This window comes from Prionailurus bengalensis, chromosome B2 (genome assembly GCF_016509475.1).
Source record: "Prionailurus bengalensis isolate Pbe53 chromosome B2, Fcat_Pben_1.1_paternal_pri, whole genome shotgun sequence".
Classification (NCBI taxonomy): Eukaryota; Metazoa; Chordata; class Mammalia; order Carnivora; family Felidae; genus Prionailurus; species Prionailurus bengalensis.
Window position 1 is genome coordinate 47,050,275 of NC_057349.1, and position 72,089 is coordinate 47,122,363.

The 72,089-nt window shown below is 35.8% G+C and overlaps 1 protein-coding gene and 1 pseudogene across 1 annotated transcript; one reads left to right on the top strand and one right to left on the bottom strand.

Moving 5' to 3' along the window:
* Positions 1 to 21,964: 21,964 nt before the first annotated feature.
* On the bottom strand, positions 21,965 to 46,344 carry CRISP1 (cysteine rich secretory protein 1). Its single transcript, XM_043593248.1, has 7 exons — positions 46,279 to 46,344; positions 39,622 to 39,750; positions 34,928 to 35,018; positions 33,695 to 33,843; positions 30,410 to 30,507; positions 28,120 to 28,208; positions 21,965 to 22,551 (listed from the first exon to the last, which is right to left on the bottom strand). Exons 1-7 carry the CDS (start codon positions 46,342 to 46,344, stop codon positions 22,424 to 22,426), a joined length of 750 nt encoding a protein of 249 aa, XP_043449183.1. The 3' UTR covers positions 21,965 to 22,423.
* Positions 46,345 to 60,408: 14,064 nt separating this feature from the next.
* On the top strand, positions 60,409 to 61,351 carry LOC122490623 (annotated as a pseudogene).
* The last annotated feature ends 10,738 nt before the right edge of the window (positions 61,352 to 72,089 follow it).

Here is a 72,089-nt window from a genome sequence, read left to right on the forward strand (position 1 = left end):
TTCTGGCCTGCCAAGTTTCAAAAGAGAGATCAGTCACGAGTCTTATAGGTCTCCCTTATATGTGAGGGCACGTTTACCCCTTGCTGCTTTCAGAATTTTCTCTTTATCCTTGTATTTTGCCAGTTTCATTATGATATGTCGTGCAGAAGATCGATTCAAGTTACGTCTGAAGGGAGTTCTCTGTGCCTCTTGGATTTCAATGCCTTTTTCCTTCCCCAGTTCTGGGAAGTTCTCAGCTATTATTTCTTCAAGTACCCCTTCAGCACCTTTCCCTCTCTCTTCCTCCTCTGGGATACCAGTTATGCGTATATTATTTCTTTTTAGTGTATCACTTAGTTCTCTAATTTTCCCCTCATACTCCTGGATTTTTTTATCTCTCTTTTTCTCAGCTTCCTCTTTTTCCATAACTTTATCTTCTAGTTCACCTATTCTCTCCTCTGCCTCTTCAAGCCGAGCTGTGGTGGTTTCCATTTTGTTATGCATTTCGTTTAAAGCGTTTTTCAGCTCCTCGTGACTGTTCCTTAGTCCCTTGATCTCTGTAGCAAGAGATTCTCTGCTGTCCTGTATACTGTTTTCAAGCCCAGCGATTAATTTTATGACTATTATTCTAAATTCACTTTCTGTTATATTATTTAAATCCTTTTTGATCAGCTCATTAGCTGTTGTTATTTCCTGGAGATTCTTCTGAGAAGAATCTGGAATTCTTCCGCTTGGTCATTTTGGATAGTCCCTGGCGTGGTGAGGACCTGCAGGGCACTTCCCCTGTGCTGTGGTGTATAACTGGAGTTGGTGGGCGGGGCCGCAGTCAGACCTGATGTCTGCCCCCAGCCCACCGCTGGGGCCACAGTCAGACTGGTGTATGCCTTCTCTTCCCCTCTCCTAGGGGCGGGATTCACTGTGGGGTGGTGTGGCTCATCTGGGCTACTTGCACCCTGCCAGGCTTGTGATGCTGGGGATCTGGCGTATTAGCTGGGGTGGGTAGGCAAGGTGCACAGGGGCAGGAGGGGCAGGCTTAGATCGCTTCTCCTTAGGTGATCCACTTCAGGAGGGGCCCTGTGGCAGCGGGAGGGAGTCAGATCCGCTGCCGGAGGTTTGGCTCGCAGAAGCGCAGAGTTGGGTGTTTGCGCGGAGCGAGCAAGTTCCCTGGCAGGAACTGGTTCTCTTTGGGATTTTGGCTGGGGGATGGGCGGGGGAGATGGCGCTGGCGAGCGCCTTTGTTCCCCACCAAACTGAGCTCTGTTGTCAGGGGGCTCAGCAGCTCTCCCTCCCTTTGTCCTCCAGCCTTCCCGCTTTCCGAGCAGAGCTGTTAACTTATGACCTCCCAGACGCTAAGTCGCGCTTGTTGTGGGAACACAGTCCGTCAGGCCCCTCCGCTTTTGCAAGCCAGACTCGGCGGGGCTCTGCTTGGCCGGCGAGCCACCCCTCCGCCCCGGCTCCCTCCCGCCAGTCCGTGGAGCGCGCACCGCCTCGCCGCCCTTCCTACCCTCTTCTGTGGGCCTCTCGTCTGCGTTTGGCTCCGGCGACTCGGTTCTGCTAATCCTCTGGCGGTTTTCTGGGTTATTTAGGCAGGTGTAGATGGAATCTAAGTGATCAGCAGGATTTGCGGTGAGCCCAGCGTCCTCCTAGCCGCCATCTTGCCAAATCTCTAGTTAAGAATTTAATGACATCATTTTTTTAAAAAACTTCCTATTTAAAAAATTAAACATGAAAAGTATGGTAGGAATCATAATGGAATCCTGAAGGATAATTCCTACTTAAGTCCATTCAAGGTTCCTGGTCTATAGTTGAAATACTCCTCTATGTAAGTGAAATGAATATTTGATTTCTTCAAGTCCCTTTCACAGTATATGCATTTCTTTATAAATTTTCTTTATAAAGTTGACTCCTTAAATCAGCTTTCCTAGTGTCCAGGATACAGAATATTTATCATATTATCTGAAATGAAGGATAAAATATGATGGTGACCACCTAAGTCCATAGGAAAGAAGGCCAAACATAGACAACTAAAATATATCTTGTAGATCCTATTTATTTTTCTTTGTGAAGTAGAGATAGTCTACAATCTCTAATAAGTACAGTTACACCAGAGAAAATCTGTATCCTTTTTAAATGGACACAGTTGGAATTTCTAACATATTAATGAAAATATGTCATAAAATTGGCTAGCACATCCATTCTACAATATGACAAATTGCTTATTTTCAAAAATAATCCTGAGTGGTGAGCAGAAAAGTCCAATAATTATTTTACAGAAATTATCAGAGGGAAGTTAAAAAATATTATGAGTTAAAAGGGAAAAAAATGAGATATCAAAATTTGTGGATGTCACTAAATAAGTATACAAGTAGATATCGACAGTATCTGATTAACTATTTAGAAAAAAGATCAAATCAAAATGACCTTTACTTTCACTTTAAGAAACAAATAAGCAAACCAATAAACAAAACCTCAAATTAAATTCCAATCATATAGATGGAAAGGAATAATAGAGCAGAATAAATGAAAAAAAAGAAACTTTTAAAAAAACAATAGAAAAAATCAATGACAAAAGCTAGTCCTGGGCAAGAATTTGTCAAATAGATTAAAAAGGGAAACATAACACACTTAATATCAAGACACAGAGAACAATATAAACAAATGTATGCAATAAATTTGATCACTAGATAAGCCAAACACATTTCTTGAAAATACTAAATTTCTAAATTTCATTCAAGAATAAATAATAAAGAGACGTAAACATATTAAAAATACTTTATTTTTACATATTTTTAAATTTTTATTTATGTTTGAGAGAGACAGAGCTAGAGTGGGTGAGGGGCAGAGAGAGAGAGACACACACAGAAGCCAGTTCAAGGCTCCAAGCTGTTAGCACTGAGCCGACACAGGGCTCAAAACCACGAACTGTGAGATCATGACCTGAGCCAAAGTCAGATGCTTAAATCACAGAGCCACCCAGGCACCCCATAAAAACACTTTATTTGAATTTTAAACATTCCAAGTAAGAACTTCTGCTTAGATGACTTTACTAGTTATGCTAAATTTAATCTAGCATTTAATGAAGAAGTGTTATTTATTTATTTATTTATTTATTTATTTATTTATTTATGTTTTTAAAATTTTTATATATTCCAAGAGAGAGAGAGCAGGAGAGAGAGAGAGAGACAGCAAGCAGCGCAAGCAAGGGAGGGGCAGACAGAGAAAGAGAGAGAGAGAGAGAGAGAGAGAGAGAGAGAGAGAGAATCTCAAGCAGATTCTATACCGTCAGTACAGAGCCCAACGCAGGGCTCAAAGCCACCAGCTCAGATCATGACCTGAGCTGAAATCAAGAGTTGGATGCTTAACCATCTGAGCCACCCAGCATCCCCAAGCAGTGATATTAGTTTTATATAAGCTTCCTGATAACTGAAGACAGACTTTGGTACATATTCTAGGAGGTCAAAATTGTTCTGATACAAAACACTCCCAAAGAGTTTTCATTAAAAAAAAAAAATCTGTAGTTCAATACCTCTCAGAATTATAGATTAATATTTTTAACATAATTTAAGCATGCCAAATACCATAATACATAATGGTTAAAATATCATGATATACTGTTGTGCAACCTCAAAATACAATTATTTGTCAATATACAAAAATTAATCAATGAAATTCATCATATGCATTGCTTTCCTAATGCTGCTATAACAATTTATGACAAAATCAGTAGTCTAAAAATTTTTTTTAATGTTTATCAAATTATGGTCTAGAAGTCAGAAGTTCAAAAAGAGATTTAAGGGTCTAAAATAAATGTTTTGGCAGAGCAGAATTCTTTTTGCAGAGTCTAGGAGAGCATCCATTCTTTGTCTTTTTGGTCTACAGGCTGTTTATATTTCTTGGCTCATGGCCCCCTTCTAACAATAGCGGTAACAATAAAACATTACTAAGATAATAAGGAAATCTAAATAAAGGGGAGATATCATGGATGGTAAAAAATTTTTAAGAAGTTATTTATACAAATTGAAATGTATATATAATATATTTTCAATGCAATGCCAATTAAAATCTCAAAATCCAGCAGGTTTTTCCTTTTACAGAATTTGACAATCTGATTCTAAAGTTTATATTAAAATTAAAATCACAGAAATGGACCCACAAAGGTATAGCCAACTAACCTTTGACAAAGCAGGAAAGAATATCCAAAGGAATAAAGACAGTCCCTTCAGCAAATGGTGTTGGGAAAACTGGACAGCAACATGCAGGAAAATGAACCTAGACCACTTCCTTACATCATACATAAAAATAAACTCAAAATGGATGAAAGACCTAAATGTAAGACAGGAAGCCATCATAATCCACGTGGAGAAAACAGGCAAAAACCTCTTTGATCTTGGCTGCAGCAACTTCTTACTCAACACGTCTCAGGAGGCAAGGGAAACAAAAGCAAAAATGAACTATTGGGACCTCATCAAAATAAAAAGTTTCTGGGCAGCGAAGGAAACAATCAGCAAAACCAGAAGGCAACCGACAGAATGGGAGAAGATATTTGCAAACGACATATCAGATAAAGGGTTAGTATCCAAAATCTATAAAAACTTATCAAACTCAACACCCAAAAAACAAATAATCCAGTGAAGAAATGGGCTAAAGACATGAATAGACACTTCTCCAAAGAAGACATCCAGATGGCCAACCGACATATGAAAAAATGCTCAACATCACTCATCATCAGGGAGATACAAATCAAAACCAAACTGAGATACCACCTTACACTGTCAGAATGGCTAACATCAACAACTCAGGCAACAACAGATGTTGGCGAGGATGCGGAGAAAAAGCTTATCTTTTGCGCTGCTGGTGGGAATGCAAGCTGGTGCAGCCACTCTGGAAAACAGTATGGAGTTTCCTCAAAAAATTAAAACTAGAACTACCCTATGACCCAGCAGTTGTACTACTAGGTATTTATCCAAGGGATACAGGTGTGCTGTTTCTAAGGGACATATGCACCCCAATGTTCATAGCAGCACTATGAACAATAGCCAAAGTATGGAAAGAGCCCAAATATCCATCGATGGATGAATGGATAAAGAAGATGTGGTATATATATACAAGGGAGTATTACTCGACAATCAAAAAGAATGAAATCTTGCCATTTGCAACTACATGGATGGAACTGGAGGGTATTATGCTAAGCGAAATTAGTCAGAAAAAGACAAACGTCATATGACTTCACTTATATGAGGACTTTAGGAAACAAAACAGATGAACATAAGGAAAGGGAAACAAAAATAATATAAAAACACGGAGGGGAACAAAACATAAGACACTCTTTTTTTTAATTTTTTTTTTCAACGTTTATTTATTTTTGGGACAGAGAGAGACAGAGCATGAACGGGGGAGGGGCAGAGAGAGAGGGAGACACAGAATCGGAAACAGGCTCCAGGCTCTGAGCCATCAGCCCAGAGCCCGACGCGGGGCTCGAACTCATGAAACCGAGATCGTGACCTGGCTGAAGTCGGACGCTTAACCGACTGCGCCACCCAGGCGCCCCCATAAGACGCTCTTAAATATGGAGAACAAACAGAAGGTTACTGGAGAGGTTGTTGGGAGGGGGATGAGCTAAATGGGTAAGGGGCATTAAGGAATTGACTCCTGAAATCATTGTTGCACTATATGCTAATTTGGATATAAATTAAAACAAATAAAATTAAAAAAAAGAATAGTTTTCTAGACAAATATAAATCACGAAAATTTTTTTAAAAAGGAAAAAAACACACAAATTAAAATTTAAAATTTAAAAACTAATGCTGAAAAAATGTAACATAAAAAACATGTTAGAAATGTTGAACATGGTTAAAGAGTCTGGCATAATCTGGGTTGGAGTCCCACAAAAGAAGCAAAGAGAGAATGGAGCAAAAGCAATGTTCGACAGATATCAACAATTTGTTTTACACTTTCTGTGGTGTCATTAAAATCTTCAAAGAAAGATTATATTTTCAAGAAGTTATATTTTCAAATTAGAGTACCTAAGAGCTAAAGTGATAATTTTTTGTTGGCATGATTCAATTCTTCACATGATATACTGCAAGAAGTATGTTCCTTTGTAAGATATGCTGTAGTATTAACACATCTGGTTCATGAATCTTCCCTTTTGTATGCCCACAGGATTATTTTAGTTCTAAATTCTGAATCAGAAAAATGTAACTTTACTCAATTACACAGACAAATCAAGAGAATGATAACATGGGCTCTAGTACACGAGGCAATTCAGCAGTTCTATTTTTGACTGAGCATTGGTGTTTTTTGGCGAAATGAGTAAACTTTTGATTTTTCAATAAAAAAACAAAAAAATTTAGGATTGTAGGATTATAGAAGAAAAAACTTCAACAATTGCAGTAATTGAGTATTTTTAAAATTAAAGAATTAACCACATGGTATGATTTGATAGAATTAGTGATGGGTGAATGTGTATTTCTGATACATTGTTTATTTTTTTATTTGTTGTCAGTAATTCATAATAAAAAATTAAAAGCAGAAAAAAATAAAATTTATATTAAAATCCCAAGCACTGAATAAGGCCAAGACAATTTTGACATAAAGAACAATGCTGGGGAACTTATACTACCTGATTACAAGACTTACTATAAAGCTGTATAAGCAAGAAATTGTGCTATTGGAATAAAAATAGTCATATAGAACAATGAATCAGAATAAAGAGTACAGTGATAGATGAACACACATTTGGTCAATTGATTTTCAAAACAGGTATTAAAACAATTCAGTGGGGCAAGGATAATATTATCAACAATTGAGGTTGAAACAATTGGATACAGCCATATTTCAAAAAATCATTATCATCCCTTATGTCACAAAACATATGAAAATTAACTTGAAAACCATCATACATCTAAATATAAGATACGAAGAAAACTATGAAATAAAATCTAATATAGTAGACTTAGTGAAAAGTAAAAATGTTTTCTAATATCACTGTTAAAAATGTAAAATTGTTGGAGCACCTGGGTGGCTCAGTTGCTTAAGTGTCCGACTTCAGCTCAGGTCATGATCTCATGGTCAGCGAGTTCAAGCCCCGCTTTGGGCTCTGTGCTGACAGCTCTGAGTCTGGAGCCTGCTTCAGATTCTGTCTCTCTGTCTCTCTGTCTGTCTCTCTCTCTCAAAAATAAATAAATGTTAAAAGAGTGTAAAAATGTAAAAGCTTAAGTCATAGACCAAAAGAAACTATTGCAAACAATATAAAGAGGTTATATTACATAAAACAAATACTAATTTCTAGAATATGCAACAAACTCTTAAAAAGTCAACAGAAAGAAGCTAAGCAAAAACAAACAAAATCAAACAATGTTTGAACCACACATTTCACCAAAGAAGATGTAGAATAGCCAGTAAGCAAATGGAACATGCTTAACATAATTAGACATCATAAACTTGCAAGTTAAAAGCACATGGAGAAACTGCTCCACAAACACTAGAATGGCTATGATTGAAAAGACTGACAATATCACGTGCTGGTGAGGGTAAGGAGCAACTGGAATTCTCATCTATTGTTCATGGGAATCTAAATGGTACAATCTCTTAAATTTGGCAATGTATTACAAGTTAAAATTATTCTTACCATATGTTCCACACGTCCATACTTTGTATTTACACATGAGAAATAAAAGCATGGATCAACCCCAACTCTTGTGCATCAATATTCACAGTAGCGTCACTTTTAATATTCAAAAACTGGCCAGAGATCAAATATCCATAGATATATGAATGAATAAAAAGAAAAACAAATCTATAGTATATCTGTGCATGGAATGCTAGTCAGGAATGATAAAATCAAACTACTGATGTATGCAACAAGAAATAAATTCTGATTTTTTAAGTAAAAAAGTAGGATAAATAAAAGCACATATAATTCCATTTACATAAATCCAGAAAATGTTGATAAATGTACAGTGACAGAAAGCAGATCTGTGATTTTTCAGGCATGGCAGAAGGGGAGAAATTGATTAAACAAAAGACAAAGAAAACATTTAAGGTGATAAGCATGTTGATTATCTTGATGGTTATGATGTTTTTCTGATACACACATATATCAAAACTCTTCAAAAGTTCTTTTTAATTTGTGAAGTTTATTATATGTAAGTACAAACTAAGAAAAAGGTGTTAATAAAAAGTGTAAAATGTCACTAATGACAACCGGTATTTTCAGCATCCAACACAATTGATGTTGACAGTTAATTCATATCCTTCAAGTCTATTTTTGTTATGTATATGCTCAATAGTTTATTTATGCAATGAAAATATAATGTATATAGAATGTTTTATCATGTTTTTTTCAAACGACTGGCATTTCCCTTATTATTCATTTATGATGCAGAAGACAAAGTGAATATATATGATATATATGAGTATGTATTTATATAATATATGATAATTCAATGAAGCTAATAACTCAAATAACCTATTAACTCAATGCAGTGTGATATAATACAAATAATACTTATCCTTAGTGGATTTAAAAACTGCAAGTATGGGATGCCTGGGTGGCTCAGTCAGCTAAGCGCCCAACTTCAGCGCTGGTCTATGATCTCTCGGTTCATGAGTTCAAGCCCCACATTGAGCTCTGAGTTGTCAGCTCAGATTCCACTTCAGATTCTGTGTTTCCCTCTCTCTCTGTCCCTTGCCCACTCACAGTGTCTGTGTGTGTCTGTCTGCCTCAAAAATAAAACATTTTTAGGGGCGCCTGGGTGGCTCAGTTGGTTAAGCGGCCGACTTTGGCTCAGGTCATGATCTCGCGGTCCTTGAGTTCGAGCCCCACGTTGGGCTCTGTGCTGACAGCTCAGAGCCTGGAGCCTGTTTCAGATTCTGTGTCTCCCTCTCTCTGACCCTCCCCCATTCATGCTCTGTCTCTCTCTGTCTCAAAAATAAATAAATGTAATAAAAAAAAATAAAAAAATAAAACATTTTTAAAAATTAAAAAAAATACCAAATATTTAAAAACTGGAGGTCTGAACTTAAGTTCTCTTATTATTTGTTCTCTTATTAAGTTCTCTTATTATTATTATTATTATACTGATAAATAACAAATTTTCTAGAATTCCACTTTCTCATGTTTAGAATAAAGCACAAAATGGCTCAAAATTAATTAATTACATACTTACATGTCTGTTATAGTACTAGAGCACAAAATGAAACTTAATGACTATCATTTACCAAGTAAAAAAATTTTAAAAGCAATTGAAATTATTTCTGCTTGTTTTATTGTTATTAATCGGTACACTCTTTTCTTTCAGAAACTAATGCTCACAAATCAAAAACTAAACAAAACCAAGCACTGAAAGAGGAAGAACAAAGTTCATTTTTAACATAGAAAATATATAAATATGCTTTATATAACCTTTTCTGTTTCCAGGGAACAATGACTCTGAAGCTGAAGACACTTGGTTAAGGTGAAGGAATTGCCAGGGTCAGACAACTCCTAGCCCTTGCAAAGAGCCCCTTATGTGATTGATGTCATCAGAACTCACCCCCGACTCAGAGCATCTTTTGCCTCCCAGATCCTCCCCCCCAAGGTCAGTTAGTTCCTTTTGTTCCATCTCCTAACATTCTCTCAATATAGAAATTTCCAACCAGCAGATAATGATGTGGCCCATATAAGCACTGCCATATGCCATTCTAGGGTCTCTGTGAGATTAAAATCCATGAGTTCTCCTTACCTGCACATGGGTAATTCTTGAGTGAAAAGGCTTTGGCTCTGCCACGGTGAATAGGTGCATATGGGGAAACCACATTTCTGTCAATATGATTACATAAGCTGCTGTTAGATGAGACTGGAGCCAAGCAAAACGAATGGAAGAGAAATTTGGAAAGGAGTTAGGAAATATTTGCTTTCAACCTAATTAGAAAAGACTATTTTGACTTCTTGTGTTCACATAATGTTTCTGTTCATCATTTCCACCGGAGGGCAGGAAAAATTTAAAGGAAAACTACAGATAGTCCCCAATTTACAATGGCTCAGCTTACAAGTTTTTGACTTTAAAATGGCACAAAACTGAAATGCATTCAGTAGAAACTGTACTTTTGTAGTAGGATTCTCTCACAGAGAGTCATGACACCAAGGTTTTTTTTTCCAGGAAGCATCTTTATTCATGCCAGCACAACTCAGTTGGCTTCCTCCCCGAAGAACTGAGCCCCCAATGCCACGTGGTGGTGTGGTTTTTTATACATTTTTTACTTCTTTGTCTCCCATATATGGTAACCCACAAACAGGCAGTCAGATTAAGTGGTCTCTTGATGGATGTTGTCAGGTACTTATGCATAACCAGGTTGCCTTGAAGGTTTTTTTTTTTTTCCTTTCCTTAGGGAGGGGACCCTACCACACTTTCAGTTCTGAATTTTGACCTTTCTGGGGTTCACGATATTGCCTGTGACCCTCTCTCTTGATGCTGGGCAGCCACAGTTCCCAGTCAGCCACAGGATCACAAGGTTTAAACAAATGATACATTTACTACTGTTTTGTACCCAAGCATTCTGTTTTTCACTTTCAGTGCAGTATTCAGTAAGTTACAGGAAACAGTCAACACAGCATTTATTATAAAAACAGGACTTGTGTTAGATGATTTTGCCCAACTGTAGACTAATGTAACTAATGTAGCCTAGGCTGGCTAGACTAAGCTGTGATGTTCGGTAGGTGTATTAAGCGTGTTATCAACTCACATTATTTTCAACTTAACGTAGGATTATCAGAACATAACCTCACAGTACATTGAGAAAGATCTCTATTAAAAATATTTCCCCCCTGAAAACACTGCAAGAGTCAGTCTGAAAAATTGTTCTTCAACTTTTTTTTTCTTCACGAAATGAAAGAATCTGCTTTACCCTTTTGCAGTGGTTTCCTCATTTTCATCCCCAAATTGAAATTTGTGGGTATGTTAATGAGAATTTTTTTTGATGACAGATTCAATGTCAGAAGAGTAGAAGTCACATTTAACTCACTAAAGACAGCTACTGTTATTCTTCCGAATTTGCAATTTCTGTAACAGACTTCAGTATCCACAGGTAACTCAAAGTATACCTTATTTTATAAATGGGTTCTAATTATTTCAGAAAGAATTCCTTGGAGAACATATATTTTCTGTATTTTTGACAAAATGTGGTGATCTGAGAGTTATAAATAAATATATAATTTTTTCTTCTGTCACAAATACATTAGAAAACATTGTTTAAGGATAAGAATATGCATAGAGAATTAGATAACATTACTGAGCATTGTTTACATAGTTCTAGATATCCTGCTCAAGGACTTGAGAGCAGACACTAGAAAATGTATCATGATCTTTTTTCCCTACATCTCCATAAAAATTTCAGTGGAGTAAATTTTTGATCAGAGCAGTATTGTTTTCCTTTGGACCTACTCCTGAGTGATTCAACTGTAGGAAAACATTTATTTATGCATGTATGTATGTATGTATGTTTATTTTTCAACGTTTATTTATTTTTTTGGGACAGAGAGAGACAGAGCATGAACGGGGGAGGGGCAGAGAGAGAGGGAGACACAGAATCGGAAACAGGCTCCAGGCTCTGAGCCATCAGCCCAGAGCCTGATGCGGGGCTCGAACTCACGGACCGCGAGATCATGACCTGGCTGAAGTCGGACGCTTAACCGACTGCGCCACCCAGGCGCCCCTGTATGTTTATTTTTGAGAGAGAGCACAAGCATGGGAGGGGAAGAGAAGAGAGGGAGAGAGAGAATCGTAGGGCCTGATCTCACCAACTGTGAGATCATGACCTAAGCCGAAACCAAGAGTTGGTTGCTTACCTGACTGAGCCACCCAGAAAATCTTTATTTATAATTGATGAGATCTGTATTTAAAAAATAGCAAAATTGAAAGGTAGTAAGAAATATAATAATTATAGATTATATATTCTTTCCATGCATTTCAATTTCATATAGTCACACCTGAAGGGAGAGAATTCTGAGTATTATTTTTTATTGTAAAATGTCTACATACTTACGAAAATTAGTCCTACATGAATTTAATAAAACTGCATTTTGCTTTCAAATCTCTTCATATTCATTTCTTTCTTCTGTCGATATTCTAATAAGAAATTATTTAAGTCACTCTTCTATATTACATCTCATAATTTTACAGTGGTAAATAGGTCAATTTTTATTCTAGTCAGCATTCTGAATATGGATAATATTACTGTGTTACTCACTTTCTATGTTGTAATCTTGGGGAGACACATGGATATCCTGGCCATAGCTACATCTCTATTGTATCTCTAATTTTAATCACAAACAGTAGCTCTATAATGATTTTTCACAGGCTGATGTATTCTCCTTATTTGTGCTTTTAAATGACAGTACTGTGAACCTAGTAATTTCTCAAGTCTTTCTCCAATTGAATGGAAAGAAAGTCACACCTCCAGAACACTTGCTTGCTCCTCTTCACTTCTTGATAGACAGTCGAAGAGTTTCTAGTTTGGGGCTAATAGAAAAAAAATTTGTGGGGCGCCTGGGTGTCTCAGTCGGTTAAAAGTCCAACTTCGGCCCAGGTCATGATCTCACTGCTTGTGGGTTCGAGCCCCGCGTCAGGCTCTGTGCTGACAGCTCAGAGCCTGGAGCCTGCTTCGGATTCTGTGACTGCCCCTCCCCTGCTCATGCTCTGTCTCTCTGTCTCTCAAAAATCAAATAAACGTCAAAAAAATCTTTAAAAAAAAGAAAAAAGAAAAAAAATTGTTATGGACATTGGTGTGCATCTTTGCATGGGCTGTGATTTCATTTCTCTTGGTTAAATACATAACAGTGGAATGGTCAGCTGCCAAACTGTTTTTGATAGTAGTTGTGCCATTAAACATTCACATAGTAAAACATGAATTGAGTTGGTCCACATTTTCACTGACACTTGCTCTTGTTCATTTTTGTCATCCTAATGGATGTGTAGTTGTATCTCATTGTGATAATAATTTGGATTTCCCTACTGGTGAATGATGTAGAACATCTTTTCCTGTTTGTTTTTTTTTTTGTTTGTTTGTTTTGTTTTTTTGTTTTTTTGTTTTTTTACCAATTATATATCCTCTTCTGTGAATTGTCTGTTCAAAACTTTGAAGATCATAATTGCTTTTGTCTTCAGATTGTTATCAGACTTTTTATATAAAATGGATACAATTCCAGTTTCACATATGTAATTTTGAACCAAATTTCTACTCATCTTTTAATGGTGCTTTGTGGCTTAACTGTGCCTTTCCAAAATCAAGAATTCTAGTTTTGAAAGAGGTCAAATTATCAACTTTTTCATTTATGAATCATATGTTTGGCATCGATTCTAAGAAATTTACCTTATTATTGTCACATATTTTGCTTGTTTTTTTTTCTATACACTTTACAGTTTTACACATTACACTTTGGTCAAGAATCCATGTTGAATTAATTGTATAATTTTAAATATATGGAGCAAAATTCAAAATTTATGCCTATTAATACCCAGTGTTCCTTTCTCCACTGAATATTCAGCTTTTAAAATAAATTGGTAATTTATGCCTGCATCTGTTTTGGGATTCTATTCTCTTCCACTGAGTATCTTAGTCCAACTGCTATACTGTCTTGATTACCCAGAATTATAATAAGAACTTACTTCTCTAACATAGTGATTTAGCAATTTAAATTTTCTCTCAACACTCCTTTAAATTCCTCTCACACAATTTTGAATTTTATGTTTTTTTTAAAAATTGTATTAAAAATGCTTCCTAATTTTCTATTAGATTTATTCTCAGCTCGTGATCTATTTAAATGTGTATTACTTAGTATTCAAAATTTTGAGCATATTCCAGATATATCTGTAACTGATTTATAATACTTTTCTATTATAGACAGAGATCAATGCACTTTGTATGCTTTGAAGTACTTTTAAAATATTGACCTCTCTTACAGGACCAGAATATCTTCTATCTTGATAAATACCTGTGTGTACTAAAAAAGTGTATTGTGCCTGAGAGAGTTTATTCAAAGAACACCACATGGATTTGTTATAGAAATTTGATCTTACACAAATGTGTGAGCTGACTAAGTAGTATGTAAGGTTTATTCTTCACATCTCCTGCTGGAGATTAAGGCCACTGGAAAGGCAGTTGGGAAGGACAGATGTGAGAGAGAGAGAGACAGAGAGAGAGAGAGAGATCAGACTGGAGTCAACTTCATGATCTGAAAACCCACCAGGATGGAGGGTGGGTGACAGAAACCTGGCAGAAGTGAGGCCCTTCATCTTGGAGTTAATTATGCCTACCCGCCCCAGATACCGTAGAAGTTGAAAGAAGATCCAACAGAAGATGGAGCGGTTGCTATTGACCTGTTCTAACAAATTGATTCAGCAGATTATCAACAACATCCAAGAGCTACAAAATGGTTTCTGCTTCATTTCCACCTAGAAATCTGCCACAAGAATCTCCTTGGTGACCCCAAATGACCAGAAATTCATAGGAATGATCATCATGGGAAATGTAGTTCAGTCTTCTTAAGTTCATGCATATCAAAGTGGCTTCATGTTTTCTGCTGATTTGGTTAGATGTTCAATAAATGCCAAGTGAGTTTAGTAGTTGATCATATTAAGTCCTGCATATCAATTCTGATTATTTGTCTTTATGTTGTATCAATTTTTGAGAGAGAGGTGATGAATTTTCTAACTATATTTGTGGGGTCCTTTTGTTTCCCCTTGCTTTATTTTATTTTAAAGTTTATTTATTTTGAGAGAGAGAGAGAGAGAGAGAGAGAGAGAGCGAGCAGGGGAGGGACAAAGAGAGGGAGAGAGAGAATCTCAAGCAGGCTCTAGGCCCTGGTGCGGAGCCAGACCTCCTGACTGTGAGATCGTGACTTAGCTGACATCAAGAGTTGGTCACTTAACTGACTGAGCCACCCACATGCCCCTCCCCTTGCTTTATAAAACAAAAATTTTCCAATAAAAATGTAAAATAGCCACTTAATCAATGTTTGTTATTTGAGTAATAAGGTTTTGTGTGGGTTTTTTGCTAAATGTATTAAATATTTAAATGGTGAAGAATGGAACTATAAGAAATAATGTGAAAAAAAACACTGCATATCAAGGCATTAGTTAAGATTGCTTTTAAAAATTTAAAAATAGTAGTGTTTGCACATACAAGTACATAATAGTCTGTAGGTATACCTGATCCCAGTTTAAAAATATGTATACGTGATTTAAAGAGAATTTGATGAGAGGTATATAATTGGTGCCCATTACTGTTAACCTCAGAAACAGGAAGTGGTTTATATATGTTTACTAAGGTTCATTCTATTTTCATCCACACTGAATGGATATTTTTTCCTTTTGGAAAGATTTCAAGCATCAGCTGAATTTCTACAATAATCAAAAGAAAGGGAGGTAATGGAAGACAAGGATTCAGCCACTCAGCTGGTATTTTCTTTGGCTTATTTATTTACAATGAAGATCTACCTTCATAGTATTTTGTTTGTGCAGTAGTCTAAGTCTATTTTCCTGTAGTGGTGATTGAACACAAAGGGAGAGATATCAATACAGATTATTAATACAGAAAGTGATGTTTGAAAAATCAACTTTTATATATGACACAAGAAATTAAAATAATCTATTATTTGTTCTATTAATAACTGATTGAAAATTCATGGCATTATTGTATCAATTACATTTCTGTTGACAATTAATATGAAATATATGTTTCACTATGCTATGAAGAGATTCTGGGTACTGAGATGACCATTAACCCATATGCCTATAATTGCCAAAATGCCCAATTTAGTCACCTGAATTATGAAAAGTAGACCAAGCTCTCATTAAATATTAATATTTAATGATACAGTAAACTCTGTTTTGACACTAGACACAGCTACAATGTTTGCATTGCAAAAAAATTTCATGAGTTCTTCTTATTAAAAGGAGGGGCACCGGGGTCGCTCAGTCGGTTAAGCATCTGCCTTTGGCTCAGGTCATGATCTCGCAGTTTGTGGGTTCGAGCCCTGCATCGGGCTCTGTACTGACAGCTCAAAGCCTGGAGCCTGCTTTGGATTCTGTGTCTCCCTCTCTCTCTCTGCCGCTCCCCAGCTCATGCTCTGTCTCTTTCTTTCTCTCTCAAAAATAAATAAACACTATAAAAAAATTTAAAGGAAAAATCAGTTGTGTAATTTTTAAAAACTTATTTAAAGCAGAACTAGATTTATAAAGCTACATATCAGATATAACAGTTGTGGCTGGATGTTTAATTCACACTTTTTAAAGTATATGCTGTACCTTCCTAGCATTTTGTTGATTCCCTCACCTATTTACCTTTTTCTCTAACATAGTACTCTTACATAAAGAGTAAGATATCTTATTTTTTTACATTTTTATGTTTCACATATTGTTGTTGTTTTGTTAGTGACTACAAAGGATATCAGATAGAGAGACAAAATAAAATGACTAAACCATCTGAACCACAAATATTTATTCTTTTAAGGTCTTTAATACTGATTTCCTACTAAACTCTATAATGAGTTATTCACTCACGTAGGCATGGAATAAGACAAATCCATGATGTGAGGACTTGGATGGGAATTTTAATTTTATTAAATTGAGGCAAATAATAATCATTTAAAAATAAACAAGACAAATCATCTCCAGCTCAACCTAACCCTATGAGAGAAATGGTGTGCTGCTGAGATTACATTTGCATTTCATAGTCGCCTAAAGATCCAGAGTGAAGCTGCAAAAAAACATGAACAGCCAGAAAAATATGGTCTAAAATTTTTTGTTGCAATGAAATATTTCAAAAGTGATTCCTTCCTTAAAATGTTAACAAAATAGTGATTAGAATCTATAGAGTTCAAATAAACAGTAACAGGGGCACCTGGGTGGCTCAGTTGGTTAAACGTCTGACTTCAGCTAAGGTCATGATCTTGTCTGTGAGTTCGAGCCCTGAGTCTGGTTTTGGGCTGACGACTCAGAGCCTGGAGCCTGCTTCAGATTCTGTATCTTCCTCTTCTCTTTCTCTCTCTATCTCTCAAAAATAAATAAACATTTTTAAAAATTAAAAAAAACCACAAACAGTAACAGTTATTTATCATTTTTAAGTTTATTTACTTATTTTTGTTAGAGAGAGAGAGAGAGAGAGAGAGAGAGAGAGAGAGAGAGGGCATACTTAAGTGGGGAAGGGGCAGAAAGAGAGGAAGAGGGAGGATCCCAAGCAGGTTCCATCCACACTATCAGTGCAAGAGCCTGACTCAGGGTTTAAACCTACGCACCAGGAGATCATGGTCTGAGCCGAAATCAAGAGTTGGATGCTTAACCAACAGAGCCACCCAGGCTCCCCAAGAGTTACTTTTCTGATACTTCGAACACTAAGTTTTTTCAAAATGTAGCTTTAATTTGGTTTTATTATTATAAGATAAGGTAACAAATTGTTTAACCAAAACTTGAAATCGGGGCACCTGGCTGGCTTAGTATGTAGAGTCTGAAACTCTTGATCTTGGGGTGAGGAGTTTGAGCCCCGCGTTGGGGGTAGAGATTACTTTAAAAAATAAATAAACTTAAAAAGAAACAACTTGAAATCAAATTAAGCATGCCTGTGTAAATGCCTTCTAATATACACACCCAGGAATCTTCTCTTCTTACATAAATTTTTATTACTGAAAAGTTTACAACTTCTAATAGGAAACGGGAAAATGTCACTAAGGCAATCTGTCACTGAGTTTTCATAAAACACCTTTCCATCACTATCATAGATATATCCTTTACCTTCTGAAGGCCTGCATAGTGTAGAGCATGCTTTCTAATTAAATGACTATTTGTTTATCTTTTATTATAAGAAAATTTAAAATTTATTATAAGAAATGTATTAATCTATTATAAAGATTATAAGAAATATATATTTGGTCTTCAGCCCTGTTTCTGGTGCACAGTTCCCAAAAACCTTGGAATATTAAAAGTGTTGAGGGTGATAAGGGTGTCTTTTGTCATGTTGACCTTTGGAAAGCAGCCCGCCCCACCCCTCCCACCCTCCCCCCAGCCCTGACCTCCAGAGAAGGGACCAGGACTGAAGGTTGAATAAGCCAATGGCCACAATCATGACATTGTAATGAAGCCTCCATAAAAACTCAAAAGGGAAAGCTTTTTAATCTTTCTCTTTTGGAGTACTTCCAGGCTTAGGAAACCAGGACATTTTTGAGTGTCATTGAGCCCAGGCTGCAAACTCCATAACAGGAACTTCTTTGTCAGGCACCTTGCCTTATGTATGTCTTCATCTGCCTGTTGAAACATTGTTTCCCTGAGTTCTATGAGCTGCTCTAGCAAATTAATCAAAGATAAGGAGAAGGTCACTGGAATCTCCAATCTGTAGTTTGTAAATCAGAAACGTGCGTAAGAGGGGCACCTGAGTGGCTAGGTTGGCTAAGTGTCTGACTCTTGATTTTGGCTCAGCTCTTGATCTGGTGGGTTGTGGGTTTGAGCCCCATGTCAGGCTTTGTGCTGACAGCACAGAGGCTGCTTGGGATTTTCTGCCACTCCCCTGGTCACATTCTCCTTCTCTCTTTCTCACTCTCTCTCTCAAAACAAACAAACAAACAAACTTAAAGAAAAAAGAAACAGACAAGGGCTTGCCTCTGACATCTGATGTTGGAGGTAAAGAGACAGTCTTGCAGAACTGAACCCTTAACATAGGGAATCTGATGCTAACTTCAAGTAGATAGTATCAGAATTGAGTTGAATTGTCAAACACCATGGAGTCTGAGAATTGCTTGGTGTTGTATGTGAGGGACCCACCCCTCCCACCCCACATCAGCATTGAGTCCAGGATCCCTAAAAATAATTACATCCAATTGAATAATTTTTGCACTGTGATAAAAAATGTGGATTCACCCATTATAATATGTTGAGTATAACATTGCCACAAGGGAGAAATACAAATGAGAAAGTTGTAGTCTAGATAAGGTCTAGCTAAAGGAAAGACAAAGAATGAGAATATGTTTCTTTATGTATACAGCATTATGTAGGACCAAGGAGAATTTTTAGACAGATTATGAAGGGGACAAGGAGAACTCATTCTAACAGCCTTATCAGAAACATCTCTGAAGAATATATATACTACAAAAAATGGCTGGGTGACACCAAGTTTCTTACAAATTAGAGACCTAAACAGTACATGCTTATTCTCTGTCCCTCATCTAGCCATGGAGATGACAGAAAAGACACAGGAATTTTGAGAGTCCTTTTTTTTTTCAGTTTTAAAATGGATGCAATGTTTATGGACCATAGGATGTTTGCATCCTTTTGTTTTCTGAGGGGGCACGAAGACATGGCCTCAGTTCTAGAAGTTGAAAGACCAAGAAGAGGAGATGGGCTGCTGTATAGGATAGTCACATTGTTTCTCTCTCCCTCATGCCCTGATAAGGTCAAGCCAGTGACTGAGAAAGGAAGGGCTTAATTGGGGTAGCAGTTGGAAGGGGTGTGAAATTTGATGAAATAAGTACTAAGTATGCCTGGAATTTAGATTAGAATAGTCAGCAAGGTGCCAAATGAAAGGAAATTGCAAAATTTAAGTTGGAAGAAGAAACTTGTTCCCTAATGATGAGTGTCCTAGAGATAGATTCTAAATATGTGTTATTCACCCTTTGCCAATTACAGAGTAATGTTCAGTGTTAAGACACTGCTGGGGGCAGGTAGAGTGGAGAGCCAAGAACCTAGAACCACAAATATACTTAGTTCTGGCAGCCTCTAGTCCTTTTTAATTAAAAGGGTTGCAGCCAGGAACAGAAGTTGCAAAATACAGCTGCAGTGATGTTATCTTGAGGATGGGAAGTGTGCATTTGGGGGGATAAAGGGTAAGGAGCAGATGACCATTGACAGTAAAATAAAGCCTCTCAGAACTAATGTCTTTTTCCAACTCTGCCAAACACACCATGAAAAAATGGAAGACAAAGCCCTATCTGATCTTTGCAGACTTAACTACCCAAACTAACAAATATGGGGAAATTTTCAGTATATCAAAGTTATCTTCTGATGTTGTGAGAGAAAGATAACAACAGAGCATTTGCCAAAGGAAGCTGAATTATTAAAAAGTCAATACACATTTGAAATAAACACAAATGTCATTATAGAAAAATACACAATGAAAATGTAAATGATCAAATGTTTATGAATCATAACCATTTGGAAATATTGGAAATTAAAAAAAATAGTTGAGATGAAAAACTCAAAAGGAAAGATTGCAAAGTCAATGAGATACAAATGTAGGTAAAGTATAAATTAGTAAGAAAAAACATAGGTGGAGAAATTGCTTATGTATTGGAACATCTTTTTTGATTGCTGACTTTTTATCTAGCTTCTGTGCTGAACTATCTAATATAGTTAACTATAAATTTTAATAGAAAATAAAAGTAACTTAAGTGATATTTTTTTGAAAATTTAGAAAAATCATTGTCACAGTCTTTTTTTTAAAGTTTGTCTATTTATTTTTGAGAGAGAGAGAGAGAGAGAGGCAGGGAGGGGCAGAGAGAGGGAGAGACAGAATCCAAGCAGGCTCCGTGCTGTCAGCACAGAGCCCCATGCGGAGCTCCAACTCATGAACCATGAGATCATAACCTGAGCCAAAATCAAGAGTCAGCACTTAACCGACTGAGCCACCCAGGTGCCCCCATTGTCATAGTCTTTATCATCTTTGTTAATTCTTTGTTAAGTACTCCCAGCATATTATAAATATTCCTTAATATACTGGGAAATTGGAGAGAGTTACAGGCTGATCTAAGAATATGAGACATACCACATCCCCACTATTATTCAATGGTTCAGGATATATGATCCCTAAACTGTCCAGGGATCTCTGGGCTCTCACCAGTGAAGGAACAATGATGCCCTTTCCTATTAGAGAAAACATGATTATGAAAATGCTGTCCAAACTGCTTAACCCTTGAGAACATTTTGAAAATTCAGTGACCCCTAATTTGGACCAGTTGTCAGTCTGCACATCTTGGACTGTTCTATTATACATGTCTCCATACAAAACTGCATAGAACCCAATTTTTATCGTAGAGCTCTTATAATTGAGAATCAGGGCTGTGTTGTCTTTGCTCATGGCATCAAATAAAAGTCATTAGTCTGGCTTTTCTTTAGGTTTCCCTGTAATCAGATCAACTTTTGTGCCCATTTGCTCTCCACTGTGAATCCAACAACCTAATCAGACTTGTCCTCAATACTGCTCTTTACTAGCTTTGCTTCACAGATCTTGTGGACATGCCTCAGTATTACGTGTGCACACGTGTGTGTGCGTATACACACACAGACACACACACACGCAGTTTTAATGGAACAGTGTGTTCCAGCTTTTGAGTCCAATCATGAGAGTGACTCTGAAGTTACCCTGAGATTTCTTTCCATGTGTAAGTGTGTTGCTGTATGCACAAACACTCCTGATAAGCTCTGGTCATGGGAGTGATGTTGGGAAGTATTCAAAAAGTTGCATTATAATTTGTGTCACATTTCCTTATAGATATTTAGCATATGAAGTTCATTGGGGGGGTCACACAAACAATTCTCATCCTCAAAGTAACTTGGTTTCTACTGCCTCTTTCTTACACATGATATGACCAATGATGAAAACCTAGAGAATTTTCTTTTATATAAACTTGTAGAAAGAAAGATCATATCTATGGGGGGAAAAAAGAACAAACTGAAACTGAAAACAAAACACCAGGTGCTGGGATCTCTGTGTAGTCATACACTTTAGCAGGTTTCTTTAGTGTTGAGATTCACTAATATTTATGTGTGCATTTGAAATAAGGGAGACAATATCCTCTATAGATGTATTATGTTGTATATAATCAGTGCTGAATATATATTTTGTTAAATTAAGGAAAACAATTCCACCCCTGCTTTACAAATGTAGATATCAAACAATAAAACATTTAAATCACTTCCAATTAAGCAATTTGTCTTGTAAGTAATAAGACTGGACTCTTTGATTGCTTTGTGAATTATTTTAATCATCAATTTAAAATAGAAGTAAAGTTAAGATATAAAGAATTACAGTGCATGTTAGTTGGGCAGGAAAGACAAACATCGAGGAGGTAGCAGGGGAAGGAGTTAATAGCAAAAAGACAAAGTTATTGTTAAGGGGCCAGTTATACCATGAGTTGAATTTTGTCAACCTGAGAACTACAGGTCACATGATTTAAATGTGGGGCAGGTGTTGGGCTGGACGCTTCACTTCTGTAGTAAGGAACTTTAAACCAGTGTTGGATCAGGACAGGAGTGGGTGGCATTGATGTAAATCTACTGATGCCTGTATGTGCTCAGTAAAAATTAGGGTCTCACATGTAATTAAAAACAAATGAAACTCAGCAAAAGCTACAGAAGCAAAGTAAGGTAGAAGGTGTAATCCAGCAGACATTTTCTAACAGCACATTATACTTGCAAATATATTATTTTATCTCCGTGTCACACAGACAACTAGCTTTGCAGAACTGTTGAACCCACTGGCGGCTGCATCCAAAACTACGTTTTTGTGTCTTACAGTTATTGTATTCATCATAGTAGAGGCAGGGGTTAGCTGGAAGGACAAAGCATGTTTATACCGTATTATCTCAAACATTCACCGTCACTGAAGAAACAGATAAACTTCTCAAACACATAAATGAAATTATCCACACCCCGCATGTCCAAGGCCTCTGGAAATCACCAATCTTTTCTCTGTATCTCTGTGTTTGGTTTTTTAGATTCCACATGTAAGTGAGATCATATGGTATTTGTCTTTCTATATCTGACTTATTCACTTAGAATATGCCTTCAAGATCCATCCCTGTTGCTGTAAATGATAAGACTTCCATCTGTTTTATAGCTGAACAGTATACATAGTGTATACACACACACACACACACACACACACACAGATACACAGTATACTATACATAGTATATACTACACTATATACAGAGAATATATATATACATACATACACATACATATATACATATGTACACATATATACATATATCTGTATATATGTACACATATATACAGATATATGTGTATATATATATGTATACATATATACAGATATATGTGTATATATATATATGTATATACACACACACACCATATTTTCTCTATCCATTCATCTGTCAATGGACACTTAGGTTGTTTCCATGCCTTAGCTATTATAGGTAATGCTTCAAAGAACATAGAGGTGTAAATATCTTCTTGAGTTAATGTTTTTGGTTTCTTTTAGATAAATATCCAGAAGTAGAATTGCTAGATCATATGTTAATTATACTTTTTAATATTTTGAGGAGCCTCCATACCATTTGCCATAGTGACTACACCCATTTACATTCCCTTTAACTTCACAGAACGGTTTGTTATTTGCCACACCCCTGCCAACATTTATTATCTCTTGTCTTTTTTATGAGAGCCATTGTAACAGGTATGCATTATATCCCTACATTTCCCTGGGGAAATGATGTGATGTTAAATACTTTTTCATGTACCTGTTGGCCATATGGACATCTTTGGAAAAATGTCAATTTAGTTCCTCTGCCAATGTTTTAATTGGATTTTTTAATTTAGCTTTCTAATTTCTTTATATATTTTGGAGATTAACTTCCTATCAGACATATGATTTGCAAGTTTTTCCCCCATTCAATAGGTCATCTTTTCATTTTGTTAATGCATTTCCTTGTTTTGCAGAAGCTTTTTAGTTTGATGCAGTCCCACTTGTTTATTTTTGCTTTTGTTATTTTCGCTTTCAGTGTCAAATCTGAACAATCATCACCAAGATTGATGTTGAGGAGTTTGCCCCCATGTTTTCTTCTAGGAGTTTTATGGTTTCAGGTTTAATGTTCAAATCTTTAATCCATTTTGAGTTGATTTTTGTGTTCAGTGTAATATATGGGTCCTGTTCCATTCTTTTGCCTATGACTGCCTAGTTTTCCCAACACCATTTATTGAAGAGACTGTCTGTTCCCTTTGCATGTATTTGGCTTCTTTGTTGTAAATTAATCAACCATGTATGAGTTGGATTATTCCTGGGCTCTCCATTCTGTTGCATTGATCTATGTGTCAGTTTTTATACTAATACCATGCTGTTTCGATTACTATATGTAGCTTTGTAATATAGTTTGAAACCAGGGAGTTTGATACCAATAGCTTTATTCTTTTGTCTCAAGATTGCTTTGGCTAGTTGGAGTCTTTTGTGGTTTCATATAAGTTTTAGGATTATTTGTTCTAATTCTATGAAAAATACCATTGAAGGGGCACCTGGGTGGCTCAGTCAGTTAAGCAACACATTTTGGCTCAGGTCATGATCTCACAGTTCTTGGGTTTGAGCCCCACATTCAGCTCTGTGCTGACAGTGTTGAGGACCCTGCCTGGGATTCTCTCTCTCTCCCTCTCTCTCTGCCCCACCCCTATGCACGCTCTCTCTCTCTCTTTCTCCCTCATTCTCTCTCTCTCTCTCTCAAAATAAATAAATTTAAAAAAATACCATTGGGATTTTGATAAGAATTGCACTGAATCTATAGGTAGCTTTGGGTCGTATGGAAATTTAAAAAATATATTAATTCTTCTAATCCATGAACATGGAATATATTTCTATTTATTTGTACCTTTTTCAGTATATTTCATCAATGTCTTAAAATTTTTGATATATAGATCTTTCATCTCCGTGAATAAATTTATTCTTAGGTGTTTTTTTCTTTTTTATGCAATTGTTTTTTTAAATTTCTTTTTCTGATAGTTTGTTGGTAGTGTACTTAAAATAATGGATTTTTGTATATTGATTTTGTATTCTGCAATTTTAATGAATTCACTTATTAATTTCAACAGTTTTCTGGTGGAGTCTTTCTGGTTTTCTATACATACTGTCATGTCATCAAATAGAGACTGTTTAACTTCTGCTTTCTGATTTTAATTATTTGTATTTCTTTTCTTGCCAAATTACTCTGATTAGGACCTCCAGTACTATGTTGAGTTAAAGTGGTAAGAGTATTCATTCTTCTCTTATTCATGGTCTTAGAGGAAAAACTTTTCACCACTGAATATAATACTTTTTGTGGGCTTGTCATATCTGGCCTTTATAATGTCGAGGTAAGTTCCCTGTATACCCAGTTTGAGAGTTTTTATCATGAAAGAATTTCAAATTTTGTCAAATGCTTTTTTTGCATCTATTGAGATGGCTATATGATTTTTATTTTTCATTTTTTGGTGTGGTATATCACATTGTCTGATTTGTGGATGGTGAGCCATTCTTGTATCCATCAAATAAACTCCACTTGATTGTGGTGTATGATATTTTCAGTGTATTGTTGCAATTGTTTTGCTAAAGTTTGTTGCTCCTTTTGCATCTATGTTCATCAGATATATTGGACTGTAATTTTTTTTTTTATTGCAGTGTTCTCTCCTGATATTAGTATCATGGTAATGGTAGCCTCATAAAATGAGTTTGGAAGAGTTTTAGAAGTATTGGTATTAGTTATTTAAATGTTTGGTAGAATTCACTGGTAAAGACATCTGGTCTCTAGCTTTTCTAAGTGGGAGGTTTTTTATTATTGATTCAATCTTCCTCCTAGTACTTTGTTCACAGTTTCTACTTATTCATAGAACATAATTATATTCACAGAATATAATTATTCTGTCATTCAGTCTTGGTGGGGTCATGTTTATTTATTCATAATTTAGTCTTTGTAAGTTGTATGTTTCTGGGAATTTATCCATTTCTTCAAATTAGTTGTTTAATTTGTTGCCATACAGTTGTGCATAGCATTCTTATGTTCTTTTTGGTTTGTGTGGTATATGTCTCTTCTTTATAATGTCTCTAATTTATAATGTCTCTTCTTTAATTTATAATGTCTCAGTTATAATGTCTCTTCTTTAATTTCTATTTTTAATTATTTGAGTCCTCTATTTTCTTCTTTTCCTTCCTCCTCCTCCCCCTCCTCCCCTTCCTCCTCCTCCTCCTCCTTCTTCTTCTTCTTCTTCTTCTTCTTCTTCTTCTTCTTCTTCTTCTTCTGTGTGACTAAAGCTAAAGATTTTTCTGGGTTATCTTTAACAAAACAGCTCTTTCATCGATCTTTTCCATTGACTTTTTAGTCTCTATTTTATTTATTACTACTCTGATTTTTGTTATTTTCTTCCTTCTGCTAACTTTGAGCTTAGTTTGTTCTTTCTGTAATTGAGGAATACAGTAAAGTTGTTTTGGGCTCTTTTTTAGCTGTTGTTAATAGAGGTATTTATTGTTATGAATTTCCCTCTTAGAACTAACTGCTTTTACTACTGTTATATACACTATATTAATTTATATAACTTCCCTATTTTATAAGCATGAATTTTGCTTTTATAAAATTTGTTTGAATTACACTAAGTTGATTATACCTACATATCCAGGTCTTTACATTTTTAGGCTTGTTTTCATTCCAGGGTGGCCCAATTTTAGATATCTATCTTTCTTCAATATTTCATATCTTCTCATGCATCTGTAGGTGATCAAGGGGTTTAAGATATGCATCTTCTATGTCATAGATTTAACCTTCTTAAGTAATACTTTCTCTTTCCTACTGTCATTTTACTTCTCTGACATTTTTTTTTCCACTATAGACATTGCTTTTATATTTTGGATTAAGAAAATGTACCCCATTCACCAAACATAGATAATTAGTAGATATTTTCTTTCTCAAACAACATTTCTTTCCAGAAATGTGGTGTAAAAAGTGAAGTTGAAAGTGAGACAAAAGGAAGAAAAAATAAAGGAAAACGAGAAAGAGAATATCTATCTATCTATCTATCTATCTATCTATCTATCTATCATCTATCGAGAGAGAGAGAATTTGAGAAAGATAAAAAGAATCCATTTTCCTTACTTTAAAAGTAAATAGGGCACCTATGTGGCTCAGTTGGTTAAGCGTCTGACTCTTGGTTTCTGCTCAGGTCATGATCTCATGGTTTATGAGTGTTAGCCCTATGTCAGGCTCTGTACTGACAGTGCAGAGCCTGATTGGGATTCTCTCTCTCACCTTCTCTCTGTCCCTCCCCTGCTCACACACACTCTTTTTCTCTCAAAATAAATAAATTAACTTTAAAAAAATTAATGAAAGTAAACAGAATGACTTGGTCAGGTGTAGGAAAATAAGTCTTCTGGCTTTCCAAGTCTGAAGTTAAAAGATTTTTTTTTTCTGGGTTAGTTATTTCTCTATGAACTTATTGAAAATTTTCTTATCAACATTATTCTCAGGGATTAAGGAATTGTTTTCAGAAGGCTCTAGAAAAAGGAACTTTGCCATCTAAAGGAACTTTTGCTATCTAATTGGATGCCATTTAGTGAATACCACGTTGTAGGTAAGGTTTATTTAAGAATTAAAAGGACGTAGGGGCACCTGGGTAGCTCAGTTGGTTAAGTGGCCAACTTCGGCTCAGGTCATGATCTCGTGGTTCACAAGTTTGAGCCCTGCATTGGGCTCTGAGGCGACAGCTAGAGCCTGGAGGCTGCTTCAGATTCTGTGTCTCCCTGTCTCTGCCCCTCTCCCTGTTCATGCTCCATCTCTCTCTCTCTTTCTAAAAAAAATAAATAAATAAACATTAAAAATTAAAAAAAAAAGAAAGAAAAGGAAGTATTGTAAGGGGACAGTGTGACTATCGTCTAATATGTTCTGATGTGTCAGTAGGAACATAGAAGAATAAAGATCACTCAGTAAGAAATTACCTGCCCTAATAAGTGGTCAGGCAGGTAGGGGAGTTGTGGAGTAGCAAGAAAGCTGAGAGTGCTGGTATCCTGAAAGAGTATGTCTAATTCCAAGGCTGAAATGAGAGAACCCAGAAACTTTTTTATAGAGCACAGAAAAATTTATACTTCTATTTACATCTTATCCAGGTTTCCCCTATTAGGGTCATTAACTTTAGGGTGGGAACTTGAGTTTAGGCCTAGACATTCTAATTTCCATTCCAATAGATTTAATCAGTCCTGTTCTTGGTCACTCTGGGAGAGTGATCTTTGGGAATATTGATCTTTCCTGTGAGATGGTTCAGATAAAAGTTATAGAAAAGTGCAATATTGTCAAATGCTTAATTTTAAGGACACATGGCTCCTGGGTCAACAGTCTACATTAAGCAAACTGAATGTAAAACTTACTACAAAGTTTATTTTCACAGTCATTTGGACAGTCTTCACATGGAGTTCCCACATTATAAGGTTCATTCCTTTTGGCAAGATCATTGCCCCTTAAAAACAGAATAAAGAAAAAATTGATGTAATTAAATTGATGTTTGAACAATGCATATAAAAGTTTACTTACTTTTTATAATAAACTTTGAAAACAGTTTTTGAAAACCACTTCTAGATAATGATTATAGGATTTAAGATTGGTTTAAAATTTCTAGATTTACTATGATGAAAATTTATCTTTTTGAATGTATAACAGGTAACTGTGGGGTCCCAAGAATGTTTTCAGACAATTTACACCTATTTGGACAGTCAAGTTCTAACAGGATTGGGGCCTATGAACAGTCAAATCTTACCAAGCAGGAGAGCTTTAGAATCACTTATAATAGGCCATTTTTCTTTATTTATACTCATAAGGACTTGGTGAATAGTCATGTAAAAGAGGATGTTAAGAAAATTTTGAGTTTAATTGGAGATGTTCTAACTTCATCTTGCACGATGTCATGAAAAACTTGATACATGTTGCTGCTTGTGTAGAAACACAGGGAGCATTGTAAAAGATGAAAGTCCCTCAGTATGGCTAAATCTAAAGTGACAGAGTTGGGGGAGAGAGAGTAGAGAGAGTCTCTAGTTCTAAGCTAATATGAAATTCAGAGAAGACAGTCTTACCTGCAGACATCTAAAAAAAAAAACAAGAAAAAACAAAACAATGTGGATGATAGCCAATTCTTAATATGCTTGGAAAATAAAATAAATGCTCAGCATTCTATTTGATAATTTCCCCCTTTGATATCTGAATTGTTAGAATTTCACTTTATTTCCTCCTACTTTTTTTTTTAACTAAGCTTTATTCCCAATGTGGTACTTGAACTCATGACCTTGAGATCAAGAGTCTCATGCCTCTAAGCACCCCTAAATTTCACTTTATAAAAGAAAATTATTACTTAATTTAAGAAGGGATTTTTGTCAGACAGTTGGGCTAATCTTTGCCATAGAAAATTATCCTACCACATCTCTGTATGTTTTACTTTTGTGTATTGTCAGAAATTCACTAGAGACCACCAGCACCAGCAAAGATTTAGTACAATTTATGTGTTGTAGATGCAAAGAGATCTTACTGCCTTCAAAACTAATTACATAGATAAAATCATAACAAATATTAACTACTGAAATCAAGAAATGATAAGACCACAAAATAACTCATATAGAGCTATTATATAATATATCTATTGAATCTATACTGATATTGGAGACCTCATTTGAAGTATGAATATGGTAGCATATTGCCAGATAAATAGTTTTTGCTGATTTATATTGAACATCTTTTATTTTGCAACAAAAATGAGGGATAGCAGTTAAACATCATGTAAACAGATATTTGTGGTAAACTATTGGGGGAATATATCCTGTTCTGAACAGTCTCTAATTTTTCATAATTACCACTGGAGCCATACAGTGTGCCCTTATGGGATTCTGCAATCATTGTCTGAAACTGATTTTACTCTATAACCACAGTTGATAGGGCAAAGGAGTCCACTTACTCTTCACTGAAGCAATCATATTATCTCTTGTGGGAATTGTACTCATACCATGATAACATGGAAATTTAATTTCTAAAGAAAAGACATACACTGAGAGACTAAAAAGCTAACCATGAGAGGACTTCAATTTTTGTTTGTTTACTCTTGATATTCCACTATATTTCTGCCCTTGCATTCTAAATATACTCTTGAATTGCTTAAGTAAATATTGTTTCTTTGCTTATGCTAATCAATAACACATAACAAGGCTACTGGTAATAGCTTTGATTTTGGACATTCTACTAATGAGATATAAATTCATTTAAAAAATATGATATAGGGGCATCTGGGTGACTCAGTCGGTTAAGCATCTGACTCTTGATTTCAGCTTAGGTCATGATCTTATAGTTCGTGAGTTTGAACCCCCCCATCAGTCTCTGCCTGACAGTGCAGGCTTTTTGGGATTCTCTCTCTCTCCCACGACTTTGGTCCCTCCCCAACTTGTGCACATTCTCTCTCTCACTCAAAATAAATAAATAAACTTTAAAATGAATATGATATAAATAAAAATACATGTGTGATATTTTAGGTATTGGCTAAATGACATTTTATCCCTAAAGTTCTGCTTAACTGAAGTGAAATATTTATTTGTGTTTTCTTTTGTAATGTTTGAGAAACTGGATTATGTAAGGAGGATATATTTCTAACAGCTATGTGAAACAAAGCTGTATAATACATACTCATGACAATAGTGACAAACATAGAGATACTGAGTTGACATTCTTTTGGGGCATGATGAGATTCCACACCCAATGAGGTAAGAAGTGGCCCAAACTACCTGTAAAGACAGAGAGATGTTTTTAATTAATAATTTGATGTTTTGCTGAATGATTAAAATATGAATATTGTTACCCATGGCTTAAAATAAACATGTCTGCTTCCAGTATTCTTTGAGCATGACTTATTAGGAATTCATAGAAATAGCAAGATTTCCATGTGTCTGGACAACAAACATGCATATGCACACTTAGTGGCCATCCCTAATCCTGGCTCATTCCCTTATCAAATCTATGTGGACAATCAGATAACATGATGAAGACTGCTTAGCGGTTATGTAAAAAATCAGGGGTGTCTGGTGGCTCAGTCGGTTGAGCGTCTGACTTCAGCTCAGGTCATGATCTCACAGTTCGTGGGTTTGAGCCCCGCGTCGAGCCCTGTGCTGACAGCTCAGAGCCTGGAGCCTGCTTCAGATTCTGTGTGGGTGTGTGTGTCTCTCTCTCTGCCCCTCTCCTGCTCCTGCTCTGTCTCTCTCTCCCTCTCTCAAAAATAAATAAAGATTTAAAAAAATCAAAGCATAGGAGGAAATTTACTTAATCACCAGGGAAAAGGCATAGTGTAGAGTTATGAATTGGCCTTTGAAGCAAAATGACTCAAGTTCAAATTCTATCTCTACCACTTTCTGGTTGTATGGTATTTACCAATTCGATTTATATCTTGAAATTTTTTGTTTTTAAAGTGGGATATAATAATACCATTTTCTACATCATAGGTGTGTAGTGGGAATTGAACAATAAAATTTTTAAGTGTTTGGAAGAGGAAATATTATTATCTGAGTATGATGAAACTAAAGGTCTTATGATGTAAATAGTGGGTCTAGTCTACCTTTATCTGAAAGAAATAGAAGGCAGGAATTGATGTCACAAATTTGTCAGATTTTTTAGCTCTCGGGGTGACCATTTTATTTTTATCCTCTGTTGATAAGGTAAATTATATGAATACATAGTCTAATGTTATAACATTCTTGGATTCCTAGCACACACCCTTTTTGTACAAGGGTATCAATCTTAAAATAAGAATTCTACTTGCTAATCTTTTACTTAGAATTTCTGCATTGTTATCTATAAATGATTAAGTCTATGATTTTAAATAGGCAGATAGTCTTGAAAAGCAGAACAAAGCTGGAAGTCTTATATTTGCCAATATCAAACCTTACTACAAACAGTGGCACTGGCATAACAATAGACAGATAAACCTATGAACTGAAATAGAGATTCCACATATAGATCTTCACATGTATGTTCTAATGATTTTCAAGAAGGGTGCCAAGACCATTCAAGGGGGACAAAAAAGTGGGAAAAAACTAGATATCCACACACAAGCAAATGGAGAGTACCTTATACCATATAAAAAAACTAACTCAAAATGGATCAAATACCTAAGTGTAAGAGTTAATATCATAAAAAACTCTTTGAAGGAAACACAAAGAAAAACCTTCATGATATTGAATTTTGCAGTGATTTCTTGAATGTGACACCAAGAGCACAGACAGAAAAGGAAAAAGTAGATAAATTGGACTTTACCAAAATTAAAAATCTTTGTTCATTATAGCATACTATTATCAGAGTGAAAAGGCAGTCCATGTAATAGGAATTAATATTTGCAAATCCTATACCTGATAAAAGATAGATACCTAGAATATGTAAAGAACTCTTATAACTCAACAACAAGAAACCAAACAACCTGATTTAACCCAGCAGCTCTAATTAGAGATGGAATCTCTAAGGAATTAATTTACAAGTCATAAGTGTGGGACCATGATCTGATAGGATTTGTGTCCTTACAAGAAAAGGCACTAGAGGCACTAGAGTGCTAGCTCTGGTTCTTGTACTCTCTCTTTATTTCTCTCTTTCTCTCTCTCCACTCCGCCACTCTCTCTGCAAGCATTAGCAGAGAAAAGGAAAGGAAACTCCATGCAAGAATATAGTGAAAAGAAGACAGGAAGAGAGCTCTCACAAACTATGCTGCAGAAATTCACAGACTTCCAGCCTCCAGAATTATGAGAAAATAATTTCTGTTGTTTAATCCATCCAGCCTGTGATATTTGTAATGACAGCCCAAGCAGACCAATACAGTGTGTGGATCTGAAAAACCAGAAACTTCATTGCTGCTGGGAATGTGAAATAATGCAGTTATTGTGGAAGACAATATGCCAGTTCCTCAAATAATTAATTATACATAGAATTTCCATATGATCCAGAAACTCCACTTAGGGGTGCATACTCAAAAGAGTTGAAAGCAGGATATGAACAAATATTTGAACTCCAATGTTCATACTAGTCTTATACTCGACAGCCAAAATTGGAAACAACTTAAATACCCATCAGTGGATGAATGGATAAACAACCAGTGGTAAACAGATATGATGGAATATTATTCAGCCTTAAAAAGGAATAAAATTTTGACACATGCTACAACATGGATGGATGTCAAATGAGAATATAATGCTAAGTGAAATAAGGCAGACACAAAAGGACAAAATTTTTATGATTCTAGTTATATGAGGTACCTAGAATAATCAAATCCATAGATACAGAAAGTAGAAAGGTGATTGCCAAAGGCTGGACACAGAGAAAATGGGAAGTTGTTGTTTAACAGGTGCAGAGCTTTAGTTTGGGAAGATGAAAAGTTCTGAAGATATATAGTGGTGATTGCTGCATAAGAATTTGAATACAGTTAATGCTACTGAACATTAATGCTGCATAATTTAAAAGTAACTAAAATGACAAATTTTATAAAATATATACATATATTATATATGCGTATATAGATAATTATTATGTGTCATATATGTATGTATACATAATATATGTGTATATAAATAATATTATATACATATAATTTTTTACAATAAAAATAAACTAGAAAGAAGAGGATTCTCTGTATTATAAGGTACTGTTATTTTCATTCTTTACAAATATCAAAAATGTAATATATAAGTGATGTTTTATGATTTTGTTAATTTCCAGAAAATCAAATTTATAAAAACGGAGACTAAGCAGTTAAGCAGCTTCTCCAAGCCAGCTATTGAGGGAATCACACTTCCTTGTGTTCCAAATGATAGCAGGAACTCAGTGGGTCAAGTGTAAGTTTGCAGGAAAAGGTAGAATGATTTTCTCAGTCACCTATATTCCACACATGCTTATAGTCATTTAAACAATGTGTATATTTGCAAGTATGCAGGTTACCTGAGTATAATGCTCAATTGTTATGCCATTATCCATTGACGTCCATTCCCCATACTTGAAATATTTAGATTCGTTGTACCAGATTTCAATTACATTTGACCATGAGATAGCATAAGATGTCAAATGCATATTTTCTCCACAAAAAGTATCTGAAAGGGAGAAAACAGTCTGTGTCATACTCTATGAAACCTGGAAATATAAGAACACTTTCCTCACTTCCATTTTACGAATGTTTCTCTTATCATCTAAGCAATGTCTTATAAAAAGAAAGCTGACTCAGCTGTATCTCTGCTGGCAATCATCTTTCCCACTGATGAGTGAATTTGTGGTACTTAGGTTTGGTGAGAAGTCGAAAGTAGGAGATGATGTGCAAGCTTGGAAATCAGCTCGACATTTCAGTCTCCAAGCTGATGGAGAAGGGTGAAACCAATCCAAGCAGCCTGTGTGTTGTAACAGGGCCTGTGACTTGCAAACAGCTACCCACAGGTATTCATTATGCAAGGACCCTGAAACAAACATTTGCTTATTTAGCCATCCACTGGTGATGTGGGTTCTTGACCAAACATGGTATTCAGGAATTATCTACCTTTCTCTGAGACTCATATTGCTAATTCACAGGTCAACAATATTGGGCAAAGATGCCCAATAACCTGTAAATATGGAAGTTTCATTAGTATCTTTGAAATATTTTGTAACAAGCAAGTATCTCAAAAATGTTAATAATGTCTACTTGTGTAGGAAGTATTAATGGCTTTTCTGGAAACAAGCAATGATCCACCTAACATTTATGTCCTGAGATGGACTCGTTTTTGAGCACCTAAATTTGTTCACATGTACAGCCCAGTAGACTTGAATATAACTCACCTATCATCTGTATTAGTATTTCAAAGCCAAAGATATCCCTAATGCATTGTTGTGTGTAGCTGAAATAACTACATAGAATAGACAACTTCCAGCTATCCAGCTCTCCATCCAGTTATCACTGTATTACTCAACTATTCTATAATGTTAAGAGTTTTGATTCTTGTTTCTGATGATCAGAATCTGGAATTTGAAATTCTGAAATATCCAAGTTTAAAAATTGATAATAATAAAAGTGTAGTGGGCCACAATCTACTGCCATTTATGGGGCCCATATAATATACCAAAAGACTTAACTTACCCTTGCCAGGTTATTTAACAATCACCGAAGACTTCTGAGTACCAAGGTGAGTCATGTAGACATATACCTACTTGTAATTCGCCTCCTAGGTGCGCTGCTCTCTCTTAATTCACACTGTGTTGACAACATTCTGGCATTTTGTGCAGCTTCCTCACTCCAGTCCTACAGTGGAAGAGTAAAGTAGAAGTGCTTGGTCTTATTGGTATTTCCATGATAATATTTTAGTTTATTGTTTCTAAAAAGTCAAGGTTAGCAATATCTTCAATTGTATAAGCTAACAATTTAAATAATATTATTAAATGTTCTGGTTAAAAGAGGAAGACGAAACTTTCAACTTACTACTTTAGCCCTTGAATTTACAAAATCAAAATTTGGTAGTAATGCTCAGATGTAGCATTTCTCTCTCAGAAGTATGAAAGAGTTTAAGTAAATGCTTTCTGTAAAACAGATCAGGGTTAGAATTCCATTCTGTTTTTTTTTTTTAGTTTATTTATTTTTGAGAGAGACAGAGAATGCAAGAAGGGGAGGGTCAGGGAGAGAGAGGGAGACACAGAATCTGAAGCAGGCCCTATGCTGACAGCTCAGAACCTGAAATGGGGCTCGAACCCATGAACTGTGAAATCATAACCTGAGCTGAAGTTGGACAAATAACTGACTGAGCCACCCAGGCGCCCCTCCATTCTGTTATTTGATAGTAGTTTTATCTCTGAAACATTATTTAATCTCGTTGAATATGTTTCTTCCTCTATAAAATGTGACCCTCAATGCCTAATAGCTTGTTCTAAAGTTTTAATGTAATAATTCATGCAATACAATTATGATATGACAAATCTTATACTGTGTGCTCGGTAAATAAATGATGGCTATGTACAGTGTCACACATCTCCATCTAAAATGACAAATGATAATAAAAAATAGTAGCTAATACTACATGCCAGGATCTGTTACCAATTCTGTATGTATATTCCCTTCTTTTGGCTCACAGAATCTCCACAAGAGAAGTACTATTATTATCCCCATTTGCAAATGGGGAAAATGAGGCACAGAGATGTTGCATAATTTCTCAGGATGACACAACCAATAAGGAACCAAAAAAAGTAGGATCCAGCTTATTATACCTTCAGAGTGTATGTTCTTAACTCTTAATGTGTGTCAACTGTGCTGAGTTGAAGAATTTTGTCAGGTGTATCTCCAAGTAAGTTGAAAGGTAGGAAGTCTATATCACCAGTTACGGGACTCTGTGGCAAAATTCTCCCTAATACTCTTTAATCCTCACAGGGTGTACATCCACTTAAAAGACTGTATCAATATCTTCATGCAACACATTATCAAGAAAAGTTGTAGGCCTTGTTTTGTAATATAGACTGAGACATAGGTCATTCACTTACTCTTCAGAATAAGTTTTGTATGACACCTAACTGTAGGCTTTGATTGTTTCACGCAACAAAAGTTGTATTTTACTGGTGGATACATTTTAACTGAGGGAGTAGAGATGACACAACACATCCCATTAAGTCCCAGGATCTCCTGGCAGTGGGAATATCATCATTGCATGCACTAGTAATCTTGCTTACTATGACCAGGCTACCAAGTGATTAGGACTAGAAATCATCCGGATAATTTACAACTAGTTGCTTGTTGTGCATGTTGTGATGCACTAGCAGGTTGCTTTCTAAACAGAAGCACTTATTTCCTTGCAAGGAGTCCCGCCCACTCACAGCTCTCTTGTCTGTCCTTTCTAAAAATTGTCCTCATCCAGGAGCAAAATCACTTCCTGGAGGTAGTTTGTACCCAACAACTGGTAGATGTGGGAATTGTAAATGACAGGCCACCTCCCTCCAATTTAGGACAATTCAGAAGGGCCATCCTAGCTGTACAGCTTCCTGAAAAATTAGCTGAAACCTCTGCCATGACAATGTCACAACTCAGCTTTTCTATATGCCCAATGCTGCTTCTCTCTCTACCTCTACAGGTAGGTGTCATTCTGGAGATTGTTCTCCAATAAACATCCTGTGTGCTAATCTCCGTCTGAGTATGCTTATCTTGTATAACTATCTGAAACATTCATTACATACTATCTGTGGTTCAGACCTCTTTGCAGAATCTCTCTAGAATATTACCTCTGATTAATGGTGGTAAGATATTCCTTTTGGAGGGGGGACTCATGGGTGGCTCAGTTGGTCAAGTATCTGATTCTGCATTTTGGCTGAGGTTATGATCTCACAGTTCATGGGTTCAAGCCATTTGTCAGGCTGACAGCACGGAACCTGCTTGGAATTCTCTCTCTTCCTCTCCCTCTGCCTCTCTCCTATTCATGCTCTCTCTCTCTTTGTCTCTCTTTCTCAAAATAAATAAACTTGAAAAAAAAAGATACTCTTTTTTGGGTGATGTATCCATGATTAAAATCACAAGTGAGTATTTATGGTTATTGCACCAAAGCTATGAATTCTGTCCTGAATACCTGATTCCATTTAATCAGCTTCTAACCTTATGTATGAAAACTTTTCTTTTTGGAAAACCTCTGCCTGGCAGTTATGACCAGCTCTTCAGCCCTGCTGTAACTCTATCAATTCCTTTCTTTCCATGTCCTATGTATTGTTTATGGGAACAATTCAACTCCCATATTTCCTTTAAAATATGATTCAGTTTGGGGCAACTGGGTGGCTCAGTCCATTAAGTGTCCAACTCTAGATTTTGGCTCAGGTCATGACCTCGAATCTCATGAGTTCAAGTGCTGCATTGGGCTCTGTGCTGGCAGTATGGAGTCTGCTTGGGATTCTCTTTCTCTGTCTGCCCCTCCCCATCTCTCTCTCTCTTCTCTCAAAGTAAATAAGTAAACTTTAAAAAAATAAAATAAAATATGATTCAGTTTTACGGGTGCACTTAATTTATTGTCTTGATCTTTCATACCTTTACACTTCAACACTGGAATATATTTATTCTTACATTGTGCTCTATTTCCTTTGTAGTTACCTTTAATTCATAATAAAAAAAGTTTCTGAAATCAGAAGTTATATTTTCCATTTACTCTAAAATTTTTCTTTAGTACCTCCTAACTGTGTTTGCTTTCCTGGAAACCAAGAAGTTTGAACCCTGTTTGTCCTAAGGGAGGCAAATAGTTAAGAGCAGGTGCCTGGAGTTGGACCATTTGCATCTGAATCCTGACTTATCCAGTACTTATTACTTTGGATGTTAGCTAATTTCTCTGAGGTTCAGATCCATCATCTGCAAGATGGAGATGATAATATAATCTACATCACAGAATTATTTATTTAAATGAATTAATGTAGGGGTGCATGGTGGCTAAGTGTCTGACTCTTGCTTTTGGCTCAGGTCGTGATCTCATGGTTTGTGAGATTGAGCCCCATGTGGGGCTCAGTGCTGACAGGTGGAGCCTGCCTGGGATTCTCTCTCTCCCTCTCTCTCTCACAAAATAAATAAACTTAAAATAAATAAATAAGTAAGTAAATAAATAAATAAATAAATAAATGAGTTAATGTAATAAGGTTCTAAAAGAGTGCCTGTCAACAGTCAGCACAATATATATTTCAGTTACATCACTCACAATGCAAGACTGACTATGATAGCTACTGATTTTTATTGTTTTGTTTGAATAACACTTTTGATTCTAAGATGACCAAGAGATAAATTTCAAAATAATTTTTTTATTCACTTACTTTCCACCCTTTTTCATTTTCATGAGAAAGCTGTCCTTTAGAATCACCCTCCAGAGCCTGCACTATTTCTAACTCTTGTACCTTTGGTCCATCCAGGGTTAAAGGAATTGGGATAAAGTTGCCCAGAAACCTGAGGGATACTTCTGGGAGATAATGAATACAAGCCTAATCACCTGGTACATCTGAGACTGCCCTGAATTTGTTTGTTTTATAGCACTTAATCTGCTCACACAGCAGGTTTATAGTGGAAAGACCATTTGTCTTATCTTTTAAGGTGCAAGGGAACTGGGAAATAGATTTGTCAATATTTGTTTATCTGGCAGCACCCCCTGACTTAGAATCTGGGCATCTTGCTTCTCAGGTGAGTGTCTAGCCTCTGGGCTGCTCCCCAGTGAAGACAGTTATGAAATGCCTCTCTCACGTAAAGCTCACTATGCTGACAATGCCGGCATGAGCTTCAGCTGGGAGCTTGTAGTGGTCTCTACCCCAGACTTCCCCAAATCGGGATCTCAGACAGTGGGGCCCAGGAATCTGTGCTTTACCAAGTTGTTCAAGTAATTCTTAGCACGCTCAAGTTTATAAAGCACTGTCCCAGGGTATATTATGAATGGAGTTAGACTGTCTGAGTTGGAATTGTTGCTCTGTCATTTAATAACTGTGATTTTGGGAGAGGGCATCCAGGTAGCTCAGTTGGTTAAGCATCTGGCTCTCTATCTTGGCTCAGATCATGATCTCATGGTTTGTGAGTTCGAGCCCCACACTCCATGCTGGCAGTGTGGAGCCTGATTGGGATTCTATCTCCCTTCTCTCTCTGCCCTGCTCTGCTCACACACGCTCTCTCTCTCTCTCTCTCTCTCTCTCTCTCAAAATAAATAAATAAACTTTAAAACCAACCAAACAAAAAATCACTGGTTTGGGGAAAGTTACATACCTTCTCCATGCCTCTGTTTCTTTTGCTGCTAGGTCAAAGTTTTCTTTGGGAAGACCAAACTTTTAGTAGATTGAAAGTGAATAGAAGTTAAGTAAAAGCTCAGTTAACACTATTACTACTACTGACATCATCGTCGCTGCTATTTAATTAATCTTACCATCTTCAGCATGTTGCTGGCTGATGGAATTACCCCTCTCCTGAGGTTGTTATGTACAGTAACGATTTCTTCTTGGACAGTTGCCAATTCAGTGAGGAGTGTGTTGTATGGAACTGGAGCTGGTTTTGCCTGTTACCAGAAAGCTATTAATTAGTGTCGCTTCTTCCATGTGCAATTCGTCTTATATAATATATCACTGGCAGACCTATAGCAGTATGAATTTGTGGTTTATATTGAATAAATCACGATCTACAGCATTTTAAAATTTACGATAGCTCAGGAGATTAGTTTCCATTTCTCCTGTGCTATTTCTGTGGGTTTCTGAATGTCATCTGACATTTTATAAGTCTATAGCATAATGCACTGAATGCTCTGTGATTCTTTTTTCCCCCCAGTTTATCATTGGTACTTTGGGCCATGTTAAAGCACTTTTTATCAGGCAATATGAATCACAGTGGAAGATATCTTGATTCCCTTCCTTGGCTCCTTCCCCACCCCATTTACTGTAAGTGTTTTCCTTGTTTCCCAAATAAACCACTTGCACTTGAATACAATCTTAAGGATGTGTCTAATCTAAGAGTTTCATTATTGAATACAAAGCCCCTACTATCTCCAATTCAGAGTCTATATTTTTATCTAATGCAAATGAAAAAAGCATTAATGTTTACATCTGTATGTGTACATATAAAGTAGAATGCAAATCAGCTACAATCTAGAATTCCTGACTGTTCTTTTAAGCTGTTTACCTTTTATCCTTCAACTAACAAGAAAACTAAATGACCTTAATATTTTGTGTTAGCATTTGGGGAACCTGGGTGGCTTAGTCCGTTAAGCATCTGGCTCTTGATTGAAGCTCGGGTCATGATCCTCTCACAGTTTGTGGAATCGAGGACTACGTCTGGCTCTGTGCTGACCACATGGAGCCTGTTTGGGATCCTCTCTCTCCCTCTCTCTCTGCTGCTACCCCACTCACACACTGTCTCTCTCAAAATAAATGAATAAACATGTTTTAAAAATTAAAAAAATATTTTAGGTTAGCATTAATTGCTATAAAAAGCAGCTTCATTCGTGTGTATGTTATGTATCACATTTACTCATGCCTTTTACTAAAAAAAGTGGCAAAATCTAGGTAGTATAATTTGAGTAGTATCTATTTATTGCTCAGCTACCACAGGGCTATCAGCAGAGTTTCTGAATGGATGAGATCCAACACCATTACTTATTCAAATAGAGTAGTTATTGTCATTTACTTTATGCCAACATAAAATGGTATGGGGGAAAGGCAAAAATATGAAATCTGGAGGACCCCTCTAGAGACTGTCCCCTGTGAACATCATTTTCAAAAACACATTCATGTGATGCTATTTTCCTTTATACTCCAGGTAGCTCTAGTCTAGACTACAGAAAGGTGGGGAACCCACCAGAATCCCTTTACCATTTCCAAGACATAACTTCCCTTGCTCCTCTGAACTCTGCTCCACTGAAACTCATGACATATTGCTCTACCCTCTCATCACTGACCGTTTACTCTCCTATGACAGTTTCCCTATTACTTCCTCTCCTTCACAGAAATTGGGTCTCCTGAAACAAATTCATCCTGTCCACCCATTTCTTCAGTAAACTCAAGGACTGCCGCATTCACATGGATGACTCCAGCCACCTGATATCTCAGGCCCCTTGAATTCTCCCTCTCTTAGATGGTTCCTCCAAGTGTCTTTAGTCTCCACCATGATGATCACAGTCTATATCTCATAATCACTGCCAAGTGCCATACCTCCCAAATCCCCTGGGCAAACTTTTCCCTGCCTCATCAGTTCCTGCTCTTCCAAGTTGCCAAGGTCAATCACTCTTTTCAACATATTCTAGCCTTCTAGCTCATCATTTTCTCCATGTCCCCACTCTTGAATTTTCTTTCTTTTCTATTCATGTACTCTTATTTCAACAACTCTCTTGCTAAAATATCGAATCTTTTCCCTGCCCATCATTATTTAGGAACACCCCCACTTTGGATGGGACCAAAAATTTCTTTGCCTGCATGGAGTCAGATGAGCATTGCCAGAAAAATATCCCACAAAATGACAGATATTGGTGTCATCCCAAATCAGGATTTCTAATCTCAAATTGCTCGTTAATTTTTCTCATCAATTCTATTAATTTACCTCGTTAACTCACTTTGTCTTTTTCCACAATGTTATTGTAGAACTTGTGCACTCTACCTCAGTAACATTTACTTCTCTCAGCAGATTGTGATATGTGCTAGTTTCCTCAGTAAAGAGACAATATCTGATGATAGCTGTTTTAGGTTCTCTTGGCCAGTCTACAAATCTGCCTATATCTGTTCTCATTCTTTCCCCCTTACCTTTTGTGGTACTACTGAACAGGTCATACTTTGTTGTTGGTGTTGTTGTTTGCTGTTGTTGTTGTTTTTAAACTATTTTATTGAGGTATAATTGACATGTGAAAGCTATACACGTTTAATGTATACAATTCAAGGAGTTTGGGTAAGTATACACTTGTGAAACCATCAAGACCATAAACAAACAAACAGACAAAAAAAAACCAAAAGACCATACATAACAATCACCTCTCAAAGATTCTTCCTGCTCCCTTTATTATAACTATTGTTATTATTTTGTGTATATTGTAAAAACATGTAACTTAAGACTTACCCTCCTGGCAAATTTAAAACTGGATATCCACATGCAAAAGAATGAAATTAGATCCTTATACCATAGATAAAAACCAACTCAAAATGGATTAAAGACTTAAATGTAAGACCTTAAATCAGAAAACTCCTAGAAGAAAACATAAGTATAAAGTTCCTTGACATTTGTCTTGGCAAGCACAGACAATAAAAGTAAAAATAAACAAGTGGGATTATATCAAACTAAAAAGCTTCTGCACAGCAAGAATTGTTTCCTTAACAATCAACAAAATGAAAAGACAATTTAATGAATGGGAGAAAATATTTTAAGCTATATACCTGATAAGGGGTTAATATCCAAAATATATAAAAACTCATATAACCCAATAGCAAAAAAAAAAAAAACAACAACACACACACACACACACACACAAAAAAAACCCAAATAACCTGATTAAAAAAATACACAAAGGACCTAAACAGACATTTTTCCAAAAAAGACATATAAATGGTCAACAGGGTATATGAAAATGTACTTAACCTCATTGATCATCAGGGAAATAAAGGTGAAAACCACAATAAGATATCACCTCAGCTATTAGGTGCACTATTGTTAAAAAACAAGATTTCAAATGTTGCAAGGATGTGGAGAAAATGGAATCCTGATACACTGTTGGTGGAAATGTAAAATGGTAGAGCCATTATGGAAAATAGTATAACAGTTCCTCAAAAAATGAAAAAAAAAAGTCATTCTTTCAAAAGCTTTGTCCCCTGTGTTATTTACCCCATTCTCTTCCACATTTTCCCAAATTTCACATTACTCATTATCTTTCCAGTATATCTTCTACCATTCTTTTGTCTTGGTCCTTCCCACTGGCATTTACTCATAATCATGTTGCTGGTAACTTAAACAAACAAAACTTTGCATTTATTCCACTTCGCCACTCAATCACTGTACTTTCTACTTTCCTTCCCTATCACAATTTCTGAAAATGTTGCCCATACTGGCTGTCTGTAATTTCCCCCCCTCCAGTAATATAGTCTGCATTCACCCTTCCCCCACTTATTCCAGTAAAACAAAAGTTCTATAGTAGGAGTAATATACCCCATCTCAAGCCCCTCTTCCTTTCCCTGGAATTAAACAATGTCTGGAGAAATTTCTGGTTGTCAATGACTGGGTTGGGGCGAGTACTCTGCCATTTTGTAGATACAAGTCAGTGATTTTGCTAAACATCCTGAAAGTTTCAGGACAGACTCCCCTGACAAAAAATTATTCCATACAAAATGCCAGTAGTTCTGAAGTTGAGATATTTTGTTTTGAAACAGCTCCTATTAAGGTCACAACAAGCTTAATTTGTAAGTTCAATATTCTTGTAATGTCTTCATTCTACTCGATCTATTGGCTGCTAACTCCTCTGACTAAGCTCTCAGTATAGAAATAGTCTTTCTCTCCATGTAAGGGACAACACATTCTCTTCATTTTTTCTCCTACCTCTCAGATTTCTCTTTCTTCACCTGGACTGACTATGGCTATAGCCTGACCTCCTACTGGCCTCCCAGCCTTCAAATACATACCAACCCCCCCTACACTCTCCTTCCAACCCCTCTATCCAGTCTTCCACAATCCATTCTGCAGGAATCTACCAGAGTAAATATTTCACAACACTGACACAATGGGTCTCTTTTCTGTTAAGTCTTTCAACAATTTCTTAGAAAGAAAAACTAAATCTTTTATAAGGTCTATGAAGATCTTGCTGACTTCTCAGCCTCTACTTAAGACATGCTCCCCTACTTTTATCTGCTTTTGTCTCAGTGATTTTCTTTTAATTATTGTAATGTGCCAGCTTCTGTTCTGCCTCAGAGTATTAGTCCAAGCCTGTCACTTTGTTAGTATCCTCTTTTGGCTTGCTCTACTAGGTGATGACAATTAACCCTTCAGATCTCAGGTCTACCACCACCTCATTCCAAGAGAAGTCTCTAATTACCTCAGACAAGATCAGATCTCCTTATTACCTGATCACGATTTCCTGTACTTTTCCTACAAAGATCTTTTTGTGTAACATCTACTAGATTCTCACAGAAAACTATATCTCAGTAAAAAGTGATTTTTGTCCAAGTAGATGCCTACTATCTCAGTAAACTCTAACATTGAAGGGGAGTTTAAAATAAGATTCAAGCCTGGTAGTCTATTTGGTCTCTACTTGGAGTCTAAAAAGGGAATATATCATACTGTTTATTTTCATTGGACAAAGAGGAACAGTTTGTTTTTTACTTCAACTAGGCTTAATGTTTAAATTTTATGTAATGAATTTGTGTTTGGGGCTTAATTTGTTTTATGGTTTTTTTTTTTCATTTAAAATTCTTAAGCCTTGGAACACCTGGGTTGCTCAGTCCATTAAGCATCCTAGTCTTGATTTTGACTCAGGTCATGATCTCACAGTTTGTGAGTTTGAGCCCCAAGTCAGGCTCCTCACTCTCTGAATGGAACTTGCTTGGGATTCTGTCTCTCCCTCTCTCTGTGTCCCTTCCCTGCTCTCTCTCTCTTTCTGTCAATATAAATAAATAAACTTTAAAAAATTCTTAATTTTTTAATTTTGCCTTAGTTTTCTGAGCAAATTTTCTGTAAAATTACATGCAAATATTCCAATAATTATCTTTCTATAGAATGTATACATGTTGTTTTATCAATGCCTTCAACCCTTTCATATTTTTCCTTTGTATTGTTGGTCAGTAAATGGACGAGGCTCTGGTTGCCTTGACGGGAAAGGGTTCTACTTACCTGCTTTTTGATCTGGGCTTTTAACTTTGATACTGATTCCTTCTTTCACATGGCAGCCTGAGCCAGGCAGTCTCCTAGAACGTGAGCTAAATGACCTAGTGACCTAGACTAAACCAACCCAGACTATGCTTTAAAGGCAAAGGTAGCGTTCTTGCTGCCTTTCATCTTTCCCTCTGATGGAGGCTATGTTTAGGTTTTCCTTACTTTGAAGTGTGAATATCCCCCCTTCATACTGTGGAAGTAAAATGGGAAGATAATCAAAGAGAAGGAAGGAGAACTCTTCTTTAAGACTCTACTTCCAACTTACTAGAGCATTATTGAGTATTAGACAAGAGGTCTACCTGGTTTCTCTTTGTGGAAGAGGTGTGAATAATAAGACCCAAATCAGCACCCCAATAGTCTGATATATATAGATTTTTTTCATTTATAAAATTAGATGCCTTCCAATCTTGACTTCTCCGAGCTAGCCCATGAAATCATAGAAATCACTCATATGTGTGCTCATCATAAAAATATTTTGGATATGTTAAAAAATGTAATTTTTAAAATATCATTGAGGCTATATAGAGATACATATTATTGGGTGATCATAAAATCCTAAGGCCCTATACCTTATACCATTGAATGTTTTGTTTTTATTTTGTAATATTGAAGTTATTGCCTTTAATAAGTAGTAGGATGCAGACCTCATATATTGACTCCATTGCTTACAGTTCCTCACACTTCTCTTCTTGCTGTTCACACCTTTCATTTTATATTTAATTTTGATATATTTAATGCTTGTTATAGTCACAAATCAAATAGTTCAATTGGGATATGGAAATACTTACTTTTTCTGGGTTAAACAAAATCCAAACAATTTTTTTCCCATTTAGTCATAGAAAATGCATGGATTGGCTATATGCTCTACATTCTCAGCTTTTTTAACCATCCAGAGGGGCTGTAAATGAAATTGGCATGAGCCCATGGAGCTAAACTGGTTAGGTTTACTTTCAAGCTCTGCCACTTGACAGTATTCTGACATTGGCCACATGACTTTACCTCCCTATGCTTTGGTTCTTTTCCCTGCAATATGAAATTAAGAGTGGTACTTGCATGCTAGAGTCTATGGTGAGACAGAGGTGAGTAAAGGGCATAGCATCCACACAACAATGTCTATAATGAAATGAGTTCTACAGGAGAATCTCTTATCCTTTCCTGGAAAGTAATTATGAAACATATAATCCTCACATACTCTTACACTCAAAATAGTCAGGAAACCAGCAGTGGCAGCCAAATACAATAAGTGTTTCATTGTCATCCCTGAAAAGAAACATAAATTTAGGTTATTGTCAACTCCTAGAATAATGTGTTATAATAAAGCTTTTTTCAAACCACTTCTGCAGTACATTTGCATTTTCTGCAAAAAGAGTCCTGTAGGATCAGAACAAAATTGAATATGTTAGTCAGTGGAACCAACAGAGGAGAACAGAACTGTGATTTGAAGCATGGTAGATTTCATGTCTTAATCCCCTGAACCTTTGAATAGGTTACATTACATGACAAAAGAGAATTAAGGTAGCAGATGGAATCCAAACTGCTAATCAGCTGACTTTAAAGTAAGGAGATTATCCTGGACTATCCGTGTGAGCTCATAAGGGTACTAAATGTGGAAGAGGGAATCAATGTCAGTGATGGATCATGAGAAAGACTGGACCCACCCATTGCTAACTTTGAAGAAAGAAGAGACCATGAGCTAAAGAATGTGGGCATTCTCTGGAAGTAAGAAAAGGCAAGGAAATGGATTCTCCCCTGGTGCTTCCTCCTTGAGTCTTGATTTAGCCTGCCCAGTGAGACCCATTTGGACTTTTGACATCTAGAACTGTAAGATAATAAATTTGCATTGTCTTGAGACACTAAGTTTATAATAATTTGTTACAGTAGCAACAGGAAAATGATATAAAAACACAACAGGATTATATTTGAATTGTCTATTACCCACAGAGAAGAGATGTGATCATAATACTGGTAATTTACATGCATGACTTACAAATATTCTGTGTATATGATCACTCTGCTGAGGATGATCAGGAAAATCAGAGCTAATATACTCTTTCCTTTATTTCTGTTTGATAAGGTAGTTGACTCTAGGTTATTAAATTTAGCAAATGTACGTTATTAAATTTGGTTAACACCTTCTTTTAATAATCTGCCAAACTTATTTCTGAATCAGTCCTGCTGGGTTGAAAGCAGAAAAGGCTAACAGTTCTCATTTTAAACAAAACTTTCAAAGAACAGGTTAAATGATTTGTGCAGAATTATACACATGATAATGATTGGCCATTGCTTTCAACCTTCCCCCACCCACTGCCAAACATGATATGAGGGGAATTCTGTAAATAATCTTTTACATAATCTTTAAAAAATCCAGTAAAACATATTCCCCCTGAGTTAACTGAAGAAAAAATAAAATAAAAAGAGTTTCTGCAGTATAAGTTGATATATATACATTAATATATGTATACATTAACATATATACGTTTTATGCATTAATATTTGTACCCACCACACTGAGGTGTTATTATTCCAGTTGGTCCCCATTATGAAGCTGTCTATAACTTCTGTTGTTGCATTTTCTGAGGAGAATTTTGGGGTGGTGGTGTGTATGCTCATTATCTTAATTGCTATGATGTTTTCTTGAGTACACACTAAGACGTACCTTAATTATACCACAAAAACACTGTTATAAAAGGTTTAAGAAATTAAAAAAAAATATCTGGTTCACACCAGTCAAACAACTTGTTTGTTTTGAGGCCATTTACATTTAGTCTTTCAAGTATTTTTTTCCTTATATACAAATTTAGTACTTAGATTTCCTCGTAAACAAATAATTTGTATAAAATATTGTATCCTATTTTTCCCAGAATTTCAATTTATATATTTATTATTATTATTATTATTATTATTACTTATGTATATTTTAACATAAGCACCAAGCCATTTTTAGGGTTTTTTTTCATGAGTAACCATTGGATTTGTGCTCCAAAATTGAAATCAATTGAAATCTTTGGAATTTTTTTTAAGATGACATAAATCTAATTTTATTTCTAAGTGTACCTGATATATAATAGTGTTTAATAAATATTTAATAAATGAATTAATTTTTGTACAGGTGAAAAATTGGCTAATTCAGACACACATGCCCATGCAGACGCACACATACACACACACACACACACACACACACACACACGTGCATAATCTGTCAATTCACTATACTGAGATACAATAAACTCATACTGATCCTGGAGTTAAAATACTAGCATTTTATCCTAGGCTCTCCTATTATCTATGATGCTGGCAAATACACAAGTTCTGTTAAAATCAACTTCCTTTTGTTTAGAATGAAGTCCAATATGCCAGAGATACAGATGGCATATCACGGCTATGTAACACAACCAGTTCTTTAGAGTTTAATTACTTTTTTTTTTTCAGAATGCTGCAATCTGCTTAATGGGCTTCATAATCCAAGTTTAAAAGCATATCATATTTTGTAAATGGCTTCTAATTAATTCTGATAAAAGGCCTTTGAAAACATACAGCATTACCCATATTATTGTAAATGTATAAATACGACCTGGATATTTTACATACAAATATAATATATTTCTTCTGTCATAAATGGGTGAAGAAATCATTGTTCTATGATATAAGATGCATAAGGAATTTGATACAATATTGTGTAGTGATGATTTAAAGCCAGGATTTGTAACCCATGCAAGAATTGAAAGCAATCACAAGATAACTATTGTGACTCCTGAGAGTGATCACGGGACAATTAGTGTCAATGGGGATTATCGTTATTTTAGCATTTTTGGCTCCTTCAAAGAGCTTTGGTTTTTTTTCATTAGCATATAATTTATTAACAACTAGCTACAGCTCCTTGGTGGCTCTGTGTTGAAAATCTTTTATTTACTTATTGAGGTATAATTGACATATAATATTTTATTGGTTTCAAGTGTACAACATAGTGATTTGACAGTTGTATACATTGTAAAATGATCACTACAATAAGTCTAGTTACCATCTGTCATCTTACCAAGTTAACACAATATTATTAAGTATATTCTCTATGCTTTATTCCCTAGGAATTATTTATTTTATAGCTGGAAATTTGTACTTATTAATCCTTTCACTCATTTCACCCTCCCAACCTGCCCCTCACCACCTTCCTCCTGGAAACCACTTATCTGTTCTCTGTGTCTATGACTCTAGGGTTTGTTTTTTAGATTTGACCTAAAAGTGAAATAATGTGGTATTTGTCCTTTTTTGTCTAAGTTTACTTGGCATAGTTAAGGGCAAATTAAGGGCAAACTCAAAGTTAAGGACAACTAAACTGGAGAGTAATGCTAAAATAGAACCCTCAGATCCTGGACCCCAAGTTTTGGCTTGAGATTTATGAATAGGTAAAATGTGCACACTCAATTCTTCAGAGAACAGAGGCCAAGGAAAAAAGGAGGATACCTTTGTTTATTGAAGAGTCAAATATGCACTTGGAGCAACTGAATCAAAACATGAAGGTAAAGGTTAATAATCAGACATTGGTAATATATTAAGCATTTTTTAATAAGGATTTAATCCAGGTAATTATGAAACTATATCTGTTAGCCAAGAATTATTATGAAGTACAGATTTTGGGGCCTGGGTTAGACCTCAGAGATAGAGTTCAAGGGTCAGTCTAAAGGGTTGGAAACAGCAGACAATAGGCAGAGATTTGGGCAAACAGGGAATCCTGCAAAAGTTATCCCACACAAAGGTGAAGACATAGAGGTTAGAATTGGAGAGCATGACTCAAAGGTCGAGTAGCGGTTGTAGGGGTGGAGAAATAAGTGAGTCCAGGGTGAGAGGGTCTGGGGACCCAGACTGAGGCATATTCACTAGAGAATTAGGTCAGATTGATGGCTAGGCCTGGATCAGTGCTAAACTCCAGAATGGTCTAAATGATTCCCCATTGCCTGGATAGCTGCAAACCTCAGGACCAAGTAGGTCATATTAACCAAGGAATTATAGTTACACATACCCAAGGAAGTGCACCTTTTCTGAACAGAACTATTATGGAAGCTGCAGAAATATTACCTCACTGATTTCAGTATCAAAACCTACTTAACACAATTATTTTATATGCAATAGATAATTTTAAGCCAAAACTCTTAAAATATTTTTAGATAATAACACCAGAAAATTGATATACTGATTATTTAAATTATTTTTCTTATATTTAAGTTTTCCTAGCAGAAAATGAGCAGAATGTGGATATTTGCAAGTTAATATTTAGTAGAAGGAAAAGGCTGAGAATTGATTACTGCCCTCTAGCAAGCCCTTGGGAATATATTCTCACATATTAACTTGGCTAGACCATGCCTTTCCCAGAAAGCATTTACACAAAGAAGCCCTTCCTTTCCTGAACCCAAGACGTAGGGAGAATAAGCTCTGTAAAGGAACATATCATCAATCTTTTTTTCTTTGCCTCTGTGAATTTGTCAATTAAAAAAAATTACTAAGGTAAAAATTACATTTTGTAAAGTACATAAATTTTAAGTATACAGACTGATAAATTTGTAAATATGTACATACCTGTGTAACCACAACCCAAATCAATAAGTATAGTAGTTCTAGCATTATTGAATCTAGAGCATCCTTTATTCCCCCTTTCAGTCAGTAAGTCCCAAGAGTAAAAAACGTTCTGATTCCCAGAGCTGTGGGTTAATTTTATTAGTTTGAAAATTCATATAGGTAGAATATATATTTTTAGTATTTAACCTCTTCCCCTTAATAGGCCTATGAGACTGATTCATGTTGCATGCAAAGCTTATTTTTGTTAATAGCTGTGTAGTATTGTACTGTATGCAGACAATATAATTTATTTATCCATTCTATTATTAATGAACGTTTCATGTATTTTCAGTTTAAATCTATTATGAATAAAACTTATATAAACATTTTGTCCATGGGTCTTTTGGTGCATATTAGTATTCACTTTTTGGGAGGCAGATATATACCCAAGAATGAAATTATTGGGTTATATGGTATACATATGTTTTCTTTTAGTACGTACTATCAAAGAATTTTCCAAAGGAGTTCTAGAAGTTAATACTTTTATATTTCTATCAACTTTACATCCTCACTCATACTTGGTAGTCTCAGTTTTTTTAAAATGATCTATTATGTTTTGTAGTAGTATTTATCACAGTTTTAAATTTGTATTTGTCTAATTGCTAATGATATTGAACACATTTTTGTATGTTTGTCAGGCACTTTGATACCGTCTTTCATAAAGTCTCTGTCAAAGCTTTTGCCTGCTGTTATAATTAGGTTGGCTGTCATTATTATTATTATTATTGATTTGTAGGAATTCTATGTTCTTGATATAAACAAGAACATGGTGTTTAAATGGGGTATCTCTTAATTAGATGGGGACCCCAGATGTGGGGTGATGTGCGGGTGGAAGCCAATGGCGTTGGAGGTTAAAGAATTCACTCAAGGCAGAACAAAGGAGATAGTTTATGGAACACACCACAAAGAAGCAGCAGGCAGGACAGTGGAGAAGAGACTGTTTTCAAGGAGATAGTGGGAGGGGACTATTTTTAAAGGGGGAAGATGAGTGGTGTGCCTGGGTGACTCCAACGGTTGAGCCTGAGACTTTGACTCAGGTCCTGATCTCACAGTCTAAATTCGAGCCCCCACTCAGGCTTTGTGCAGACAGCTCGGAGCCTGGATCCTGCTTCGGATTCTGTGTATCCCTCTCTCTCTGATCCTCCCCCACTAGTGCTCTGTCTCTATCTCAAAAAAATAAAATAAAATAAATTAAAAAATAAATAAAAAATAAAAAAAATAAAGGGGAAGATGAGGAAGTAGGGAAACTAATGGAATCTTCCCTTTATTGCTATTTGTGCCTAGATGTAAGTAGCCCATTGGTTAGTTAGGGCCTACGGATATTTTGAAATGGGTCACCTGATGGACCTGTTTGTATTCAGCCAGTTGGTCACTATGGCCCTTTCTACATTCCATTGCTCAAGCCTGTTTGACTAAAAGCAGCCTATACATGAAGTAATTGTCAAATGTATGTGTTGCTAATATCTTCTCTTAGTCTGTGGATTATTTTTTGAAGTATTAATGGTATCTTTTGTTAAACAAAAGGTCTTAATTTAAATATGTCGTTTATTTTTTCTCTTTATGGTTAATGTGTGTCTATGCATGTGTGAGTGAAAAAAAGAGAGAGGAAAAGAGAGATCCTATTTAAGAAATTTCAATCATCCCCAAATCATGAGTCATTAAGCTATTTTCTTGTATAAACTTGATTCAACACTGATGAAAACATCCCAAAGCTGGAAGACTTATACTATCAGATATCAAGATTTATTATAATGCTGTAGTAATTAAGACAAAGAACCATAGGTACAAGTATAGATATGAACCAAAGTAATTCAAGTCATATAATGGAAAACACAAACAGATTCAGGTATATACTTACCCTGAGTTATGGCAACCCATGAAATGCCTGGTTACTCCCCTTGGTAAAATTTGAAACTAGCCTGCCTTCAATTACAAAAGAGACAGAGGCCACTGCCTTTTGAATATGACTGCCTGGTTATTTTCGCAACAGTGTCATATAGTTTCTGAAATACGAGATATCTACCTTCATTCTTTAAGATCTATGTAACTAGATGGTAATTGGCCCTCCATGAAAAATAGTGTCTTTGTGCACTGCCACAAGAAGTTTATGAGAATGATCTGAATTAGTAATATTACCTTATATTGGTATGGTATGTCTAAGTATATTAATCCCCTTATTAAAAGCATGGAAATAATAAGCATTTCCTTCTGGATTATAACGGATAGTGTTAAGATAAGACTGCATATAATCTCTTATTTAACATCATGACAATCCAATTAGGTACTCATTTGTCATTAACCTCACTTTTCAAATAAGTAAACTGACACTTAAAGACATTATATAACTTACCCAAGTTTGTACAGTTTGTAAAATTCAGTGTCCTGATGAGAAACGGATATTTGGCTACATGGTGTGCCCTTGCTTTAAACAATACTCTGCAGGGAAGATTTGCTCTATGAGGCAGTCAGTGCAAAGAAAATGCTTACAAGAGATCCGAGAATTTACAGCAGACAAAGGGTGAGTGTATAATAATCAGAACAAGTTAAAGACCGTGAAGATTGCAAATCATGATTGTGGAGGCATTTCTAGTTTAGAATCCAGACAACGTCATCAATGGACCTCACCCATCTTAAACTTCCTCGTGTTGAAGGAGTTGCAAAGATTAGCTGCATAATTCAGTGGAGCCACAATCAGATAACAAAGCCACAATCAGATACTTAAATGGAAAGAAGCCCCATGGCCCAGATAAGGGAAGAAATTTATCAGCTTTATTACATTCATACATGCAATCACTCAATAAATATTTATTGAGGCATTATTAGGAATCATGTCCTCTTTTAGACACTGAGGATACATAGAATAACCAAACATAAACCACACAATCTCATGAAGTCTGCAGTCTAGTCCCTGCAAATAGTATATTCAGTGCATTTATGGCAGCTACACTATAAATGCCTGGCACTTTGACATTCTGGGAATGAAAAGATAAATAGTCCGCTTTCCTAAGGATCTTCTTGTCCAACAGGAAATCCACATGCAATATGGGAACATTCTATTAGAAATTTGCCCAGAAGTTACGTAGCAACAACTAACTGAAAAGTCTGGATATTCTAAATTTTATTATGCGACATACTAAATAGTAAAATATTAAGTACTCCAGATTTTATCTTAGCTAGATGATGATGAATAAATAGGATTTTAACAGCAAAGAAGGATGGCACAGACAGAAATAATCTTTGAGAGGAGAAAAACCACTATGAAACTAGTGTAATCAGATGTTTTATTATTCTGAAAATTTGTTTTATTATTCTGAAAATTATTCTGAAATATTATTCTGAAAATTTGTTATCTGAAAATTCTGAAAATATGAGTGTGTGGCCATTTATATTGAAATCTCTATCTACATCACATACTGGTATTGTTGCGGGATTTTTTTTTACCACAATACTTGGGATTCGTTGTCTCGTGCTTTGAAGAATGGAGAAGTAGACACAAAATGAGCAGCTGGTAAAATTTTATTAGAGTATAAGATCAGAAAAGAAGAATAGTATGAAAGTTCTCTTTAGCAAGAGAGATATTTGAAAGTGAATGCCCAAGGACTATAGGCAAGGGTCTTTGTTTTATAAGGTTCTTGTCAGCTCCTCTTTCCCTTCCCCCTTGTTTATTCTCAGGTTCTACCCTTCATGGCTGGACAACTCTTGCTGGGTTTTCCATTCCTGATTGGCTCGTTTCCATTGTATGAGGGGTTGTCTATGGCCATGCCTTTCCTTGTGAGTCATAGATTTTATGGTCTACTTACTTTTAGTCACGTCTTTTGTTAATTCCTGAGAGAAACCTGAGGGGGAGTAGGTGGTGTCTGTTACATTCTTAAGAGGGACCTTAGGCCTTGGTGGGGGGGGGGGTAGTTTGCTGTGGTCAGACATTCCCATAATTGTTTCAAAATATATCTTTTTCCTCCCAGGGACCTCAGGTCCTAACTTTCCCTCTCTGCCAATTTTATCCTATCTTTTCCTATTATAGGATCTTTTTCTTTTTTCTTCCCCCCACCTCCCCCACTGTGGAATTTGCTTTGTTCCCTGGAAGAAAGAAGACATTATTACTTAATAATAAAGTTTTCCTCAGATCTTTCCTGAGAAAGGTTTGTGGAATATTTCAGGGGACAAAGTAAGATAAAAAGTGTATAGTCATGAGTTATTTTGTATTATGTGCCGAGGCAAAGGAATATGAAATAAAAATAACAGAGATTGGAGGCTCTTTGAGACTAAATTTTCCAGTCTTGCCAAAGAGTTCATAATGAATCCCTGGGAAACAGTCTGTAGGGAAGGAGGACTAACCATTCAAAAATCGCTCACTGTAGCCATACAAATACTTTTGTTGTTGTCAATGGGAGATTGTATTAAGCTGGAAGCACACCAGAGCTCATCTATAAATCTTTTAATATTTTGCAGACAGAAAATTTTGGATGATTTCAGAAGTAAAACTCACAAATTACTGAGCCACTTTTTTTTTCTCCCACATTGTAAAAAGAAAGCTGGAAAAGAATTCTGCTTCTTCATCAAACCAGCATGGTTTATATATTGGGAATGTATGATTTGTCATTTATGTCTTCCTACACTGTTATTTATAAAGAAGACTGTTGATTCAATCCAAGTCAAGTGTTTATGGAAACTTAATTGCTTTGGTTTTATCTGCTGGTCCTGTCAATTCCTGGCATTGCTCTACCCAACACAATGCTGTCCGTATTTATATCACTGATGTCTTCATATAGAGTTGCTATCCAGCTTCAAATATGGTTTTAAAGGAATTTGGGAAGTGTTGGAAAGCAAAGAATAACTTGATTTGCATGTGAGCCCCAAACATGGATGCCAGTTGGCTGCTTCTGCTCACATCTCTCCTATTTTCATACATTGTTCTTTTTCTGTTTAAGCTTCTCAGCATAGTAAGAAATGATCTGCAGTGACTTTTTTTCTAAAACAAAAAATCAAGACACATTGGTCTAACATATGATATAACAACATGATGGAATATTTTTAATTGGAACTATCCCAGAAAACCCTCAAGAGATAGATGAAGACTAATGTGTTTGTAAGCACATAATGTTGATTCAAATATATGCATTTAAAAAAACTATAAAAAATCAATTATTTTCTTAAAAAAACAACATATAACTGCAGAAAAGTAAGAAACAAGGATCTATGTGTTAAACATGACTTGAAAATGGTGCTTGCACAAGAACAGATACACACATTATGGATGTAACACCTGAGGGCAAGAGTCAACCTCATAATATCTTCCATGTATGCCTTTTTTGACTGCACTACACACACATACACACACACACACACACACAATTCTAATTCAAAGACTTCACTCCCATTTTCTATTGGCCCCGATCTCCTCTCTCTTCTCTTCCCCCATGGTTGAACTCTTACCTACTAAAGACCCATTTGAGGCAAATCACTTGTTAGCATCACTCAGGAAAATTGTATTTATGCTTCAGTCTTTTATGTTGCAAGGACTCAACGACTCTAGACTTGCCTGGAAACGTGGGCCCACCCATTTAAAATTTTCTAGACACTGTGAAATCCAAATATTTGTCACACAGAATAAAGTCAAATTAATTTTTTGAATTTGATTCTAATAAACCTCCTGGATGTCACAGCCCTTTGAAATTTTCCCCTTCTTGTTCTATAATTTATAGCTCCTGTAGGGGTGGAAGACTTTTCCCTTTTTCCCTTCTAGCATCTTTGGCTGGTCTAATAATTACATTGATATAAGACATATTAACAAGAACAAAACAAATTTCATATGTACTGGAGCCCCATAAAAATATGAGACTCATAGGCAATTGAGGTTTTATATTCCTTCCTGAACTCCTTGGACAAGGGAGTAGGAGTCTGGGGCTTCAAAGGGAAAGAAGACAATTCACAGGAAGATGACAAAAGCAAATGTTTGGTAAACAGATGTTTGCTCTGCCCATGCAAATAACTCTTTCTGATAAAAAAATTTATCTAAGGTAATAGTTCTCTTCCTGCTATAGATCGCCTATCTAAATTCTTTTAGGCAGTTAAGAGAGAGAAAAGGTTTTCCTGAGCCTAATGGGTCTTAATTGCCTTCAGTTCAAAACCACATGACAAAGTGGCACGTTTTGGGGTCACATATTCCGTCCTCCTGACTTCCATAATCTGGAATGAAAGTCAGTATACATTGTTCTATTCAGCTTTATTTTAGTTCCTTGCTTTTTGTGATGAATTATCCCAAAGGTAAGTGACTTAAAACAATACATACTACCTCTCACGATTTCTGGGGGTTAGGAATTTGGGAACAGATTAACTGAGCAATTTTAGTTTAGAGTTCCTCATTAATTGTAGTCAGATGCAATTATCTGCAGGCTGCAGGCATTTATGTCTCTGATGACTTAACTGCTTCCAAGTTGACTCATTCATAGACTTACAAGTTGGTTTTGTTTGTTGGTGGGAACCTTTATTTGTTCTCCTGATGGCCTCTCCACTGGGGATGCTTGAAAGTCCTTAAAATACTGCAGCTATTTACTTCTAACAAGGGATTCAGAATTATAGGGAAAGGCTGCTATAACTTGTGTGACATAGATTTGGAAGTCATACACTATAGTATTCTACTGGTCTCAGAAACTAGCCCTTATTCAGTTAAGGAGATCACACAAGAAGATAAATAACAGGAGGCAAGCGACTGGTGAGCTGGGACATGAGTCTTCTCCTGCCCTCAAACTGGTACTTTTATGACCAGGACTCCTGGTCCTTAGGTCTATAGACTTAGACTGGAATTACACCACCAGCTTTCTCAAATTTCTGGCCTGCAGATGGCAGATTATGAGACTTCTCAGCTTCCATAATCATGTGTGAGTCAATTCTTCATAAATATGTGTGTGTGTGTGTGTGTGTGTGTGTCTGTATGTGTGTGTGTGTGTATAAATATCTTTTATAAATCTTAAAACAAAACAAAACAGGAGGCAAGGATTGTTGGAGCCATCTTGGAGGTAACTGTTATAAACCCCTAATCCCATCCCCTTTTTAACTCTATATCCAGTTTTTCTATCTCCAGCTTAAAGGTTTGTAATTTCCCTCCAGTTTTCAGGAAGATATTAGGAGGAAGCTGGAGGTATAAAAGTCTGTCCCTTCTTTCTCAGAAGTCAAAGTGTTTAAACATTTTGCCTAAAACATAAATGGCAGAGGAAGGACATATAAAATGCACTCATAACCCCTTCCCAAAATTCCTAAGCAATGCAAAGTGCCAAAATCATCTGAATCGTTCTAAAAGATTACTATAGAGATTTAGATATCATTAATTTGTATCAGTCAGGGGACCAACAGGAAACAAGGCATTCTCAAGTAGGGTAATTTGAAAAGAGTTTAATAAAGAGAATTTCTGGAGGTGGGGGGGGGGAGGGGTAAAGAGACCACTATGAACAATGCAATAACCAGTAATAGTAAGTAAATTTATCACATCTAGCCTGAATTCATGAGGGGAAAGTGGAGTTATAGGAAGCTGGAAAGTGAGAAAGAGAGCCATGGGGAAAGGGCTATCTTAATAGGAAGCTGTGGCCTTGGGTATAGGAACACAGACAACTCATGAAAACCTTTCTTAGAGGGAGATGAGGGAATAAACACCCCTGACCTTGGCCAACTCAACCTGAAATGAAGTTCTGGAAAGGTTCTTGATATATAAACAATTATACAAATATGTGTGTTTTAATTTCTCAGCTTTAGTTCCTTGTGATACCCAGCCATATTTCCTGTCCTTGGGTTATAAAGAGAATTATTTTCTCCTTCAAATCAATTCCCAGTGTGCGCTTAAGGTAGTTTGTGTATACTTTAGTTTGGGTTCCCAACAACAAAATCATCTCTGCCTAAAACATACACAACATCCATTCTTTTACTGTACCTCAAACTGTATACCAAATGTATCTCTTGTTAACGTGGAATGGGAACTAAAATGGGACATGAAGCAAATGTTTATCAGTTGAGTTGGTGAAGAATATTGCAAAGTTTACCAGGTGAGTGACAGAAATCAGTAAGGCTGTGTTAAGAATCAGGTGGGGAAGAGCCTAATTCTGCCAAAAAACAAAAGTTTGGGAAGAAGAAGAGTTAAAGGCAATAGCTCAATCTGAAATTAAAGGGTTACCAGAAGCAAATACAGGTGTGAAAGCCTGTAGGATAGAATGGCTGAGAAGTAAACTGGAGTGAGGATGCCCGGGTTTGATTCCTGTGGCTGCTTCTCACTAGGATAATTGCCACTTAACATCCCTTTGCTCTAATTTCCTCATTTCTATACACAGGTAATCATAATACCCACCTCTCTGGGTTTCTCTAGTGATTACATTATTCTAATGCGTCTGAAGCATCTTGATCAGTTTCAAACACCAAATACTAGTTATTTTTATCATCATCATTACTATAAATCTAGTATCCATTAGAGGTCATACAACCTGAAAGAAGAAAGGTATGAATAAAAATACAGGAAAGTTTAGTTTCAAATGATGATTAAATACCATGAATAAGTAAACATGACACAGGTGTATTTATTACATAAACAGGATTTGGTGTCTTCCAACATGATGCACTCATTCATTTAATGGACATTGATTGAATGCTAATTCTGTGCCAGGTGTGAATGCCAATTCTGTAGAAAATGATGAAGACATAGTTATGAACAAAACAATTGCCCTCTGAGAATGGAGACTGCATTACAATGACTTCATGGCTTCGGGAAATAGATACAGTAATGAGAACAAAAAGAAGAATGTGACACAAGAGGTCGATAAGACAGGGTGATAATCCATGTTGAGGTATATGAACTGGAAGTAGATTACCATGAAATTTTGAGAGCATCCTAAAGCAATGAACTTGAAACTTCTATGTACTCTAGCTAAGCTGTTTTCTCTATGCAGGTAATACTCCACTTAAAATGATTCCTAAATGTGTGTGCTCGGACTTGTGATATTTCAGTGTGAAATTTACACTACTCAACAGCAAAATGAGAAACAAGTAAGGACAATGTATTGAGGCCTTCACAGAAATAAGTTATGTTATATATAAAAGAGTGTTCTTTTTTCTAACATGGCTGACGTGTGCTGTTGGTGTTAACATTTTTATCTGTAATGAAATTATAGTAATAGTAGATGGAAGATTTAAAGTTGTTTTTAAAGCTTAGTAGACACAGTTGACAAAATGTAAATTTGGCAACTCACTTGATCGCCAGACTTCATTTCTCTAAATAGTTTCATTTCTCTGAACCAAACCATTCATGTGAGCCACTAACATAAAGACTGTTAGATCAATAGCCAAAGCAGATACCTATTTATGACTTTTCTCTGAATTAGCCAAGATAGACTTTTGTTTTCTTATTTTTAAAATAAACAAGTTGGAATATATGCTCCACAAATTTTCTACTTGAACAATATGCCATGTTGAATTTTTAGCATTTCTCCACAGTCCCAAAGTTGTGCTGTTAGGAAAAAAATAAGCGAATGAGGGGACAAACTTCTAGTCAATGATAGAGCTTTAGCAAACCAGAAACTAATGTACACATTTTACTACTAATCACAGATCATCTTATTATTTTTAGCAGTTATTGAAAAATAAACCTGGCAACTCCAAATAATATAAGAGCTAAAAAAAATATATTGTTTCTTAAGGAAAATAGTACTGCTCAGTGCTATAAATTATTTTTTTAGTAAACCCAATTCATTTCAGAAAATGGGAAACACTCAGAAGTATTGAATTTTTTCTTTGTGTTCTGCCAGAAAAATTCAAACCGTAAATGATAAACTTCAAAGACTAGTGAATTTTAATTTTTAATATGAATGTAAGAAAAACATTCTTCCAGTTTTTCTGCCTTTTCTAGTTCTGCCCTGATCTGAGCCCTTTCTAGTTCACTTCTTGCTGTTTGACCTTTACAGAATTATTTATTACTCCCTGTACTTCCCCAGATACCCCTCTTCCCTCAGCCTTCACCAAGCCTGACAAATGGACAGGCTATTCCATATGGGTTACATAGCACAAGTATCAGTACTACCTAGATCTTCAAAATCCAGAATCTAGATGAAAATAGTGGGCTAAAGAGAGTGTACAATGCTGCAATTATGGTACAGGAAGAGGAAGATATTCGAGATTATAATTTGACGGAAGAATAGAAGACAATCAAGGCCAAGTATCTTCCAGTCATTGGGAATTACAAGTATATGGATCCTACAGCAGATGTCCCATTACATGCATTCAGAGATACTCTGGAGGAAGCATTTGAGCAATGTGCAATAGCCATGTTTGGTTACATAACAGATACTGGGGCTGTGGAGCCTGTCCAAACTCTAGAAAGAGAAAACCAAGGAGATGACTTACAGTCTCTTCTGATTCACTTTTTGGATGAGTGGCTTTAGGTGCTGATGAATTCTTCATACCCTGGGAAGTGAAGGCACTTCATACGATCAAAGAAATTTCAGATTACAGTCAATTGGGTGAGGAGAAGAATTTTCATTGTTCACATAGCCTCAGGGAACTGAAATCAAAGCAATAACCTACTTGGCGATGCAAGTCTATAATGAAGGGAAGCCAGAAGTCTTCGTGATCATTGACATTTAAGATACCAAAAAGACAACAGCAAAACCCCCCTCCTATGAAGAACTGTTTTTTTCCCCCTCTTCTTTTTAAAAAAGATACCATGATACTATGATCTGTTGATATATGGAGATTTTCAGAACAGAACTTTTTATTTATTTATTTTTTAACGTTTATTTATTTTTGAGATAGAGAGAGACAGAACATGAACGGGGGAGGGTCAGAGAGAGGGAGACACAGAATCTGAAACAGGCTCCAGGCTCTGAGCTGTCAGCACAGAGCCCGATGCGGGGCTTGAACTCACGGACCGCGAGATCATGACCTGAGCCGAAGTCGGCCGCTTAACCCGACTGAGCCACCCAGGCGCCCCTTTTATTTATTTATTTATTTTTTTAACGTTTATTTATTTTTGAGACAGAGAGAGACAGCAGAACAGAACTTTTAACTTAAAGTGTGACTTTCAGAAATGGAACATTAAGGGGCAGCCTTGGTTCACGTTACCCAAATATTCCAACTTTAAAGAATTCTTCAGATGGCAAGTATGGCATCTCATCTCTTAATTCCTGCTAAAGAAGCAGGTGCCTCTACCTTTCCAATGGACCATAAACCACCCTGACTGGTCCTCAAAGGGATCAATGATGTAAGCAGCAGCCTGAGATACTCAACCTTGCATAATTGAATCCATTTTGAAAAAAAAATAATAACAATTTGAGAAATCCTACAACCAGGACTTTGCTTTTTTTCCCAATTGGTTAGCACATATATTTTCTATATGTACATTAAGAGAGGTTGTGTTTTAGATTCCCATTGGACAAAGCCATCCTGAATTCCGCCTGGTTTTCTTAGAAGAAATAATTATAGTTGAACAGTTGGAAGACTTCTCTAGAAAGAGTCTTGAGTTTCTGTCTCTCTCTCAGGAGTTTTTAAAGCACTAATATACAGACACTGTCCTATTTTCCCATGAGAAAAATTCAGTACCCTTACAAATGGGCCCTTCCTTCTAACATGTGATTTTATATTAAAGCCACTATATTTATATACTTAGAAAAGAAAATAACTGTTTTACATTTCTTTGGTTTTTTTTTTTAGTTACCTAATTTCTTCATCGCTGGAAAACCATGTTAGAAATGACTTGAGTGTTTTCAAAGTAAAAAAACAAACAAACAAAAATGATGGGCTCTAACTTTTACAAAAAATACTTACAGGCAAATTGTGACTTATTTTAAGCATTATTTAAAATAAGTGACTTATTTTAAGCTCAGGATAAGCATCAGAAAATCACAAAGCAAACATACAATGTGTTATGCTTCAATAATGTCAATACTTGTGAACCCGCTTTATGCGTTATCATATCCTATACAGGATCCCCCAGTGATTCTTCATCGCTTTTATGAAACATTTTATATTCTTAGTTAAAAAATCACTTCCTTCAAAATTTGGACCTGCCTACCTCTTTTTTGCATTTGCCTCTGTAACCTCGTAAACCTCATTTGGAAATCTCTGCCTTTGCGTTTGTTGAGTAAATCATTTCAAAGCTGCTTCTGGTAAGGGTGGATGAGATAACACAAGGAGCATGTTTACATAACATGTAGTCATTTTTCACCATTTTTTTTAAAACTGTAAACTGAATTGGCTCTTTTTACTTTATAATTACTTTCCCTGTTTGTTGGCGTTGGTACCTTTTATTTTTATGCTCAAAATATTTGCTGATCTACGGCTGTCAGCTCATATTGGAGAATGAAACCCTTCAGACGCTAACTGGAAGCCAGTATGTAAGGGCGGGGCTTAGCCACTGGTAAACTTGACCATAGAGTAATCACACATCAGAGTGGCTTATCTTTTAGATACCCAGGGGTTTACCTGTCAGGGTCAGGTAAACCGTGTTGATGGAGAAGGGTATCTCATGGGATGCTTAAGTCCAGGTATGGCTTCTCTTGTTTTCCAAAGTGAATTCCAAACTGCAAAGAAATTTTAATGCTTCTGACTCTCTTTTTACTTTTGCTTTCTCCCTCCCCTCTTCTGATGTTTTTGTTTTTGTTTTTGTTTTTGTTTCTGATTCATGCACAACCAGTAAATTATTCCCCATTGGTGAGTGGTAACAATAATTGAAAATTCAGTTTTATTGTCTTGTGTTCTTGGTTGATGGAGGATAGAAATCTGGTCTCCACTAGGTGGGACATGATGGAGACTCCAGTTTGTTAGTCATTTTCATTTATATGTCTATTTGCAAGCTCAGATAAATGAATAATTTCATGCTTTCTAGTGAAGGAATGTGAGAGTTTTTGTTTGTTTACTTGTGACCCGAGGTTGAAGTTACAGAATTGCAGCTGTAAGCTCTATATGTGTATTTATACACTTGAGTCTGTGTGTCTATAATCAAGAACATTGATTTTCGTTGTGTGAGTAGGAAATGTCTTCCTACCCCCCAAAATCATGAACAAATTATTATAAAAGGGATGTACATGACTATGTGACAGGCAAATGCACAGATAAATTAAAGAGTTAATTTTATTCACTCTATTGCAATAGGGAGAGAAGGATGAGGAAAATCTCAAAGAAAAGGATGAGTCTGGGGTTTTACAGAGGCAAGTAAACAAAGGAGTCATAAGTATTATGAGAGTTGTGAGCAAGGGGGAAAAGTGTCTTATCTCTAAATATGTGAAAGCAGGATGGTCCTTTGTGATTAGCCTCCTCTCAGAACACACAGAGTGGGGAGGGGTGGTTCTTGTATTGTTGTTTTCCAGGAAGATGGTGCTCAGACAAAATTCAACATTGACAGTTACATGTATTCAGTTAATCTCTTAACATGTTTTCGTGTGACAATTCTCATTTACCTACCTTCCATGTTTTTCTCTGTACGGTAGAAGTTAGGATATTTTGATTAGAAGTTATAAATAGTATTGTTCATGAAGTTTATATGAGGAACAACAGTGACATGTGTATACGTTCTTTTTTTCAAGGAGAAATAGAATACTCTTACCTTAAAGCTTCAGTTTTTTCTAAAATATGAAAGCATATAGAGCAATTAACATACAAAGAAAGGCAAAACTATTCAATCACACCTGAATCTGAGTAGTAGAAGCAATAATATAGATAAATGCTTTTACAAAGTTTGCTCAGTTCCAACGGGCTTCCTCTTTTGTTTTATTGGTTAATGCCTTCCTCTCCATTAGGAAAGATTATTCTTTACCTTCTATATAATGTGCCTAGATAACAAAGATTCCTTTTCTTACCAGAATTATTTTTAATCATTTCAAAGAGATAACACCCCTATCTCCCTATTTCTGTGAGAGATAGGAGCTTAATTGTGGTGGGATGCCTTGCTCCAAGTTATAAAACTACTTTCTGTCATAAAGATGTGAGAAGTTTATTTTTACTTTGAAAAAAAAAAACTAATTAGCAAACAGAGATGGTTTATGACATCCCCCCAATCTTGTCCAGTACTTTTCTTCTAGTTCACCCCAGCCCTTAAAAATCCTACAGCCCTCTGCTTCAGTGTAATTGAATTGACTTAGTTCTGGTCTCTCCCCCTATTGCAAAAGTCTCATTTTCTCCCTTATAATAATCTTTTTGAATAAAAATCTTTCCTTACTAAGTCCAGATTGTTTTTGATTTGACATAATTACGTTTGTGTAAGAACAATGATTTTCTCTTTAAAAAATATTTAAACACCTTAAACATCACAATGTGGAGCCCCCCCCCCCCCCACACACACATACCCCAAGGGAAAAAATAATCTTTTAATTTAAAAAGTAAGGGACAGAATTGGCTGCTGGCATTCTAGGAGCAGGGAGGAAGATTAGAATTAGAATTCTGATTTACCACATAGAGATTACCATGTAACATGCCTTCTTTTTATTTATTTTTTATAATTTATCCTTGCTCTGTGCTTCATTCTGCATCCGTAAATCCAAAGATTTTTTTTTGTTCAATTTCTCCATGTATAAAACTCCCATTTTGAGCAGGTGGGGGTCATCTGCCTCTAGAGATAAAGAGGGGCACTGAAGAAGAGCCGGAGGGGGTTAGCTCTTCTAAATAAAGATTTTAATCAATTATATTTCTTATATATCAGTCATTTACGTACATTTATGCTTTCCAGACTGGGTTATAAATTCATGTTCTAAAAATATCATATTTTCCACTGATAGGAGTAGTACAATATTTATAGGCATATTTGTTTGTTGAGCAAATATGTAATAAGCATACAGTCACCATATTTGTTTATAACTATAAATTGCAAATGTCCCTAAGAGTTTGTTCTCTTCTTTTATACACAGTAAAATATTTTGAGTTTTTAAAATTATTTTATATGATAATGATGATGATGATGATTTTAAGGACAGGCATCGTCATTCAAGTATTGTTATAATTGCATTTGTGAAGCTCTGCATTTCTGCGGTGGCAAACCAGACTGAGTTCCCCCAAAATTAAAAAAAAAAGTCATTACTAGTATGAAATTTTGAAGTGTGAGAAGAAAGGGATTTTTAATGTGAGCCCTCGACATGTTCCACAAAGGGCTTCCCTGAATCTAAAAGGAGAAATGACTCAGGAATCCCTCTATTTAGGAGTAGAGGGGAAATGTGTTGTAATTTTAGCAGTGCCAAGGAGTGGTACAGATGGGACGCCGAGATAGCCAGGCAGATGGTGCCAAAGCAAGAACGGCAGCTGCTGGTGCGTGAGAGCAGAGCAGATGGTGCAATGACACGGGCCACGGCAGCTACCAGCAGCGAGAAGTCCAAGTTCACATTCGAAGATTCTGCAACAGCTGTCCTGCACCTAGCACAATATGAAGTCATTCATTTCAATGATCATTTGTTAGTGTGCATTGGTATAGAGTGTTAGGTAAAGACCACTAATGATCATCGATCAGAGGAGATACCTCTATAAGAATAGTCATTGATTTCATATTTTCAGTAAGCTGAGTAAGTAATGCAACATTTATTCATTGCATGTCTCCTTGCAGGGATGAGAAGACCTAATGTCTGCATGCACTAGGCATCACTGTTGATGTTTTTCAAGCACTACCAAGACATATAATTTCTTAATTCTTAAAGCTAGTTTTCCTTGAGGTATGAAAACACTCAGATGTATAAGAGACACACAGGATATTGGCTTAAAAATGCAAATTCCTGTGTTCTTTCCTGAAGCATTTACATTAGAAATTCTAGGAGTGAAGGTATAAATCGGTCAATAGCAAGCTTCTCCAGGGTTTTTTCTTCTTACCAAGTTTAGGGTCTCCATTTTAAGGATATTTGAGGGAAAATTAAAAACAACAAAAATCTGTGTGAAACATAGTATAGCTGCAAATTCAAGAAATATATTTGTCATCTGCATATTGGAAGAAAATAGGATCGTTTTGACACAGTGTATGGCTAGATCCAGGAACTCCAATGCGTTTTCTCCTTCCCTTTCTCCATTTCTCAGGTCAGCTTGTCTCCTTTGGGCCTCTCTTTCTGGAAAATCAGAAGGTTTACCTTCCAAACAACTTCTTCGCTTGTGACTGAAAATGACTGTGTTCTTAATGGGGTCATATTTTCATTCTGGAAAAGAATCATCCCCAGCTCTGCAGTAGGGATGTTTTCATCAGCTCCCCAAGTGTAAGGACTGGGGAGATAAGTGCTTTTGGTCATTTGAGAAACTGAATATAGTTTAGTTAAACTCTCACTATACACGAGATGGGGATGGGCCTGAAAAATCAACGGAGGGCAGATCAAAATAATCATATACTAAAAAGTTTGAATCTTATTATTGAGTAAATGAAAAACATTGAAAGACTTAGGCAATTGGCAGCTATAGATAATCATTTTAGAAAGATCACCTTTATCATTCATTCCATGTGTTCTTAGGTATAAATATTGTTCAAAGACTCCCTGAAATACTAACAGAGGGATCTTGACAATGGATCTCCTCTCACGTGTCCATCTTCCTACCTCAAAATGTACTTCTTTTAAAATTGACGAAAGGATAAAAACCAAATATTTTTTTTTATTTTTTTTTCAACGTTTATTTATTTTTGGGACAGAGAGAGACAGAGCATGAACGGGGGAGGGGCAGAGAGAGAGGGAGACACAGAATCGGAAGCAGGCTCCAGGCTCTGAGCCATCAGCCCAGAGCCTGACGCGGGGCTCGAACTCACAGACCGCGAGATCGTGACCTGGCTGAAGTCGGACGCTTAACTGACTGCGCCACCCAGGCGCCCCAAAACCAAATATTTTTAAAAGAATTTACTGAGAGACCCAGAACTTATAATTCTGCAATGTTTCATTCCTAGGACAAGAGTAGTAAAGTGTATTGTCCACATTAAAAAAAATGAAGGAAAGAAAGAAAGAAAGAAAGAAAGAAAGAAAGAAAGAAAAGAAAGAAAAGAAAAGAAAAAGAACCAAAGAAAGAATGCTATTCATGTAAGGAATTGATATCTTTGTGCCATGCTTGCGAACTTGATTGTATCTGATTCTCTGTGATATGAAAATACCCCATCTAAAAATTGATTTTGTCTATGTCCTGACCTAAGCATTAAAAAAAGTTAAATATTAAAAGTTGTCAAACAGCTTGTGGATTTGTGACGATATAAGTAAAATACTTCTCCATTATTAAGTGCTTACAACATGTTAAGAATTTAACATATAATGTCACTGGATTCTCCTTGTAATTCTACAAGGAAATACTATAATTATTTCCATTTTTCAGATGAAGGAATTGAGAATCTAAGATATTAAATAGCCTAGCCAAGATCATGTAAGAAGTAAGTGGCTAAGAAAAGACTTGAACATTTCTCTGTCAAGAGATGATATTCTTAATCAGTATGCCCATCATGGCAGTGGCAACAGATTTTATTCCTCAATTTTCTAATTTATGAAATGGATATAACACTACCCATTGTGTTATACCTGAGAGTATTAAATGAAACACACATGCACATAAATGACTAAGGCAATAATTTAGGCTTATCATCTGCAACGTGTTAACTCTTGAATCACTGTGGCTTTGGAAGAAACAGTTGGAGCACTGTTTACCAGTATGTTTATATTCTTAGGGTAGGAAGTAACTCAGGGGCACCTCGGTGGCTTTCTGCTCAGTATATGATCTCACAGTTGGAGAGTTTGACCCCCCCGGGATAGCTGTCAGCACAGAGCCTGTGTGAAATTCTCTCTCTCCCTCTCTCTCTGCACCCCCCCCCATACTCTCTCACTTTCTCTCAAAATAAATAAATAAACTTAAGAAAAAAAGAGGTAATTCATTTCACCTTTGCTCACAGTTTAATGGCAGGAGAGGTACAAAGGCTGAGAAGTATGGGAAGTAGATGGACCATTTGGTGAGCACCACTGTCAATGAAATGCAGCCAAAAAAATCATGTTTTGATTTCAAGAAAGGATTGTCATGATACACATCTTAATTCTGCCTCAACAGTCATACAATTGCAAGGAGTATTTAAATGGAAGTGAAAATTTTGACCTAATCTTCTGACACTTTAAACTGTATAATTCCATCGCTTATAATGTATTTCAGTTTTTTTAGGTATTCTCACTTTCTAAATTGTCTTCCAATCACAGATGTTTTAAAGAATTTATATATCTTTATTTTTATAGATAATTTTAAATTACTCTGTTTTTCACATAACATAGTGAGATTTTATATTCCTGGTTTTAAAACATGAGCTATTGAACCAGTCAAGTTAGATGGGAGATATGTCTGCCTCCTTAATCTCTACAAACCAGGTTTTAGTCATATCATGACTCATAATTAGCAAAATGCCAGCAGACCTTCCCCCCCTTTTCTCATGCAGGGTCTAAATGAAGAATATCAAAGAGTCACTTTTTATTTATAACATCAATTATAAACACTCTACATAACACACAATCATTCATGAGAATGTTTTCCTTGCCTCTTGCTTATAATTCTGAGCTCTTATGATTTCAAGAGCATGTTATAAAACTATGGTTAACATTTTACAAACATATAATGAATTTCACTAAGAGCTTATTTTGCCCACAAATTTTCTTGCTTCATAACTTTCTATCAGTACATGATAACCATAACTAAGGAAATAATTAATTTTCATTCTAGGAATTCCTGTAGGAATAACTTAGTTTTCTGGCAGTGTTCATGAATACTTGCAGATATGCCAAAAATAAATCATGAGAGAGTGCTGTTTGTCAGGATATTAGCCCCAGAATGGGTTATTGTCAGCATCTAGCAGATGTGAGGTGATGATGACACAGTGGCAGGTCATATTCCCAACTAGACTTGCCAGTCCTTTGAGTAATAGAAGCCAAGGCATGTTAACCTTGACTTAGGCTAAAATATTCCCCTAAAATTTCTTTTCCTCACTAACCCATAAGGAATCAAGGCTTCTTAGGCCAATGAATATATCTAATCCTAAAGATAAATAACCAAAGGAATAAATACAGAGGATGTATAGACAAAGAGGAACCATCTGACTTGATGAAGGTGAAGTTTATTCTAAACAGAAGAATCTTAAACTTTTAATTGTATTTGGTCCCTTTACATCTAGTGGATCTGTGCCATTATCATAATGAGTTAACTTAGAATTTGTTTCTACTTATTTTCCACTTACAGACATATAGGCATGGTTATAAGAAGCTCAATTATTTTAGGGGAACTCATTCTAAAATTATTTTCCTAAAATATGAGATTTTTCTACCTTAGCAAAATGGATTCAATTCACCATGTAAAAACATCCATTAATTTGCTATAGATACTTGCTTTTTAATAAAGTAAAAGAATTGAAACTAATCTACTCATATTTAATGAGTAGACAGTCCAAAAATGACATTGCAGATTTATTTTTAGGAAAGCCCTAAGAAAAAATTATGTGACATCTGTTCTTGTTGTAATCAAATAAACTTTCCGTATCTATTCAGAAGGATTTCCTTAGTTACCAACTTTCTAATGTGTTTTTTGTTCTTCATTATAGGTAACTCAAAAAGTATGTTTACCATGTCTGAACTTAGGTGGTAAGATGAAGACCCACTATTTTATATTTTTATATTTTTATATATTTATATTTTTTATATTTATATTTTATATTATATATATATTTTATACTTAAGACCCTACAATGTAAAGGGTTTACTCTTTAGTCTTGGACATGTAAGAGCTTTGCAAAATGTTTTGTGAGCAAAATATATATTCAAAGTATCTCAGTGTCTGAACTTTGAATGAAAGGATAACGAAATAGCATATATTGTTAGAGTAATTTTTCAGATAATGATAATGAATTTGATATAGTCTATCATTTTGTATCTTTACTGCCAAATGCTCAGCTAGTCTTTTGGTCTCTAACTCTAACAACACCCCTATATGTACTTACCCAAAGACATATAGCTAGAGATTCTTGAGGTAGGATGCTAATCCAGCATCTTTCTGGGGCATGACATTGGTCTTATGGACATTTTTCTCAATATTAGGTTTTTTAGTCTAGATACCAATATTTTGATTAAAGTCAAAGAGCTAGATTTTCAGTTAATAAAATAAGGATTGACACAGAAATCAAAACATGTAATATTGGAAATGCATGATTAATTTCATTCATTGGAAAATGTTGAATTTCTTTCACCTAATGAGATTTATTCTCTAATTTTAAAGAAAGTTTATTAAGCACCTTAATACCTAAAATATTTAATCTCTAAGTAGTGACATTGGTTATTCACAGTGCCCAAATTGACTATGGGAGCATCAACTTTGCACATCATTTTGTGCATCAAATTTCACATAACGCCTCCATTATTTTTTATTTGGGTTTTACTATTAGTGTGTTCATCAGATCACATTATTTCCCAAAACAGTTATTGAAATTTGGTTACCCCAGTGACACATTTGAATGTGATTTTAACTCTTCCTTCAGCATAGCAACTAAAAGGGAAAGAAATGGCAGGAGAATGAATTAATAGCAGTTTGGAGATACAAAGTATTTAGGAGTGCTTCTTGAGAAAGATAAATGTTTATAAAAAGATATATGCTTGCAATTCATTGGGAATGAATTCAGTCTCAGTCCTCCCCACTCCCTTAAAACATCTCCACAAAGTAGTATAGCCTTCAGTAGCCAATAAAATGCTTTGAGCAACTCAATGGTCTCTTTTAATTCTAACCATCCACCCTCACCTTTCAGCTTAGGGTGGAAACCAGCCTTACTGATATGTAAAGTTTGGGATAATGAAAGCAAGGAGGTTAAACTAAATGTAGATGTGTAAACCTTGGTATTTTAAAGAAAAGAACAAACCTCTAAGAAAGACATGGCTAGAAGTCTCAACCAACCCCCCTTACAAAAATGTGTTTCATTTTCAAATAAACTTATAATGAAAAAGATACAATTTGGAGCAACTAGGAGAAATATTGACAAAAAAAAATCCCTGTCAGGGGGAGCCTGGCTGGCTCAGTTGGTATAGTAAGCTACTCTTGATCTCGGATTTGTGAGTTCAAGCCCCACATTGAGCTTAGAGCTTACTTGGGGAAAAAATCTTTATTAGTGTCAATCTTGGGAGGACACTGCCTTACACAAATGTGGAGTGATGGAGGATACTATGTGATCAATTTTTTTTAAGTGTATATCTTTAAGTTGTATACCTATTTCAAAGATGTTATTAAGGATAGAGCACAGAAATTTAAAGAGAGAGAAAACGGGAGAAGTGAGGACCCGGTGGTTGATTGTACTAAAATAAAATGCTGAGAGTCCCAACAATGGAATATTGCAGACTCATAGTCAGTTAAATTCCACAAGAATTTACCGAATGTTAGACAATGTTTTATCACTATGTATATATATGCGCGCGTGTGTATATA

Coding starts and splice junctions, on each gene's coding strand:
- CRISP1 (XM_043593248.1), bottom strand. CDS start 46,344: ATGACAATGAAACACTTATTGTATTTGGCTGCCACTGCTGGTTTCCTG. Junction 35,019..39,621: donor CCAGCAACATGCTGAAGATG/GTAAGATTAATT, acceptor CTTCCACTGTAG/GACTGGAGTGAGGAAGCTGC. Junction 33,844..34,927: donor ACCTAGGAGGCGAATTACAA/GTAGGTATATGT, acceptor TCTCCCTTTCAG/ATACTTTTTGTGGAGAAAAT.